We start from the raw sequence: 72089 nt of genomic DNA, 5'->3' as shown, positions 1-72089 counted from the left end.
GAGGAATTACTTCATGTCCTATGGGCCATCCGGACAACTGAAAAAGGGGCAACCGGTGAAACCCCATTTCTCATGGTCTATGGTGCTGAGGCCGTCTTGCCTATTGAGCACTATGAGCCTACTTTCGAGTCATGCTGTATGATGAAGAGGCAAACTGGGAGGCAATGCGCCTAGCATTAGATTCACTCCCAGAGCGTAGGGGCAATGCCGCCTTACGCCATGAGATTTACCGTCTGAGAATGACAAGAGCCTACAACAAAAGAGTACACAGGCGTCCTTTGAAAGTGGACGACCTTGTGTTGCGAAAAATGGAGGCAACCGGTAGGGCCAATGAGCTTGGAAAGCTGACTCCTAATTGGGAAGGCCCCTACCGGATCTATGAAGAAGTAAGAGACGGCACCTACCGCCTGGAAACTCCAGACGGCAGGCGCCTGCCTAGAACTTGGAACGTAGACAATCTCAAAAGATACTACGTCTGAGATTTTGTAATAATTTTTTGTAAGCAAGAAGTGTACTTTAATGAGAAAAGGCTTTTTGTTTTCATTTCTAAGTTTTTATTTCCGTCTGAAACACAGACGGGTTGCATGTTTATTTTTCTAAGTTTGATACTTGGGAATGGAATGTATGCCAGATTGGCAAAGAGGCCAATGGCCAGATAACTAAGCTGAGCACAAAAACGCTCAGTGGCTACACAGCCGGTCTAAACTAAGACAATTGGTCAATGGCCAGACGGCTGATTACCCCATAAAATCGCCTGTCCCTACATGGACTAAGGCGTCCGGCGACACCCCTCCGGGTGCAATCGTCGCAGAGAGAAGCCAACATGCTTACTCTACGTACCAGTGCAGGCGGCCACAATGGGACAGCTGAATCAGCCGTCCATAGCCGTCTGCCCAAGCAACTTAAGGAAATCTTAAGGATGGAGAACCAGATGCCAATTGACATCAGACGGTTTCCTTTATCGACTGCATTCCTTACTTAGCATATTTTCGCATTAAAATTGTACGCAGCCTCATTTGAGGCAAAAGAGTCGTACTAAGTGACCTAGTGAACTTCCCCTAGGCGGTCAAAACCGTCTAGGTAGAAGCGGAAACGCCTGTACATGTACGGCTGTGCACTTGGCTCGAGGGCAATCACTATTGTGACTGAGTGACTTGCAGACGTTTCATGCTCTTTGCAGCATCAGACGTCCCCAGGTCCATCAACCAACCCGGCTTAAAACCAAGCACACAGCCGTCCAGGGGCGAGGACATCCGTATACTTTTGATAAGTTAGGCGAAAAATTAAGAAATTGAAGCCGCATGCTTTTGATAAGTTAGGCAAAAAATAAAAAAAATGAAGTGCAAACACAAGCGCAGAAAATATCAAAACCGACTCAGTCGGTGCATTCATTAATATTCCACCCAGCCAAACGGCTGTAGTGGATCAATTGTTACCCGGACCCCGTCCGGGAAAAAAGAGAAACTGTTTGATAACACGGCTCCTTAGCCGGTAAAGTTACAAATTTACTCGGCACACAGGCCGGAAAAGCAAGTTTTTTGGCATACTGCCGCAGAAGAAAAATAAAAAAAAAGAGAGCAAGACTTGGCTCACAGCCGCTGAATTCATTGCCCCGCAGACGGCCCCTCCTGGTCCTTCCCGCCTCCCTCCAGGATCTCAACCTCTGGAGCATTGGCTTCGGCTTCGTCCCCCGGCTCAGGATGTTCCGTCTCGGCCCAGACCTTGAAGGATTCCGGCTCAGGCAGCCCCTTCTCTCTCAAGTAGATGACTTCGTCAGCATACTTGTGAGCCAGAGCCCAGACGCCATATTCCCTCCCAGGGTAAAGAGCATCCCAGGCGATTCTCATCATAGCATCCTGGTCGTTGGACATTTCAGCGACCAGGCGGTTTTGCTCCGCCTCGAGGGTGGCCTTGAAGTTCTCCTGGGCCTTGGCTGCCGCCTCCTCCAGACGGGCCACCTTACTCTTCAGATCAGCGTTTTCTGAAGAGGCGTTTTGGAGCGCCTGGAGGCTCTCCTGGGCCTTCTGGAGGTCCTCCCTGAGCTTGGGAAGGTATGCCTCCGCCTGCTTCTGAGCCGCCTCTGCAGCCTCAGCCTTCTGATTAGCCGCCTGCAGCTGCGACTCCAGCTCTGAGACCTTGGCCGCCTGCGTCATTTCGGTTGCTTTAGTTTTAAGTTCATTAACTATATATGTGTGTAAAGCAACGTCATTGGCAGTAGTGGCAGACTGATTGGCCCGTCTTACCTCATCCCGCTTGCGGGTGTACGGACGCTTCAGCCCGTCTACCCGCAGCATGGCCTGCAAAAGAAGTCAAGTTCAGGAATGCAGGTGGAAAAAGAGTGTAAAGAACAGATAAAAATAAAAAGAGAAAAATGGCCAAGTTACCTCAGCCAGAAGGGTCAGGATGCGTTCCAGATTGAACGTCTCAATCCCTGGGATAGCATCCTTATCCCGTTTGCCCACAGCCTCCAGCATGGCCCGCGGATGCTGCTGGACGTCTGGCCAGCGAGGCGACCGATCTGTACCATAATCAGCGTCAGATTGAGTAACTAAAGCTGCGCCTATCTAGTTTCGACCGTCTGAGGATGACGTTTGCTGAGAGTGTGATTTCACTCGCAACGGCCATCCCAGCTCAGGCGGGGATTCAAAAGGATTCTTACCTGCAGAGCCAGCGTGGCGAGAGCCACTAGCAGTCGTGGAAATCCCCCCGGTTGCAGGAAGACGTTGAACCATATCCAGGCCAAAGGGGCCTGACACTTGTTCATTCCTCCCCCCAATCCTCATTTGCCTCCCAAACGAGGCAACGGGGGTGGTAACGGAGGAGGCGGCCTTTTTCGAGGACTTTTTGGAGACAGGCGTCTCCTCCCTCGCCCGTTTGAGATTTTTCTCAAACGATTTGTCTATAATGCCCCCCTGAAAAATTACAACATAATGTCAGCAGGCGAAGAAATGAAACATTGAAAGAAAAACGTGTAAAAAGGGGTCAGGCGGTTACCTTGGCCCTGAGGTCCCTCGCCTGAGCCTCCGCCAAGTCCCGGCGGATCTGAGCGGAGGACCGTCTGGTGGTTTTCTCTTCCGGCAACATGTTCAGAGCTTCTTCTGCAAAGATCAGACAGGAAAACAGTTAGAACAATTTCAAGAAATAGACTTCCGATACAAAAGTAATACAGACGGAAGCAAGGCAGGCGCATACGTCTCTCAAACATGTGCCCTAGCCCGCAGGCGGCTAGGAAGCACTCGTCCCTGAACCAGGCGCTCTTGGGGATCCAATTTTTTGGAACCTTTATTTTCTCGCCTGTAGACAGGGTTGCGTCTTTAAGGCCAAAGAGATCAGCCTCGATTATTGCATCGTAATCCTCATCCGGGATACGAGGCAGACAGCATTTTCGCCCCATTAGCTCGGGCTTTTTATTATACCGGCGGAGTTCGGAATTATCCCGCCTGGTAGGAGCCGTACACAGGTAGAACCTGTTCTTCCAGCCGTCGAACTTGGACACTTTTTCCAAGGTCATCATATATTGGGGGAACGTGGTCAGAGTATACCACGCTCTATACCCGCCTGGGTTGCGACTTAGATAATGCATTTTGGCAAATGCCTCCCAGCCGGGGTGAACCCCTTGAAACTCACAGGCGGCAACATACCCCAATATGTTTGCCCAAGAATTGGGGGTAAGTTGCCAGACGCCGATGCCGTAGCCTCTCAAAATTGCCTTCACCGCCTGGTGAAAAGGCAAGCGAAGCCCCGCCTTGAATGCGGCCTCATAACAACCAAAATAGCAGTCTGCGTTGCGCTGATCGTCTTCCCAGGAAATGGTGTCGTCTGGGGGAGGCACCCTGATTTTCCACCCGTCTCCCATGGGGTGAGTTTGCAAAAAATTTTCAAGACCTCTTTGCATGAGGTCAATGTCCTTTGAGGAGACGTGGATCTTAAACGGATCGTCCTTCTCCTTCCACGTCTTCCTCTCTTCTTCTTCACTATCCTCAAAGGGAGGAAGGTCATCTATATCATCTGAAGAAGAGGCGTTGAGACTACTTTCCGCCTCCTCCCCAGACGAGGATGAAGAGATTGAGACAGCCACTGCACCGCCTTGGTTGTGGGTCTCTTCCACACTTATGTCACATTCCTCCAAAAAGGAATCTGGAGGAGTTGGGGGGCCTCGAGGCGGAGATCTCTCATGAGCCGTCTGGTGTCCAGAGCCAAACGACTCCCCATCAGGCGAATGGCCGCCTGAGGCATCACTCCTGTAATCTGGATCTCGTGACGTCTGCATTGTCCGAGCCATTGTGTCCTGCACAGACGCGCAAATGGTCGGAATCCAAGCATAAGGGTGGTCCCAACACCCTGAGACGGCACTACCAGTCCTAGACTCAGCCGTTCCTGGTGAACGGCTGGATTCTACCCTAGGTTGTGCCGTGTGTGTTGGTGATGAATCCATTTATTGCAAGGAATATATACAAACGGAAAAATGAAAAAGAGCTGAAAGAGTCAGAGACGGTACCTTTAGATTTGATATCTGAAGGTAGACGGGTCCGCCTGTGTTGATGCGACTGAGTTTCTTCGGAAAAATGCGCCTGACTCGGACGGATGACTTCTGATCTCTCTTTCAAGAAAATTCTATAAGTTTGTTTTGGAAATTTGTGAAGCGTAAATGAGAATCTGAGGGGTAAAACGCCTATACATGGGGGGTAAAAGAAGGGGTATTCCCGTAATTTACCCAGAATTTGAAAAGTTGAAATAGGCGGTAAAATTACCACCACTCGTAGCGTGACACGTGTCACAGATGCCACGTGGCGTGCCACGTCACATCTGTGAGGGGCAAATGTTTAGGGTAATTTTACCCCTCACACGTGGCCCAATCAAAGGGTGACACGTGTCAGCCTAGGAATGGACCAAAATGGTCCAATCCCTGGGTGACAAGTGTCTTCCCAGATATCAGGGGGAATGTCGGCCTTCAGGCCCAAATCCCGAGAAAGCCGCAAAACGGCGCAGCCCATCTCTGATTAGGGTTCTGTCACCTAATCAGGGGCACAAATCCCAATGACCCTATAAATAGGGAGATTCCCCTCTTTTGGAGGGCAAGTTCCTTCATTTATTACACACAACTGTCCCTTTGATAGAGACAACTGAGCTAGACAACCTAGCAGATCCCCTCCTAAATTTCCGCACCTTTTTCTCCTTCAAGTTACTAACTTGATCGTCGGAGGCGGAACACCACCCAAACGGTGTCTCCGTTGGTTTTGCAGGTACAGAAGCTTCCCGGACCAGTCTTTGAGTTGTAACTCTCCCGAGGGACAAAAACACCCAAAACAATTAGGACTTCAAAAAGGGAAAGTTATATAAAAAAAAAAAAAAAAGGAAAGTGTATATTTAAATCAAATTCCATGATCATATCTTTTCAAAAAGGATAATTAAGATATTTTAGAAACTTATAGAAGATTCTAATCAATCCTAATTAGTTTAGGAATAGGATTAAACCTTTGGACCCTCCTCATGATCATTGGGTCGTAGGTAAAATCCGGTTTGGGCCCAGTTTAGTATTTTGGCCATAACTTCCTCAATATTCATTGTAATTGGGCATATAACATATCGTTGGAAAGATCTCTTCTAGCCCTATCCAAATATACTATTATTGGACCTTAATTATGGATCAAACTAAACTGGATTGGACGTTTTCATAAAATAGATTGGGTTTTCGAAAACAGAAAGAAGGATTTTAATAAAAATTAACCGCAACACTTGACATTTACACACTTTCACCTCATTCGATTATGGTTCGACGCAAAAGGTATTCATCACTGGGTTTGGTTTTGGGGAGACACAAATGGGTGTCTACAGTTAGGTTTTTAGAATTTATTGATTTGGTTAAATTTCAAGGGTGGGAATATTTGTCTTGTATCCTGCTGCAATGACTGAGTTTTGTTCTAAGTTTCAAGTAAGATAAGGAAAAATCACTAGTTTGGTTAACAAAAAGAAAATTGAATTTGATGTGGCAAAATTAGGAAAAATTTTGAAAGTATCAAATGATGGGTACGAAATGTATTTGAAAGGAAAGAAAAAAGTGAAAGTAGGGAATTACTTAAGAGGTGATAATGTTGAAACCCTAGGAGGAAAAAGGGGGAAGAATGTCATGAGCCACAATGATTCGAGTCCCTTGAACCAAGTTGCTTTTCAACTTGGTTCGAAAAACAATTCTGTCAAGGACACAAAAGAAGAGTGAAGCTTGTTTGATGGATATGGCTATTATCTTTTGCCTTTCTCAGAAAATTAAAGTGAACTTTCCATCTCTAATGTATCAACACATAGCACACTGTGTTCCAGGGAAGACCAAAGTGGGCTATGGAGCTGTCTTGTCTACTGTCTTTGAATCACTAGGTGTGAAATTAAAAGGAGTTTATGAGGCTTTGGAAGAGAAACCTGAGAATGTGATAGATGGTGGGACACTGCAGGGCATCATTCTAGAGGTTGTGAATGGAAAAGTTAGAAGAGTTGAAGAGAAAAAGAGTGCAGGAGGAAAAAGAAAAAGGAAAGAAGTTTCAGAGTAGGAGACTATTTACTAGTTCTGCTCCTAAGACAACAATGGAAGAACCTCTGGAACTTGATGTTGAGGAAGACAAGGTTCTAGCTGGGCAAGTTACAGAGCTGGTTAATAGGGTTGAAGTTGTTGAGAAGCAGATCAAAGCTGTAACAGGAAGGGTGCAAAAGTTGGAGCAAACTGTGCATAAACTTGAGAGTAGTCTCAGGTCTTAGAAGCTGGAGTTCTAGATGGCTGTTAAACGTATATAAGACAAACTGGAAGCTTCAGCACAGCAAACCAAGAAAGACAACCGGAGAATCTTAGAGCTCCTTTAGACCTGATTCACCTTCAATCCTAGCCTAGCCTGATTTAGCCTTTTCTTAGCCTTTTCTTATTTAGTCTTTGAACATTTCAATTTCTATTTTGTTTAAGTTTTGTAACAAATTTATTTTGCTTTGTAAAAATTTGTTCAGTAGGATGTTAAATCTTTTGACTTATAATAGAATACTTTTGGAACTGCTTATACATGTGTGTTAGTGTATATTATGAATGCTTATGCAGGAAAGTGGAACTAACTTAAGGGAAGTGAGTAGCGCTGCCTTCAGTTTCCCACACTCGAAGAATTGCTTGTGGGGCTGTGGCTAGATGCTTAATTACTTGAAAAAACAAGACTTTTTGATAATGCCAAAAGGGGGAAAAGAAGAAGTAAACTTGGATGCTGAAGTTGTTTGGTTTCCAGTTGAGAAAGTATCAGAAATTTCTCTGATATGATTCCATAGTAGTTTAGTTTATTTTTGTTTATTTGACTTTGTTTATTTTTGTTTCTTTTAATTCTGTTTTTTATTTCAGTGTGTGTTTACTTTCATTCAATAAACCAAAAAATACAAAAAATACGACTATCTATTTTGTTGAACTTATTTCTAGAGTTTGCTTAACTTTGTCATCATCAAAAAGGGGGAAGTTGTTGAAGCATAAAGGTTTTGATGATGAGGAACTTAAACTAAAGCAAACTCGACTAATAAAGGTTTTCAAGTATATGATTAGTTTAGGTGAAGTTGATCATGGTGATGGAAGAAATAGCTGGAACTAAGAAGACATGAAGAGATCTTTATCAAAGAAGTTAAACAAATTAGAAGATTCTCTAACAAGAACAGAGTTTCCTAACAGGAACTTGAAGACAGCAAGATAAGGTTCAATTCTTTGGTGGAACTTAACAAGTTTGGAGCCCAAGTAATCTACCTGAACAAAAGCGCGGTGCAGCTATTAATTTAGTTAAGGTTTTATCTTTCTAGATTATTTGTTAATATGTTAAGTAGGTTATTGCACGAAATTTATTAGAAGCGTGACAAGTTGGCTTGCTAAATAAAATAATACGGAAAGTAATAAAAGATAGTTTTAGGAAAAGATTTTCTAAAACTTTATTTTCTTTAAATCGGTTTGTTAAATAGATAATTTTTTATAACAAAATATCTTTTTATCTTTATTTTCCGGAAAAGTTTTTATTCATGCGATTTACATAAAATCGTGTTTTAAGGATAAGTTAAGCTAACTTATTTATCTTTTAGAAAACCTACTTTCTATACGAGTGTGACTTGTATAAATAGTAGAGAGCAAAATGGTTTTAGGTTTTTGTGAGTTTATGCGTGAAGAAATCACTGTGCGTAATTGAGTAAGTTTACCGAGCTTCTAGCTTGTCATATTAGTTTCGGATTTCGTGCATTGCTTGCCTGACATACTAGGTGTCGTATATTAGTATTGGGTTGGGTTATTAGGGTGAGTCGATTGTTTATTTCATACACAGTTTTATAAGCTTCTTGGTGAGGCTGAGAGTTTGTACTTTGGCAGTACATGTAGTACTTTGGTAGTACGAGTGAATCTAAGTGTGGTGCTTAGGTTTGGTAGGATAGAGTCCTATCAAGTAGCAATTCCAGTGAGGAACTAGTGAAATTAAAGGTTCGTGTCTAATAGGTTGTAACTTGGTGTTTTCTCTATTATAGTGGAATTTGTGTGTTTGAAATCCCTAAGGCAGGGTCGAGGTTTTTACTTTCAGTTGGGCCCTGGAAGGTTTCCTCGTAAAATTTGTGTGTGCTTGCAAGTTCCTATATGCATTGTTCATTAGCCTGCAAAAGTAGTCATTAGGAACTCAATACAATTCACCCCCCCCCTCTTGTATATATCCTCTCAACTAACAGGGAGTAACATTATGAAACAGAGAGAGTATATAATTGAAGCTATAATTCCATTAAATAGTACGTTTATTGCATGTTTAATAATGTATTTATCTTGTTTAATATATGAGTCAATGATTTAATGTATTTTGCTTTCTATAATGAGTGCTAATAGATCCATGCTTCTACATGTTTCAGTTTTTTTTTTTAAAAAAAATTGTTTTAGCTTTAGGCTTTTGATTTTCGCTGCTTTAAATTACCTAGATTTTATATGGGTAATATCGTTGCTTTTATACTACTAGAATCTTTTTGGTTTGATCTTTAAAGTCTTTTGTAGTGATGGTGTTAATTTTAAAGTCAAGGAGACTGTCAGTTTTAAATTATTGATTAATGAGTGCGCTAAAGAGTGGAAGTTTGTAACTAAAAGGTGTAGAATTTTCAATAATCGATTGGCCAAAGCTAATAGCCGTTGTATGACAAAGTTTATTAGAAGTCCTGGCTCCGCTCATTTTGTAGTAAGTTTTAATAATATTGTCAATAATTTGAGGATGGTTTAGTGACTGTAGTCTTTTGTGAATTGGAAATGAGATTAGTTTGGGAATACATAATCAAATCGGATTGTAACTTGTGGCCATTGTGAGTGATTCAGTCTTAGAATAGTTTGTTGCGGTCTTTTGACTCATATCATAATGAGATTTTATGCTTTGCGATTGTAAATCAGTGACTTTGAGAAGATTTGATTGTTTGGACAAAAATATACAAAGGTTAGCGTTTAGTGTTTATCGTGAGGCTCTCCTATGGTAAGGACTGCAGAGCTGCAAAGTGTAGATTAGAAGTCATTAGATGTCCATTTCACAATTTATCACTAAAGTCTCTTTGAAGAAGAAAGTCAACATACAAGAGCACATTTTAGTTCAATTTAACAATCTAGGGGTTGGTTTAATTTCATAACTATTTAATTGACGGTATAGACTGGGAACTGGAATTACTTCAATTTCGCACCCACACTAGGTGTCAATTAGTGTGATAGTTTAATTCTCTAGAGTTGGGTATAGTTTCATCTCGAAGATAAGCCAATTACGGCGAGGATTTGAAGTTGGAGGACCCAAAACCCAGAAAAATTAGCGAAAGATTATGAGAAACAAAGAGAGCGATGATTTCTATTGATCACTTTTTTATGGATGAAGTATTGAATGTTGCAACCTTCTACAGTTTCCTCTTCTCCAACCAATTCGATACATCCTGGATTCTCCGACACAAATTCGTACTTACTTTCTGACATAGGTCCAATCATCGTTTCATTACAACATTATTCGAATACCTCGCACAAAATTCAAATATCAGACTAAATATGCTCCTCCTCAAGAGATATTACGCAAAATTTTGACTTTTTCTTTGCTGCAATCTCACTGATTTACTCTTGCTGCCGGCGACACCATCCCTTTGAGTAGGATGGGTCGGTATTCTAACCACTCTGTCAGTTTTCTCTCACTCCTCTACTATCAAATTAGTGTAATTTTTGTCACTAATATCTCATTTTTGATTGATTTTCTTGATTGATTATTAATTTGGCTATGTTGATGTATTATTGAATGAGATTGCATCAAATGATTTATTTCAACTTTTTTTTTTTCAATTTTACAAAATAAATGAGTGATTTTCATGCTGTGACTTGTGAAAGGGTATATATCATGATTTAATGTGATCAAGGGGATTAATAGAAACTGTGTTTGTTGCAAATTGATGATTTCAAAAATTTATTGCAAGACATTGTTTTTTTATTATTGTAAAGTTTTATGTTATAATGTAGTGATGGGAGGACATGGGTTCTAAGTCTAACAAAGGAATTTAGGGAGTAGAGGATAGTGATACATAAGCAAAATCGAGTGATATCGGGTCCTAAGATCAATGAAATTCAACTCTTGGAAATTTGCAGTAGAAATTCATAAGCGAAATCGAGATGTATATTTGCGTGAAAACTGTATTGGTGAAATGTACATTGATTATTCTTTCACATGACACAAGTTTCATTTATGCAATCATGTTGATGAATGAGAAGTTTAGGTGTCTATTATGGTATGTTTAAGTGATCATAGCAATTTAGGAGAATGTAGTATCTTATCTGCATATGTAGAGTATGTAGTGAAAGTAAAAATAGTACTCCAATATGGTAGTTTCATGAGATAGTAGTGAAAGTTGAATTACTGTGAGGAATATTATGAGAATAAGGCTGCTGGGGGGAAGAGACATGAGATTTTGTGTAATAACACACAATGAGATTTTTTTCTTAGGTAGGTGAATCAATTATGTAAAAATGAAAAGAAGATTTGCTGTATTTTCAATTTAATTTTTTGGGAAAATGAAATTAATTGAATTTTTTTGTTGATTTTTGTAGGAATGTATCTTATATCAACATATCGCGCCTAATGAGTTTGTGTTACAAAGAGGCAACTGAGGAAGCTAAATATGCTACCTCGAAGAGAAGCCAATTCAAGCGAGGATTCGAATTTGGAGGACCCAAAATCCCAGGAATATATACTGGTATATAATTTTAGAAATTTCAGTCAGAGTAATACCTTTATATTGTATTTACAGTATAAGTGTTTATTGGGCTTTTAGATTTTGTTTTTTGGGTTTGAATTATGTGTTTGGTAGGGGAATAATATAGTGGCAGAACTGCACATATTTAATTAATCATTGTTCATCATTTCAGCTCTATATGAACATTACCCCCTTAGTCTAGCTCTAGCTGGAAAAGTATTATTAATTATCTTAGTTTAATTTGTCCCAATTAAAGTAAGCTTTATTAATTGACATCTTGTTGGGTTTAGTTTAATGGTTAATGGTTGTGTATATATAAGATGTCGGAATCAAGAAGGGGGGTTATGGACAAATTAGTTGATTAGCTGAGTATAAATGCATTAGTATTTGTTCTAGGCATTGGAAAAGGGTCTTGCCTATGGCCAATGAAAAGGGTCTTGCCACACTAATTGACTACTTAATAGGTTTTTTGAAAAAATGGAAATCAGAACATAAAATAGACGGTTCCTATGGTGCTCTTTAATTTCTTCTATGCATATCTAATCCAATTATTAGAGCTAATGTCATAGAAACCTTGACCTGTCCTCTTATTTTTCTTTCTTGGTTTAGCGGATTGTAGGCGTCGCTCGAAGTGCGCCTACGTTAAAGCATGTTGTGAATATGCTTGGCACTCATAGAAAGTGGGAATTGACATATACGATTAGGGACACGATTAGGGACAAGGAAAGTAGGGAGCCGCCAACAAGTTTTTAAGGAACTTGTAAACCGTTCACGGATCATTTAAGGCAACCACGATTAAGGGACAACGAAGGCAACAACGATTGACCCGTGAAGGTTACACCCCATTCATAATCCATGAGATTACTAACTCCATATGGTTCGGAACCACTAAAGGAGGATCGGGGATGATGGTACGAAGTGAGTCATGGAGTCACATTCGCCCGTATTGGCCTCTACTCGATTCTTATATTGAAAAGTATTCCTGTGATCTCAAAGGCATACAAACAAAATATTTAATTTCCCCCAAACTATTATTATGCTAAATTGGTTTAATATTAATGCAACACATAATTCTTATTATTAGTGATCACTTCGATTTAATAATAAGATTAAAAGAAACCTAAACCGGTTGTCCAAATTATCTTATTAGTCGTGATTTTCAAATACATATTCTCTTTAACATGAAATATGGTGATCATAATAATAATAGAACAAACATTAATATTGGAAGCAATCTAACAATAATAGCGTTAATCAAATCCAATAATAATCCTCATCATGATATTAGCAATAAGAAATAATAATAAGAGTAATTAAGTGATTAATTACTCACTTTCCGTGCGTTCCTTTAAGTTGCTACATCATGAATAAATTGTTAGTAACTTTAATAAAAATAAATCAAATTGAAATTAAATTAAATAAAAAGTAGAGTTGATTTGGTCCAAACCCTCAGTTAATTCTACCTTTCACGCCTTGGTTTAAGTATAGAACTTCTGGTACTGTATGGACTCCTTAGAGTGCTTGAGGGATGTAAAATGAGAGAATAGGGTGGCTAGAGTTTAGGCAAGAGAGAGAGAATGATTTTTGGTGTAGGGAGAGGAAGAGAATATTTTGATGATCAAGCTTGTTGATGATTGAAAAAGGGGAGATGACCTCTATTTATAGGGAAAAAAGAGGGGGTCGAATCAAGAAAAGATGAGAATTCGAATCGGATAAACTCTTGCGATAGACAGCAGTTTTCGCGGTTTTTGTTTTTATCATATCTTTTGATCTAGAAATTGGAATACGATGAATAAGATATCGTTGGAAAGCTCTTGAAGTCTACTTTCTAATCCAATTATAATCAGATTAAAATATTTTGTATAATAAAAGATATGGCCGAAATAGTGGAACGGTGTCAGTTTTGGATAGAGTTTCGTATTTCTTTTATATCTTTTTCGTTATTGCTCGGAATTAATATTATAATATATCATTAGAAAGATAATTTCAAGAGCTATACAACCATTTAAGAATCAGATAAAAACTATGAAGCACGAAAATAATATCTGTCAATCTTTGAACGTCTTTCAATTCGAATAGAATTACTAGAGGAGTTTTATTCTATTTCAAACTCTTTAATCTTATCTAGGATAATTAAGATCTTTTAGAAGCTTATAGAAGCTTCCAATTAATCCTAATTGGATTATGAGTGGAATTAAATCATTTGGACCCTCCACATGATCATTGGGTCGTAGATAAGGTGGGCTTAGGTTCGATTTGGACTCAGTTTAGTATTTTGGCCATAACTTATTCGTTATAACTCGGATTTGGGCTTATAATATATCGTTGGAAAGCTCATTTAAAGCCCCATCCAAATATTTAACAATTGGACCCAGATTATGGACCAAAATAAACTGTTCTAAACGTTTTTATAAAAAGGGCACGAAATGAATGATTTTTAATGGATACGAAATGAATTATTATGGGTTTAAAGGCACGAAATGGGGAAAATAAGTAATGATTTGGGAAAATGGGCTATGAATTAAATTTGTTTATGAAATGAATTGAATGGAACATGGATTTAAGCACTCTAAAGATTAAATACTCAACCCGACCAATAATGGCGGTAAAAGGTTGTTCATCATTGGGTTTGGTTTTGGGGAGACATTTTTAGGTGTCTACACGGATCCTTTGGGAGGCTTGTCAAGTTTTGACTTTAATTATATTGATGGTAGCTTCGATGGCATCTTCAGCTCTCAAAATTACATCAGAGGTGAGCCTGTCAGGTTAAATATTTAACTGACAATTTTTTTTTATCATAAATCGATGTTAGTGAAGATCACTTTTTATCGGTACTGATCAGAGAATTGACATAATATAACTCAAATTAGACATGCATAAATATGCATATTGAACCTATACACCATCGACAATGCCTGAGATAGAATCATAGAGTGGAATAGTTAAATTGAATCAATATTGGACCAAAAAAACAATATTAGGGACGCTGAGTAATATACCTTTCTACCAAGCTAATTTATGGAAAAATACCCTTTGATTTTCCTTAGATTTTGTTATTTAGGTGTATCTTCAATGCCTCATTAATTTGATTACCTAATTGCTTGATCTTATCTGATTTGGTTTATTTAAGTTGATTTATTAAGTGAGGTTTGTTTGATGTTTGAGGTACCCATTTGGATTGAATTTTAGATTAAATTTGATCTGATTTTTCTGGGTTTGAGAATTTTGGATCTGATTGTGATGCTTTTTTGATAATTTTTCATACTTTAAAAGGTTTTGGAAGTTTATAAGCTAATTTATTGAATGATTGAGGAGTAAGAGGCTGATTGTGTGTTTTAAGGTCAGCAATTTCTCTACTATGTAGAAAAATAATTTGTTGGTTTGTAATTTGGATTTTAATAGAAAATATATTTAGAACAAAACAATCAACCATAAGGTAGAAGGGGGGGGAGTAGAAGATAAAGAGGAGAGAGAAAGGGGGGAGAGGGAGAGGGTTAGGTGGTAAAAGGGAATAAAGGGCAGGCTAGGAGAGAGGAGGAGGGGCACACCATGAAAACAGAGGGGTCGAGAGAAAGAAAAAGGAGTAGGGAGAGAAATAGAGGGTGAGAAAAAAGGTCAGGAGTGAGGAGCCGACAGAAGAGAGAGAGAGAGATAGCAAGAAAGAGGAGTTAGGAGAAAGAGAGAGTGAAATAAAGAGAGTGAGAAACAAGGCCACGAGAGAGCAATAAGGGTTAAAAGAGATAGAAATAGAACAATAAGGGAAAGTGGGGCTACGAGAGAGAGAGATAGGTTGGGGAAGAAAGAGAGAGAGGGAAGGCGTGGGAGAGAAAGGGATAAAGAAGCAAGAAGCTGAGAAAAAAAAAAGGGGGTTGGGGAGAAAGAGGGGGGAGGGCTTGGGGGAAAAGGGAACAAGTGTAACCTATAATTATCAATGTCTTTAATAGGATAGGGACAAAATGGATTAGAAAGAAAGAAAAAGACTAAGAGAAAGAGTAAGGGGTCATGGGCTTATAAAGGAATTAATGAGTGAAATGGGAACAAGTTTGACCTATAATTTTGAAAGGCATTAGAGAAAAAAAAAAAAAAAAAAAAAAAAAAAAAAAAAAAAAAAAAAAAGTGGGAGAAAAAAAAAAAAAAGTGGGAGAGAGAGATAAAGAGAGAGGTAGAAACAATTTAAGAGACCAAGAGACCATTCTAAGTGTTTAATTGTTGAAGAGACTTAGATGCTATGGAGGAAGGAAAGAGATGGAAAAAATGGTATGTGAAATGAAGAAGATAAAATTGCAATGGGTTTGAAGGAAGGAACATAGATGAAAAAATATTTAGTATAATTTTACTCTAATTAATACACTATTCTTTTACTTGAGCTTTATAACTCTTTGCTACTCAGTACAGTCAATACCATACCGTTAAAATTTGATATAATTATTATCTTAGACAATTTAATTAATTTTTCCTTTTTTAGATTACTTCGACATTGTTGAATGTTTTCCCCCTTTCTTTTGTTGAATCGCTTGTTTATTAATTGTATCACCATTGCATGTTTACACACATAGTGGAGTGATTAGTACGTATGATGGATTTCTGTTGTAAAATCAATTGTGGGTGTTCTATATATCACATGTGCCTTGTAGGATTTGCTTGTAAAGGATATGGTTATATTTTGTGTATCTATTTTTTGTTCTCCTGTTTGAGTTTGGATTGTCTAGGATTTGCGTGTAAGTATTGCATTGAAGTTTTCCTATATTCTGCTTTTCTTATTAACTTGTACATACATGGAAATGAGTTTATTTTCATTGAATTCAAATTTTTCAATATGTTTGGCAGGAAAGTAGTGGTTTTTATTTGCTTATTTTATTTGATGTTGCAGGTTGATAATCATGTTAGTCGAGGATTTGAAGCCAATGAAGGATATCGACCATACGAATGTTGCTTGATCTTAGATGTGAGATCAAAACCAATTAAGCAAGATGAGTTGTGATATGTGTAACAGAGGATAGTGCTTTTTATAATTCAGCAAAGGTAGCTTTTACTTCCACAAAGAATATGTTGTATAAGATGCAGCCTTCAATGATTTATACAATATTTAAAGGGTGAGCAAATTATTTTAGGGAAATGCAATTTGAATATGATGTTTAGGAGTGAGAAAATTCTTTGTGGGTGAACAAATTAATTTAGGGTAATTTGTATATGATTTTTAGATGTAGGCAAACTATTATGACATTTGGAGAGTGAGAAAACTACCTAAAGGTGGCTAATTTTGTATGATTTCTAGGGTTTAATAATTTCTATAGGAGTAATTTTAAAAAAGGTGAGGTACTTTGAAAAATATTAATATACTTATAGACAATATGAATAATATTTTCTATGCTTAATTACAAAATGCTTAATTATTCTTACATTTTGCACAAACATCAAATTATAATTACTTAACAAAACAATAACAATCGTTTCTACTCCTTAACTATAAATACAATAATAAGTATTATTACACATTTACTTACAGTACTATATTACCGATACTTAATATTAGTTTATTGGGCTATCGCGCGCGATGGCACAACTAGTTAAAGTAAAAAAAACAAACAATACATTTTAAATATTAACGATTAAAGATTCAAGGGAATATACAAAATCTTATTGATTTAAGTTGTTATTATTCCTCAATTTTTTGCTCTATTTTTTAGGTTGCATATTCTAATTTATTTTATTATTATTTTTTTTTTTTATTTAAGAACAAAAATGTTAAAAAAAAATAAACAGGTATGGTGGGAAAATTTTTAGCGTGAACGCAACGAGTTATTATTATCTAGTATTGATAACAAAGATAAAAAATATTAAATAATGATCATATGTTATTTTTAGAAGCAGGCACATCATTTAAGGACATTAGATTAGAAAAAATAGGGACATCATTTAGGGAAAAACCCACGGGCCCAAGGACGTACAACTTTTTTATTAGCAAGGTGGCAGCAACACCAAAATCTGTTTAATTTGTGGCTTGAAGAAGCTCATACTTTGAAGTATTAATTAATATTCCAACATTTTAAACATTTTTTCTTTCATTTTAGATTTAGATAAATTGTGGACTTTATGAAAGTAAGCTTGTATAAGCAAACTTTTATGGGCTTACTTTTAACAATCAGCACAGGGCCTTCACATACCTTGAGCAGAGAATCAACTACGTCATTACGTCATTGTACTGTGTTAATTACTCAACCTTAAGTGGGCAGAACAATGAAATGTTCCAAAAATAAAAAATGATCATTTACATTTTCATTATTTTGCTTTAGAATATTTATTTACAACTACAAATTAATTAGATTTATCTACTCTCAATTTGAGTAGATTCAGCCTTGTCGATTTCGCATACTACACCACCATTTAAATTAGTGGCAGCATCATTAGAGACGTCTACTACGAGTTTAGTACATTTTTCATCTTGAATTCTTGTTAAACATTTCAGAACTTCTTCCATAGAAGGCCTTGCTTCACTAGTAACTTGAAGACATTGGAAAATAAGATCAGCCACAGCAATTACTTCCTCGGTCACCTTAGAATTCTTTTTGATCCCGAGCTTAGGATCAACAAATTCGCTCCAAGCACGCTTTAATATCCTGTTGATAGCCAAACTCGACAAATTGATTTCTTGTCGAGTTCTGTTTCTGTCGACTGCAGGCTTTGCTGATATAAGCTCAGCCAAAACAACTCCAAAACTGTAAACATCGCTTTTATTTGTTAACTGGTAACATTGCTGATACTCTGGATCAAGGTAACCTGGGCTTCCTTGTGGCATTGTTGATACATGGGATGCATCCAAAGGAAACAGACGTGACAGGCCAAAATCCGCTACTTTAACAGAATAATCATTGTCAAGCAGGATGTTCTTTGTTTTGACATCACGGTGTATAATATCAGAAGAATGAAGGTAAACCAAAGCACTTGCGGTTTCTATTGCAATTCTTAGCCTAATAGGCCATGGAAGGGATCTCGCTTTTTCTTGCTGCCCGTGCAGATGGTCTGCAACGGTGCCATTTGGGACGTATTCATAAACAAGCATGAGCTCAGGGCTCCTACGAGTGGTACATCCATATAGTTTGACAAGATTTTTGTGATCCAACCGAGTAAGGATCTCAAGCTCGTTCATGAATTGGGCTACATGTTTGTTCTGCTTCTGATAGAACAGTTTAATTGCAACTTCTCGCCCATTTTGCAATACTCCTACACATATACGAAGAATAAACATACATATCAGATCAGCAAGTAATCTACTTCAACATTAAGGTCAAATTTGTGACATGAAATGAAGTTAAGCAATTACACCACCAATGTTATGTAAGAGTATTGCTCCCTTTTGAGAGAAGACTAATCAGTTGTACTTGAGAGAAAATAGTGAAAATGACTAGTGTTATAAAATTCATAGTTCCATACCATGGTATACAGTGCCAAATCCGCCTTTGCCAAGCTCTTTAGAAGGCTCGAAGTTATTTGTGGCTTGAAGAAGCTCGTTATATGTAAACAACTGAGCTCCAAAGTATGAACTTTGTTCTTCATCAGGTGCTATTGATAACTGAGAGGTTTTCCGGGAGGTAAAGAATGACGATGAATGGTAATGTTGTTTACCTCGTACAAACACATATAACGTAATCACAACAAAAAGAAAGCCAGAAGCTACTCCTATTCCTGCATCAAAAACATATGTTTATGGAAATTTGTTATTCGGGTTGAAATAATTACATGTCCTGCATATAATGAAACAAAACCAGAAAATTAACGAAAGAGTTGAAGTCCTTGTATATGAAATTGTTACCTATTCCGACCTTAGCTTCTAGGCTCAATCCTTTACCTGCAGTGTACAAGCATCCCAAGTTCAGAAAACAACAGACAATTTATGCGTTTCTAGTTAACTAGCGCAGCCCAACTAATTGATATGAGAGAATATATGATTCCATGATATAGAAGAGTCTAAATTCTTCTGAAACTAATCCAATTAGTAGTTAGGATAAAAGCAAAGAGGACAGAAATAAGTCATGATTTACTTCTATATGAAGAACGAAATCAACTGAAGTAGTAAGTCCTTCCTTTTAGTACAGGACACCAGCTTTTTCACTTTCAGAATCAAATATGATGATCAAGAACAATGAAAAACAATATTTCTAACAAAGCAATATAGTATGCTTGAAGGGGAGATGTAAAGCATACTTGATGTGTTATCAGTCGATTGAGGGCAGACCGTGGGATGCAATCCACTACTGCAAAAGCAAGTTGACCGACTTATAGTCATGTTGTATACACAAGCTCCACCTGAAAGAGTACAATCCTGGCATTGACCTTGATCAATAACCCATCTGACCTCAAAACCGGTCTTTAAAACATCGCCAACTCCTGATGAATGATGAGAAACCAAATCGTTTAATGCATCTTTATCGGCAGGTACATATAGCTTCACACCACATATTTTTCCTAGCTGATGCTCCCAACTATCCGTGATCACAAAGAAAGAAAGGCGATTTGGGTACCTTTGCTCACAAGAAAAGGTAAAGGGTGCTCCCTCAAGAGGTTTTAACTCTAGACAATCGTAGAACAAAGTAGCATTTCTAACATTGGAAGTGTAGTTGAAAAGGGCCAAATCCAAGGTAGTGTTGTGCAACTCTCCTAATCCAGGGCATTCACTACGCGAAAATTCTTCATGAACTATCCTCAAGGTGCTAGTGTTATAATCGATATCAATTACATTGTACACCCGAGACATGATGTTTATTTTGAAAGTACTACCATCACAAGAAAGGTTGAAATTCGGATGGCCACAATATTCAGGGCGTCCATTTCCCCAAAAGGGGTACGCGATTTTAAGGTGTGATGTTCCACAAGTACTGCTTGACTTAGACATGCACATTTCATATCTCGAGTCATGATAATCTCCTGAGTAGACATTGTTGTACAAGGTTATGAAGATTACGAGGAACAATGATAGAGGAGATCGAAGAAGATTTGGATGCATTGATTTTTATGTGGTAGCTAGTAGCCGGCACGCAAGGTTGTGGTAGGAGAGTAAAAAGTCAAATTATGGTATAAGATAGCTGATGATAATGATGATGAATAGGATATGCTACCTAATCGTTATTCCAAAAAAAAAAAAACCATTGTATAACTTTTCTATTTATAATAAAAATGATAAAATTCATTACAGTAAGCATATTGCAGCCAAGTCTAAAGTGGTTCCAAGTTTAAGAAATAAACAATGGCAGAGATGCAATTTATGTCAATATCAGTAATTGGTCAATGGTCCTCTATTAATATTTTTAAATACAAAGGTTGAGCTAAATTACAGAAACATTGCTTGTATGACCAAAGAACTAAATGTTGAAACTAGCTTGGAATCTTGGATGACAAAGATAACAGTTCAGAAAGAACTATGCAGGATCACATGAACGGGAGATGGATCGTATCCCACTGTTTCGATTGAGAAAAAACAGTGGGATACGATCCAATTTTGCATAAAAGCAAGTTGATTGAATGGAAGTCATATCGTATACACAACATCATACACCAGACATGTAACAAATGACAGATGCGAAAGCTATTCATGCTCCTGTTTAGAGTGAATTAGATGTTTAAACTTCTGATTGACTAAAATTGTTATTATTTTTTTTTTGAAGAAGAAGAGTAAAGTTATTTATAGTCATGTAGTTAAACTTCTGATTGAAACTCATCTTACAACTTTGTAGTCATAATTGTCATAAGCATCAAACAAAATCTAGTTGAAGTTACAATTAGCTAGTATACAGTATGTAATTCTATACAATCATATCTTTTGATTGGTACTTAACACTTTCTTCTTTCTCCTGCTTTGAATAAGTACCATAAATTTATTACTCCAGAGTAAATTTTGTAACAAAGAATTGAAGATCAAACACTAGCATTAACTTTATACCGCGTAACCAAACTATCCTCCCTTGGTGGTGAAATAGGCGACATATCACCCTTCAACATAATGACATCGTCATCAGGAATGTCAACAACTTCCGCCCTATCCAACTCATTATCTTGTTGATTTTGTATTTTCAATAATCTTTTCAGGACTTCATTCATCGAGGGCCTCATTTCTTTCGTACCCTGCAAGCACTGAAATGCCAGTTCAGCTACAGCAGTTATTTCCTTCTTAGCTCGAGTATCAGACTGAAATCCAAGAGAAGGATCAACAAATTCATGCAAGCAATTTTGGATCTTAGCAACTGCCATATTAGACAGGTTAATCTCATTCCTCCTCCTTGTGATGTCGACAGCAGGTAAAGAGGATATAAGCTCAGCTAACATAACCCCGAAACTGTAAACATCACTTTTCTCGGTCAGCTGGTAACACTGATGATATTCAGGGTCTACATAGCCGGGGGTCCCCTGAGGAGCTGTTGATACATGAGTAACATCCAAGGGGAAAAGCCGGGAGAGCCCAAAATCCGCTACCTTGACAGAGAAATTAGCATCAAGAAGGACATTTTGAGTCTTGACATCACGGTGCACAATGTCAGAATCATGCAGATATACCAATGCACTTGCTGTTTCAGTGGCGATGCTTAGCCTTCTTTCCCATGACAGCAACCCCTTTACTCTTTGTTTCCCATGTAGATGATCTGCGACAGTACCATTTGGAACATACTCGTACACAAGAAGAAGTTCCCTACTCTGACGAGAAGTGCAACCAAAGAGATTGACCAGGTTCTTGTGGCGAAGATTTGCAAGAATTTCAACCTCATTTAGGAACTGCTCAGCTCTTTTGCTATTGTTTTCGTACAGGCGTTTGATTGCCACTTCACGCCCATCCCGAAGCTTGCCTACCAGAATAGAAGGAAGTTTGTTAGACACTAAAGCAATGAATTAAGTTCATGACTTCATGTTCTCTTCACCTGATTTTTACCGAACATAAATTTTCTAATAGATCAGAGCAAATCAAAATCAACTAGAAGAAATAAAACAGATTTTTTCTTATTAAAACCAACTTTTTACTGATTAATCTGATAACAAATATCATCATAAACTTAATGTACCATACCATAGTAAACCGTGCCAAATCCGCCCTCTCCAAGCTCCTTTAAGGGATTAAAGTACTCTGTGGCTTCTTCAAGTTCCCTGTAATTGAAAACATGGACTCCGAATACAGTGCTTCCATTTAGTATATGTAAACTTGATGCAGCAGATGAACGACTGTATGACTTATTGAGAGTCAGCAAATTGGCAGAGGAATTCTTCTTCTGATGGCGGCGATATAAAAATAAGCACACAATACTGCTCAGAAGTACAGATCCTAAAATTCCTGCAACTGTGTAAACAATGTTTTCTTTTAATTATTATCCAACAATCTGGAGCTGCAAATCTGAAATTGGTAGGGAATAGGTTACCTAAGCCGATTGTAGACTTGTTAGGCATTTTCGAACTTGACACTTTCGAACTTGACTCTTTTTGACGTGACTCTTGTACACCTGAGTCCAGCGGACCTGCACCTAAGGGCAATGGAAATATAGTAGTGAGTTTATATACGAGGTAAGTTTAATTAATAATGTAATATGGTAATCGCAAACTGAATTTGAAGCCAGTAACTAGGAATGTAGACTATGAATTCCAGAGAGTCTAACAAACATGTACAATATTTGTACCTGCAGAACAGTCAGTTGCATGAATAATTATAGACATTATTAGCACAACAGTCTATTGCTGTGTAAATTTATGCAACATAGGGTAGCAAAAAACATATGCATCTCTACTTGACTACTCCTTGGCTAAACACTGGCATCCGACATACGAAAACACTTCAAGTATTGATATTCAAAGACATCATCATAAGCCGAATTAATGAAATCCACCAGACTACATCTGATCCTTAGCTTCTCTTCACTCTAACACGAAATATATATATAAAAATATAATATATGAAAGAGATACCATCATTGCAGGTTTTGGGATGGGTTTTATCCTTGCAAAAGCACACAGATTTATCATCAACCAAACCACATCGCCCACCACTAGTTTCGCACACACTACAATCATTTAGAGTCCAATTCAATGTAAATCCTTGACTCAAAATTTGCTTGTAGTTCATCTTCCAATAACTACTTGCACCATAACCGTGATTGCCTGAGTCCACATCCATATCTAAATCCACTGGTACTGCAACCATGGACTCACACAATCCTAAGGAATAGTTTTGCTCAACTAAATCCTCGAAATGGAAATCACCAAAAGACTTGTAAGTGGCATTTTTATTGTCTACACCCGATTTACAGCTTATAGGATAGAACACGTAGTATGTTGTAGGAAGATTTGAGCAGTTATAAAACAGGAAAAAATCAGCAGAATTTGTGGTGAAACTAAATGGTGTATGTTCAAGGGTTAAATTATTCGAGGGAGTCGGGCAAGTTACAGAATCATCATAGACAACAGAATTTACCAAATGAAAAGTGTGGTTGAGATAATCAACATGGGTTATAACATAATCATTATCTGAAACTCTAAGGATTGGAGTTGTATTGTTTATGCAGGATATGTTAAAGCTTGGATGGCCACAATATGATGGTTGTTTGGTTGGTGTCCAAAATGGATAACTTATACTCGAAAGATTGCCACAACTTTGAGGGGCACAAAGTGTATAATTTTGATTTAAACTCCGGGTTTTGATGATGAATGAGGCGAAAATGGTGATGAATATGTAGGATGACATTGTGTTTAAGAAGTTTTAGGTTGCATTGGAGTGATAAGAAGAGAAATACAGAGGATTGAATGGAATGAGAGGAATAAACAGGATGACAGAAAGTGTAATTTTAAAAGAAGTGTTAAATTAATAGAATGTGTTGAACTATTGACACTTGACATACAAGAAATATTAGTCCATGGTCTTAACACTCCACTAATCACCAACCCTTAAAAGTGGATGTTGACATACAGGCTGCTGTAAGTTCTCTAAATTACCTTAACTGTTAGGTGCAATATTCTAATTCCACAGTCATGTTACAGAGTTATGGTTAGAGTCCCACGATTGATTTTATATTCTATTTGGTGTTATGTTCTATTTGTTGTAGATTTTAACTTAAAAGTATAGAATTAGGAAATAATAAAGGTGTGTTTCTGAGCGATTTTCATTAAAATGCTAAAACTGAAACTGATTTTTTATATGCATTGGTATAAAAACTAATTTTTCACAATGTATCCCCTTAGGATTGGCTAGAACTGCCATGCACATGAAAATCAAAAGTTAAATAATATACTTGCTCTATTGTTTAATAGATACAATGCTTTGACTTTTCACTTCGACCATTTAAATTTTTTTTGGTGTCTAGAGAGCCACAAGAATAGATGATGAGGATCGACCCCATGATCTTCTGGAATCGGGAGGGATGCTCTAACCACTTGAGCAATTCCTCACTCTCACTTTGACCATTATATTTTTGACTACATATTAGTAAAAATTACTTCGTATATAATTAAGTTTGCTAATTTGATTATATACACTTTGATAAACCCTATAACAAGTAAAACGATGACATTAATATTTGTATAGTAATAAACAAAAGCGGTCAAAGTTAGAATATAAATAGTGTAAAAAGTCAAAGTGATCATCATTAAAAAAACGGAGAAAGTATACAAAAGCAACATCAAAGTGGCCGCCATGTTATTAATATAACTATTAATCATTACTAGCAACAATTAGTCTCCAGAGTCGGTCCATTGCTCCCCTTATAACAAAAGTTAAGTATGGCATTATGTCAAGCATCAACACTAGTCCAAATCTAGTGCAGGATCAAACCAATTGTAATTTAAGCTCAGTGCTTACACCATCATTTAAATTATATTTTTACCCAAATTGTCAAATTATACTTAACCAAATTGTCAAAAATTACACAACCAAATCGTCAAAAACAAGAGAATACTTGAGAATATATCCATGTTTTTCAATTTGGTGAAGTGGTATGCAAGCATGTATAAGTGGTGGGGCAAGTGTTGCATATACAAAGAATGGAGCTGCTCATCTTTTATAATTGTTTTGGATATTCAAAGACTTTCTGTCGTTGAACCGAAAGTGTGAGTGGCCCAACGCTTTACGACTTGGCTGTTCAACATAGAATGTATGGCAAGTAATTTTTCCTAATGGAAGGTTTCTATGGTTGCTAACTTGCTACTAGGTTAGTTAGTAATAAGTTACTTCACGTCTTCACTTATCCGTTATAGCTTGTGAATCGTGCAAAATTTAAACAATGGGTATTTTAGACGTCGAATTTACTAAATATTATACTTGTATTATTCAATGGTATTTTAGTGCGTGATACACAAAACATATTATATAAATTTTAGAAAAAAATTGGTTTAAATAATTCAAAATCACATATTCTTATACTTCGTACTTTGCATGTGGCTAGCCAGCCACTATGGGGCTATTTTGTGAATGTTTTAGGAATTACTCGCTCAATATTACGGAGTCACTCGGTCAGATGGTTAGTGTTTTAGGGGTTACTTAATTAGTATTACAAAGGGTTATTTGGTCAGTATTTTAAGGGCTACTTGGTCAGTATTAAAGGGATAACTTGGTCAGTATTCTAGAGGTTACTTGGTTAATATTATATTCACTCTATTTTTTTATGGGATAGAGATTAGATTTTACGGAGTTTTAGAAGGTTTAAAAATATAAAATGTTAGTGGAATAGATAAGGTTATTATTTTATTGAAAAGTAAAGTGGTGTGAGAGGGAGCTAGTGGGGCCCATAATAAGAGTGAGAAATGATGAAGTAAGAAAGAGTGGGAACATTAATGGATAAAGATATACTTCCTCCGTTTCTATTTAGTTGACGCGTTTAATTTAGGCACACATATTAAGGAGGGGAGTGATAGTGAGAGAGAATAAAAAGGCAAGTGGGGTAGCTTGTAAATGCAAGGTAAAAAAGTTAGCCCAAAAGGAAACATGTCAACTAAAAAAAAACTTTCTAAAAATGAATACGTGTCAACTAAAAAGAAACGGATGTAGTATTGTTTTATTTATTTATTTATTTTTTTTTTTCTTTTAATAGCAATAAAGATATATTATTAAATTGTACAAGATTTTCAAAAATGGAACTATAGCTTAAAAAAACGGACGAATATAGTAACTCTAGCTTATAAAAAAAACGAAAGGAGTAGGAGTAAGGCCCCATTCTCTTCACCTTATTTTTGTTAAAACTGAAATTATTTTTACTGAAACAAAATTATGTTTGCTAAACTTAAATTATTTTTACTGAACTTAAATTATTTTTGCTGAAGTGAAATTATTTTTACTGATTTTCTATTATAATTCTTCTTTAAGAAAACTAAATTTTACTGAACTGAAATTATTTTTACTTAATATTATTTTTTTAAGGTGAAAAGAACAGGGTCTAACTCGATCAATTAGGGGTTACATTAATCTCTAACATGCGGCTACATAGTGTGGCCAACTGCACACAAAAACGCACTGTTATGAAATTCGACCAATTTCCATTGAAATCCATACTTTGGATTAATCTTTAATAATTTCAATTTTAAGAGTATTGACTCTACCAGCCCTATATATCAGGTAACCGAACATGTTACAGTAAGTCACTTGCAACCAACCCTCTTCCAAATCCCATCCCAAAAACAGCCCCAGTCCCTAACCCCACCTTGAAAACCACCATGTCCCTAACCCCTGGCCAAAATTCAATTAAAACTTTTGTAAATGTTTATTCTGCATTCAGAAACAAACTAAAGTTTATACTACATTTAGTGACACTATATCATCATCTATAATTATCAAGGATTTTTTGTAAATAACAACATTATACTTTTTAAATTGTAAAAAACTACCTTATAAAAAAATATGGTAAGAAACTATTTATAAAACACTAAATGTTGTAAGTTGCTACATGTATCGAACTTAATGATAACATGGAAGGGGAATTGAGGGTTATGAGGGGGCTATTGGGGAACTTGGAGGGAAAAGGTGGGAATGAGATAGGTCATTAAACATCTCTTGTTCAATAATGTAAGAACGGACAGGGGGGTAATTTATTAAAACATTTAGTATTAGTAATTAGTTTCTTACAACATTTTTTTAAAACGTAGGTTTAAAAATTCTCAATATATAAAATAGATTTTCAACCTAAACAAAAAATAAAATAAAATAAAATAAAACAATTATCAATCTATATCTTATATTAAAAGCGAATAATTAATGACATACCTTGTGAAAAATTTTCCCGACAAATTCTCTTTTTTTTTCGCAAAATATTCTAGAAAACTATTTCTAGTCTAAGATATATGATTTCCAATTTGACAATCGTATTTATTCCTATATATCTTTCATATATTTTGTATTATTAAAAAATGAATATATATTAAGTAATTATTTAAATTTCTTTAAAAAATAAAGTAATATATAATTTAAATACTATACTAAAGGGAAATCAAAGATGACATGTGTCATCTCTAGGTTAGAAACTTTTTCGCCAAAAGCTTATTTTTTGGTCAAAAATCTTCTTAGAAAATATTTAATACAGAGTATATGTAATATTAAATTTTCCTTCCCATTTGGTCATTTGGTCATTATTCCTTATATATTATACTAAGGGTCTGTTCACATTTACTGAACTGAACTGATTGGAGCTAAACTGAACTGAACTCTGATTGGAGCTGAACTGAACTGAACAGAATAGAGCTGAAATTAATATTTTATGAGAAGGAAATTAGGAGCTAAACTGAACTGAACCGAACTGATTGAAGCTGAACTGAAATTAAGCTGAAATGAACAGGCCCTAAATCAGGAAATATATTTTAGTCAATTTTAATTATTTTTTTATTTATTTTTACAATTTTTAATTTTAAAAATAAATACGGTACTAATTATTGTGTTACACAAATAATAATTTTTGAAATTAACGTGTGTGGCACGCGAACTAACCGAGTTATATTATTATATATAAACTAATAGTAATAACAAAAATAGCACACTTTGTATATAGGATTCGGTTTGTCATATGATTGATATTTTAGGAGATTTGTTCCTGCAAAATTCATGTGGAAACTTCCATATTACGTCTTGAATCATGCTTGAGCAAATTAATCATGTTGTAATCATGGTCAGAAAGATGATGATGCATTCATTAGCTAACATAATTAGAGTGGTCAACGACGACAACAACAACAAAGGCAATTTGAAGGTGTTTAAAGTACTCCGTAATATACTTATCTTTTGTTAACATTGGATTAATATCATAAGAGTGAAATGTACGTCGGTGCACTACTCCTGATGAATTTACCATTCCATTATCATTCTTGCTGAACAATCAATATCATATCAAATACTCCATCTAATTTGTCCAAAATTATATTGAATTATACAAAGCATAATTTATTAGAAGAAACAAAAATTCGTATCTCTTGTCATGTGGTCGATCACCAACTTCCATGAATTGACTAGTATAATGGTAGGTGTATGAAAACTATTAACTACTGAACTAATACATACATATAATAATGAGAACTACTTCGTATTAATTTTTTAATATAAAATAATAACAAGCATTATTAATTTATAAATACAGAGTAGTTCATCATCAAAAAAACTAAATATAAATTTGAAGTAGTTCGTATTATATTAATGAAAATCTAGCCCCCACCAAAAATTTGGAAGAAAAATGTAAATTTAATGAAAATTTATAAGAAAGGTGCTTTTAAGTGCGTGGTTCATTTTGTTAAATTATAAAGGACTTATTACAAATTTTAATTTGAATGTGATACAATAGTATTATGTTGATTACAAACTTTGCTTGAATGTAGTGGGATCCTCTTTTAGCTAAGATTAATTGGTGATTAGTGATATTGACTTTGTGAGTTTTATAGTATGTATAATATTATTGGTTAAGCTACTGTAGTAATGTATAAAGGTATAACGAGTTCATATATACTAACGAGTTGTGCCCAGTTAATTCCCCAGATAAACTAAACAAAATTTGTTTATCTAGGGGTATAATCGTCTTTTCAAATACCAGTGAAGGGATACATGCGTCTTTTCACGTACTAGTTCAGAGTTACATGTGTAATTTCCTCACCAAACAGTAAATGCAAGTTGCAAACAGTAATTGAAAAGCTCACGAAAAGTACTGAATAAATTACCACGCTTTTTCAATATATTTACATAAATTCCACCAAATTAACAAAAATTCGTTTATATGACCGATAAACTTTTATCGTATGCGTGAACACAAACAACCATGATGATTTTTTAAGATAAATATCAAATCTCGTGGCTACAACATATTGTTGGATCTACTTTCTTAAAAAGAAAAATGTACTTCTTATAATTTAGTGATATGTGCGGGTGACGTGTCATATTGCAAGATTTTCTGTAGGATCACAGTTTTGATAACTGATGAATATATTTGATTCAATTTGGTATATATTATGTGTTCCACAAATATATTCCACCAATTTACATGATCTTTTTCAACCACTATTGTGATTTTATACAATTAAGATAAATACAGTTATGTGAGATCTTGTTAGATTTCGTCTTGTAATATACTATCATAATATACTATTAGTCATACACACATTTTCAATTGTTATTTACACATACCTTCTAAGGCCCTAATAACAAAGGTAATGTTTGGAATATATGCAAAGTCCTCACTAATGAAGATGGCTATCTCAACTCTTGTTTAATATGGTCATTATGTAGTTTAAGCAATTAATTTCTAAAAAATTTCCCCAATGGTACTTATTATTAATTTCTAAAATTTTGTATGATCAAATTAGTTATGTTGTCAACTAATTATAGCTCTTAACAATAATCTAGAACATAAGAACAATGAATAAATAAATTACTTGGCATATAACAAAAGCAATAATATGGATGCTTACCCGTTGGAGCATATGCAGCATTTTGATGATGTCTATTGCAACTTGGACTACTGGCACCTTCCTTGCAGAAACAAACAGTCTGATTAACTGTTTGATTGTATCCACATCTTCCCTTGTCCTTCGTGCATTCGTTACATGGTTTATCATCGATCAGCCATTTTACCTCGAATCCTTTGTTCAAAACCTGTTCAATGTTTGATGCCCCATTCGCAATCTTTACTGCTTCAGACTTCAGAACAGGAATACTTATCTCAAAACTACAGTTTTTACTCAGCTCTGTTGACTCCTTGATCGCAAGATAGCCAATGTCGCTGTTCAATGGTGAGGGATTCGAATCATACGGATTTTTTATTGAACAACGAAAGCCATAGGGCGGATCTGGTTCTGACTTAGGAGGCAGGCAATCGTAGAAGAGGGTAGCATTCTGAGAATTCGCGGTGAGGCTGAAGAGTTTCTTGTTTAAGGTAGTGTTGGTCAACAGGCTTTTGTCGTCAGGACAGGGGCCTGTTAACAACGGTGGTTTTGCAAGGGTGAACACTTTATCAACATAATTGATGTCGAGGATTTCGTAAGTTTGATCATCGATATTGATAGTTAATGTCTTGTTGTAACAGTCCAGCTTGAAGGTCGGATGACCGCAGTAATCTGGCAGATTTCCATCCCAGAAAGGATATTTCAGCTGGAACCCACATGATGAATTGCTAGGAGGGCAACTGTCGTATCGTTCATCGGCTGATGCCGATGATATCAGGAAGATGGCGACGAAGAAGAAGATGACAGAAAGTACAAAGTTGTTCTGATACATTTAACAATAATTCTGCAGGACTGCAGAGGAGAAGTTTTGTGGTTTAGCTAATGAAGTTGAAGGGGAAAAGTTGTTTAGTTCAAAAGATATGACTAATTCTAGTACTTAATAATGGTAGTCATGATGTTATGATGATTATTGTATGGTTTTTTATTTTCCTACTAGTACTGCCTGCATTATATTAAACAATAATCTAGTCGTGTAGCAGTAATATAAAATTACACTGCTAACTTAGCTTGATATGATATTTGGAATAATAGTCAATAAGTCTATGTATGATAAAATTAATAATTGTTCAATACATTAAATTAAATATGAAGAAAATAACAAATTGAAGGAAAATAAATAATGTTCAAGGAGTAGACTTTGGTGATATCACAATCAGGATGAATGCTATGCATGTACTCTAGCTGTATGAAATCAGATTCCTATGAATATGACAGCAATTATGTCTCTTATTTAAGAATTGTACAACCTTTTGTTTTCATGAAAAAAAAAAACATAAAATTCGTCGGGGAGCATTCGAACAAGTCGGCCTTGTTATAACTTGTTATGGACTTATGTTTTAAAATTATAGTCTAGTTCAATTCAATTTAGTTAAGCTCCATTTCATAATATTTCCTCCGTGTTTTTTTAAGTGTTACACTTTTCATTTCCGGCGGTGTTTTTTTAAGTGTTACACTTCTTTTTTTGGCAAAAAGATACATTAAAATATTATATCTTTCCCTCTCATGGTCCCCACCTAAACCCACTACTACTTTTTTATTACTACCTCCGTTTCGTATTAGTTGCAACTTTGGAATATTTTATATCTTACAAATAATACCCTAAAGTTGCAACTAATAAGAAACGGAGGTAGTATATTTTTCCTTTCATATTTATTACTTTTCAATAAACTATTAACCCCACTATCTTTCTTTTACAATTATTTAATACTCCAACTACCCCACTTACCTTTTATTTTATTTAAAGCCCTATTTGGTAGTAAGCTTATTGGGGGTATATTAGCTTATATGACTAACTTTAGCTGATTGATTAGTCAAACAAGCTAATACAAGTGTTTGGTGGTAAGCTTATTGAAAGAGCTTATTCCAATAAATAAGCTCTTTTTGAAAAAGCTCATTTTAGGAGCTTTTTCAATTAGCTTATTCATTAATTATTGTGAAATGACACTTATAACCTCATTTACTTTAAAATCCTATCTAAACTACTTACCCCACAATTAGCTTATTGGTCATTTCACATACTCAATCACTTTTAAGCTATCAGCTATTTACCAAACACTTTTATAAAATCAGTAAATACAATAAGTTAGTCAAATCAATTAATAAAATCAGCTAGTCAAAATCAGCTAACTCAATCAGTTTCAGCTTTTAGCTTTCAGCTTTCTCCCAAACAGGGCCTAAATTAATTAAATTGCCTAAAACTATATGCCGGTCAAACTGTAACAGTTAAAAAAACACGGAGGGAGTATTAAATTCTGCTTTATTAAGTTCATTTCATTTTACCTTCATAGTTCTATTACATTATGTTCAGTTCATTGCTGAATTAGAATGTGAAATATCAAATTACACCTTTCTTACAAGCTAGGAAAACAAAATTGGTGGATTTAAAATAAGGATCTTTCTAACGAACGCCCCCGAGATGTTAGATCAAATCACTCTTTAAGTATTTCTTAATGTAATATAAATTTGGAAATGCATATCAAAATTAAATCACGCATCGATTAGTGTAGTTAATCTTTATTTCAAGTCAATATACCTACGTTAAATTATCTTATTCAACACCCCAGAGATGTTCATTAGCTTTTACCAGGTCATAAAATAAAAAGGATAAATTTCACTCATTTATCCATATATTAGGATTTTTGAGAAATATTTATTTATTAGTAATGGGGAAGTTACCAAAGGAGTGTTATTAAAGTAATAAACTAGTTTTTGGCCCGGGCTATGCCCCGGGTCATAGTTTGTATATTAAAAATTTTAATAAAATTAAGTGAAATATATTGGTGGTTTTATAACAATAATATCATTTGTTAAGTTTGTAAATATTACGTATAATTGAACATCAAAATTCATTATTTAATATGTAGTAGTCTAAATGTTATATTGTATCAGTTTGTTTTAATTGTTAAAGGGATTATTTTTTTTTATTAATCAGCAGTCATAATAAATTAAAGGGATTTTTTTTTTATTAATCAGCTGTCATAATAAATTTTTTTGAGTAAATAAATTTTGTGGTAAAAAGAAAAAACATGTAAAATTATTTTGCATTTTTGGGTCACATATTTTAATTAACGCATATATGAATTATGGTTGAGTAACTGAAGAAACGAAAATAAATTTGTAATCATATTATTGATAAAATATCCACATATAAGTTTACAATTATAATTCTAAAATTTATGAACATAAATAACTCTTTTTAATACAACTTTATTACTTCATTGGAGTGATGATCAAAGTTCAATTTTAATGAATATAAATATTATGGCTTATGGGTTCAAATATTAATGCTAACAAATAATAAATTTTTGTGAGAAAATATTAGTAATTAATATAGGTGACATGGCGACATGTGGCAAGATTGACAACACGTGGCAAGATTACAATCCTTGCCATGAATTTTAATAGATATATTGATTGATTGGTTCATGTTTTTTCCAAGTTAGTTCCAGCCTTAGAGTCCGGGTACTTGGGACCAAGGGGGCAAGTGTAACACCGGAATCCTCAAGCTCCTAATTAGAGCGCACCTAATTCTTATTATAATATGTGCATCTATCTATGCTTAAAAATTGTTCTTATAGATTCACACACATTGTTTTGGTGCAATAATATTTTGTCCTCATTGTTGCACATCACCATGACTTAGGTGTGATCATCTATCCTAAAAGTAATTCCAGCCAATTACGTATAACTATGATGTTGTGTATAGGTTATAATTTGTTTAATTTATGTTGTAGATTGTAGGGGAGCCATGATTTTGAAAACGATGTGTTAGACATTATATTCATAGATAGGGAGTAAGGGAATATAATAACTTTATACGTACGAATTATTCATATAATTATTTTTTTTTTTTTTTTGACAGAAAGGAAAACTATTATCATTTTCAACGCAATTTTCGTGTGTAGTCAGTCACATAATATGACCATTCATTTAACCAATTATGTTAATAAGGGCAACCCTTATTAATCAAATTAGTAACTTTATCTATTCACTAGGGTGATAACTTGGCCTGTTTTTTTTCATAAGAATAACATCGACCAATTTCGTCCTCATATGAATTACAAAAAGATAATAATAATAATAATAAATTTTTTTTTTTAAAAAAAAAAAAGTTAGTTTATATATATGTTCTTTCAAGTAATCTCGTTCTTTTGTTTTGATTATTAAAAGAAACACTACACTTATTCATAAAAGAATGTAATTTAAGCCCATTTTTTCATTGGAATAACCCTTCATTCATTATAGTATAGTATCTCCTATTTTATAATCGAAACCTCCATTACTCAATTAATTATCTTATATATATTATGTGAAATGGGTACACCAACAATTGGTGTTGTGGCTAGCTATATACGAAGTATAAGAATTTGTGTATGTCTTATTTTATTACGGAGTCAATCTACACCCCACGTACCTAAATGGCTTCCCGGTTTGTAATTTTGGGTGTCAATCAATGAATTTACTTTAGTTAAAATAAATAAAGTAAATAAAAGTTCATCTTTTTGATAAATAAATTTCATTTATCAGAGGGCAAAGTTGAGATAAAAGTTGATATAACCAATAACAAATAAGATAATTTGAGGCTCCCTCAAGTTTTATTAATCACTAGAAAAAAAAAAACTATTCGAGTTATAAAAAAAACTATTCGAGTTATTTAATTTAAGATATGTTGTCTTAATTGAAAAGATAAAAGCTAATGTTGTTCAAAAATGGACGAGGTAGTATTCTAATATCCACATGCATATTTTCACTCACTCTTTCTTATTTGATTCACGTTATTATTTTCCTTACACCTATCTATCTTTTTTTCCTCTCTGGATCGTCCTTAATACATAATTACAAACTTTTAAAAAAATCGGGTGTACAATAATTATTGTACATCCATTATAAAGATAGGCTAAAGTGATCAAAAGTTACCCCAATATATATAAAAGTAACCCAATACAAATAAAAATTATCAACGGTTTATTAGTAAAGAATCACATTTTAAATGACTAAAAATCAATTATTAGTGATTGAATGTAATTAAATTACCATTATAAAACTTTTCTTGTTGTCTATTTATATAAAAATTGTATTATGTTTAAAGTTACCCAAAAAAAGGCAAAAAGTTACCCTAAAATTAGCTAAAAGTTACCCTTATACTGCTCGATGTACACTAATATTAGTGTAAAGCGGGTGTATACAAAAGTTTTACATACATAATTGTATTAAGATTATTAAGAAGCAAAGTTACCACATATATTGATGCAAGCAATAGACCCAAGGATAGGGATTTAATTATATATATGTGTAACGCAATCAGAAGAAAATTAGTAGGGCAACATTCAATTTAGACACACACGTGCAATAGATCGAAAGCCATTAGATGAGATTTTTTTAATTAATTATCTAATGCAATGATCGAAATAAGCAAAGAACTAATGTTGGATAAGGAACAATTAAGAATTTGGAGATCGAATTTGAAAAGCAAAACAGTAAACATGCCTTCTATATCATTCTTCAAGGCATACCTTTCTTCTTTAATTACTAAACTTAGCTATATTTCTTTCTTGAATACAAAGTATAGAACCTCAACGTACATTCTTATATATAGTATATATTAGTAGCTCCGTTATTGTAAGAATCTCAAGCCAAGGTATTTCAAAATGACGTCCGTTCAAGAGAGCAGTACCTACAACAACAAAGAAGTCGCTCCGACGAGGCCGTTCGGTCGACGAAGGTCCATTCATGAAACTCTTGGTGGTGGAGAAGGTTTGTCACAACGTAAACCTTTATTTTTTGTAACTATTATAACTCATAAATTATTAGTAGTTTTAGTACTAATAAACACACATGAATTAACTACTAATTAGGTTTATTAAAATTTGTTAATCACATGTCATTTTTGTAAATAAATCAATAACTTTTTCAATAAAAGCGGGTCCTACAGTGATAATGAATGAATAAAGTTGTTAATTCATTTACCAAAATATTATGTAATAAACACAGAGATTAACTGGGGCTTCCTTTTTTTTATTAATAAGGGGATCGTAAAATAACTTTTCGTTGATTAAAGGATGAATAAAGTATCTTGAGCTTTAATAAAAACAAAACCCAATTCCTCCCTAAACAATATGTTTTATTGCATAAAATAGGTTTTCACCTTGAGAGAAGGTATACCCTGCTTTTCTTCATACTATTGTGACTATGGCAATAGAACATGATAAAGTTGTTTATTACCGCCGTTTATTTTAAATAATGGTCCATATATAATGCCAACTCTAATGCACAATATAATGCAAATACTACATCCATTTCATATTATTTGCAACGATTATATATTTTCCTTTAATTTATGTAAAATTATTGTAAATAATAGGTAACGGATGTCGTACTTACTTCCTAATAATAGTGTACAGACTAGAGTTTTAGGTGATAAGTGGTAGCTTGATTATTTATTACTTCCTCCGTTTTATTATTAGAGTCTCATTTCTAATATTTATTACTCACATAATAAAGAGAAATGAAATTCTAATAAAAAGACGGAGGGAGTATTATTTTTAATAGTGAAGTAAATGTGATGGGAGTTTGTGTGCTTATCTATTTGTACTGTTATATTGATGAAAAAATAGGTATGTAAAGAAAAAGTGAATCCACGATAATTTTGGAAAACTTTTTATTTTATGTTTCTACTAGTTGACGCATATTCTTTGTGAAAAGCTTCTTTTTATTTGATACATTTCTTTTTTATGGTAAACATTTATATACAATTCCTAGTTTCCTACTTTTCCCTTGTTATCCTTCATTATTCTATCAACCATGCCAATTTTGAGCAAGCGAGAGGAATGTTATTGTCTTTTTGCTTTTATAACACATCATTATATATGCGTACTGTGCTAAAATCAAGTGTCCTCTCAACTAATGAAATCAAAAGAAAGGTATTCAATTATTTTGAGACGATTGAGGTATGAAACGTAGGAATTAAAAAAAAAAAAAAAAAAAAAATATGGTTTAGTTTAACAAGTTGATGGTTTAAATTCAAGATTGATTTACATAATCTATCACATCCCCTCATGAGACTCCTTTAGGCTTGAAAGATGGATGCGACATGAGCTCCCTCATACCCAATACGAAATATTCTAAGATGGAATTATTTGAACCCGTGACCTTTATATCACGCTGGCTCTTGATATTATATTAAAGCAACATCTCAACCAAAATCTTAAACTTATGCTAAAACCCTAAGATCGGTTTATATACTCTATCAATTAGGTACAATCCTCTCCTATTTCTTGTTCTATACCAGTTACACTGTCCACAATATCAGGTATCTCTTTGGTGGAAACATATAATTACAAAAGCTAGTCAAAATGATGTTGAATTATGTCAAAAGTATTTTACAAGTACATTGAGACGCGTTTTTTTTTTTTTTTTTTTTTTTTTTTTTTTGTTGAAGACACATTGAGACGATTTAAACAAGATTTTATATTACTATGTTTTATTATAAGTATAAATTATAAAAGATAGTCAAAATGATGTTGAATTGTGTCAAAAGTTAATACTCGTACATCATATATCATTAATTATATTGCAATATATTTGATCTAAACATAAGCATAATAAGATAAATTATGAATTAATTTCCTGGTTTATAATAGTATATTATATGATACTCAAGTTTCTATATTATATTTGCAGTGGCAGATATTTTGTTATGGAGGAAGCCAAAAGTGTCGGCAATTCTTCTACTTGGCATTACTATCATTTGGCTTTTATTTGCGGTTATTGAATACAGCTTTGTAAGCCTTGTTTGTCACATATCCATTACTACACTTCTTGTGTTCTTCATTTGGTGCACTCTAGCAGAACTATTTAACTGGTAAATAATTCCTCCTATTTTTGTTAAGTTTATACTCATTGTACCCATAAACTACCAACTTTATATCTTGCTAACAAAACTAAAATAAACTACTGATTGTGTTTTTTTTTTTTTTTAATGCATTACTTGAATTTTCATTTGCTTAATTTTCAAAATTATGTAAAAAGCTGATGTTTTAAAACAAAACAGATGAATCTAATTATACATCACATGATCATATTTTGATTTAAACCATTGAATGATGTTTTTTGATGTTATTTTTAAAAACTTGACCATAAAAATTAAAACAGACATTATATTATAGAGATAGAGGGAGTACTTGACATGTCAGACGACGGTTGTTTGTTGTCCTTAAGTGACTACTAATATATTATTATCATATACTCGGTATGATGTAGGAAAACTCCTGAGATTCCAGAAATCATGATACAGGATTCAACATTCAAAAATGTAGCCACTATGATTCATGCCAGAATAAACCAATGTTTGTCTATGTTACTAGACATTGCATGTCGGGAGAATATTATGTATTTCTTTATGGTAAGGAAACTTCATTATTTCATTTTTTAATTTAAAAATCCACATTATTTTTCTAGTTTATATAGTGTGACATAATTTGGGTTTATTATTTTAATAAACAGACAATTGGATGTTTGATGATGCTATCGATACTTGGCAACTACATTTCCTCCATAAATCTTTTGTTCACAAGTAAGATTAACATCTACTATTTTTTATTCATATATATTATAATATACGTGAGGTTACTTGTAGTTAAATTAATTTTGAAATTATTGCAGGCTATATTTTTATGCAAATATTGCCATTTCTATATGAGAGATTTGAAGATGAAGTAGACTATATGATTGGAGAAATATATGGAGAGATGATGAAATGGTACAAGATGTTTGATGAAAGCATCCTTGGAAAAATTCCAAGAGGACCAAACTATAATCGGAAAACAAGATGAAAAGAATGATAATTCGTTCATTGTTACCAAACATATCCAGATGCAATAAGAGAAAAGTACATCATTGTATATAACTAGCTTAGATCCTATACATGTACGGATAGTACTAAGTGGTTTTTTTTTCCTATCTCAAAGACTATTAAAATTGAACTATAATGAAATTAATTGACACATAAATATGTCTCACTTTAAAAATTAATAATCAAAATTTGAGATTACTTTTAGTTTTCACTGCGCTTCAAGTTGTATTATACTTGGGTGATTGATGTACTTGGTATTTGGCTATAGCCTAATAATATGTTTCTTTATGTTGTGTTCAAAAAATAAAGGAAAAATAAGATTAATTTTCAATGCACTATTTTATAGGAAAAATTGTCAAAAATATTTACATTTATTATTAATTTATTTTTCAAATGATATTAGTTTATATATACATTTTCTTTTTTGTGGATCAAAAGCTTTTATATCAAACTTATACTAACCATGACCTATCATACATACTATATTCAAAAGTTACTGCCAAGCCCAAGGGTATCATAACAAAGCTAAGACATGAAGAAGGATTAAAACAACATTGTAAGGATAAGTGTTAAACATAGCCATTCGACTGAAAAGCTTAAAAAGGGAGATGATTTAAAAACCAAGAGGCCTTTTCACTTCCAACAACTAAGTGTAGAGAGCAGCATTTCTTACAAATCTACAACTTTTAGAACCAAGTCCACAAATAGCACAGATCTGCCACCAGTGGATCAGAATATCAGATTCTTCTGAACTATATAAATAATTAATGTTGTGATCTCTAACCAGAAGCTACAGAAAATGCTGCTAGGAACCGTGCACTGACTGAAGTTCCTATAGCTGATGAAGCTGAAAAGTATACATGAGTCCCAAAAATAACACCAATTCAAAAAAATTTAGCTTCTAACATATGAAGTTCTAAGGAAAATCTCAAAGCTTACCGTAAATAAAATCCGACTCCAAAGGTTCAGGCCACATATTGATGTAGCACCTGAAAAAGGCAGCATGTTAGGTAGCAACGGTATGAGAAATTAACAGAATTTATTCACAGCGACATTGATCACAAAGAAAGCAAAGTACATCATTAATTAGAATATTACTTCTTCCATTCACCTCAGACTAGTACACCTCTGAAATGAAGCAGCAAGAGAACAAAATACAACAGCATATTCAGGAATCATTCTCCGACAAAAAGTACACTATTGAACTCGTAGATATAGAAGGCATGATCCACCCGCGAATTAAAGAATTAAGGAACTATTCTTCAGAAAGAGGAGTGTGAGTACCTCTTCCAGATTGACCCATTCCCATACTTTGTTAGGCGTTCATATCATAAACTAAACCATGCCAACCCTGTAAAAACATGTTAGGATGTGAATTTTCAAGATTCATTATATGCAAAATGCTAAAAATACTTGGGACTAATAATGATTTTTTCCCATTAACAAATTTGAAGACATTTTCCTTTATCACAGCACTAAATAAATTGACTTTCTCAATTTATTGCAGTGCTGATAAGCTCTGTTTTGATTGCTTTCCTTTTTCTCCATACTTGTATAGGGGGGGTGTCACAATAAGAAAACCGTACCTGTTTGAAGTCTGTTATAACTGCCTCATAGAAATTGTTGTCTTCCGGCCATCTTGACCTCTTTTCCCAATATTCCCATAATTATCATTTTCAGAAGAGTCATTAGCAGCAAAAGTGCCTGATGTACTACGATTGGCGACCTGAGGTCTTCCTAGAGGAGCAGGAGAAGGGTATGGAAAAGTCTGTAGAACAGCAAGCTTCCATGAGTGTGGAAATTAAAACCATAAAACAACAGTAATTAGTCAAACAAGCAACTAATTTGTTGTACATGGGAAAATTACAGAGTGTCACTGTGTAGAACTACTTGAAGTAAAATAGAATAAAATACAGTAAAAAAAGGTGTTAATTTGTGAACACACATTTTGTAAGCCTAGTAATATATAGCAAACCAATTTAATAACAAATAAATGATATGTTACTCTGTTATAAGTTTTATAAGCCACCTCTATATTTCAACCTGTCAGCATTTAGCAACAACGGAACACTACATTACAGACCAAGCAGAATAGCAGATATAGTAGCACATGATAAATTTCTCTAGTTATCAAAATCTTTGAATCCAAAAACTTACTGGTTTTGTCTTTTTGGGTCGTGATCCTAGTTGGCCTCTTTTTGATGAAGATGGTTCCATAATAGGATGCAAGGTTGGAGATGGTGCATCAACAGATAATTCAACACTGACTGTTCTGTTATCAGTTTCTTACGCGATGCTGAAACAGTTGGGCTAGGTACAGATTCATGAATAGGCTGTGAAGAGCTAAGCATGCCTGGTTGCCCCATTTGTTGTCCTCCACTCCCTGCCAAAGTAAATATAAATGGTTCTCGTCAACAAACAGCATCAAATCATCAACTATACCTTATACATTGAAAACATGTTTTACAATGATGATAAAAAAAATATATCAAACCTTATTCTACAAATCATATCATCACTGTTCACCCTTGATAGAAGCTCCCTATATTCCTCGTCTGACACCCTCAGCTCTTTCCCTAGTTCCGTTTCACACTTTCCTTCTCCTACTTAATAGCAAAATGAATGAATATAATGATTCTAAACATAATTATAAATCAGGAACAGCTAAGTACCTAAGAAATGGCAAAGGAATGAGCTTTGAAGGTCCTCAAAACTGAGCAGTAAATAATATGGATTTGTGTTTCCATGTCATTATTTGACATCCTTGGACACGGAGCAGGGGCAGCAACTGCAGATCTCTTATTCCCAACTACACGTGCACTTCTTGCAAATCTATTTTGATGAGGTGGTGGAAGATCATCATCCATCCCTACAAAAATTCCAAATAAAATCAATATTTGAATCGACCTTATAAACAAACCACAACAGAAAAAAAGACAACAAAACAATAGAAAACATCCTTCAAATGGAATATTGAATGAAGAAAATGTTGAAATTAGTGGGTACGAAGATGCAAATTAATTTTATACAAGATAGATTTCAACAGCAACGACATAAAAGAAGTTATAATATTGATGCAGCGGTATACAGAATACGAATGGATCCCTCTCAGTGATTACGCTGATGATAAGAACCATGACAATGTAGACAAATAATGCAGCAGATATGATAAATCATCTAAATTAGAATGTTATCTTTACATATCTTCTAGTAACAGATTTATAGTTCCAAAATTATAATCTTTATGTACCAACAAACATAAAGAAACTAAGCGGACAGACCCTAAAACCACTGCAGATTTAATTTAGCAGCCATATTAGCCAAAAATAATCCTTTTTTTATTGCATTTCAATAGCCTAGACTTATATTTCCACAATTATAATATATGACCAAAAAAATAAAATAGATGAGATTTTTTGGCTCTGTAATTATGCATAGTTAAAGCAACTCAAATAGTCAAATAAACCAACGAAGAGACCAAAATTGACTATACATTTATATCAAAGACAAGCAAAACAAAACCTCACCACCAAAGCACCAAATTCAAAGCGGCAAGCGAAATTTTAGCCACCATAGAAGCAACAGCAACCTTTTTCTGCAACACAACCCTTTTTAGTCTGAGCAGAAAACAACTGCTCAGCATCATCCCCATCAACAACAACGGAAACATGCGGCAGAGGTGACTCAATTAAATTCACAACAAATCCTAGATTGCGAAATTGATATTCAATGATAATAGAAAAAATCTTACCTCTGAAGTTGCTTCCATGGAGGAGAAAGTTTAGAACCCACTTCAATGGAGAATTCAGAGTTTCGTGTGTGTGAGAGAGGAGAGAGAAGAAGTGACTTGAGCAAAATGAGTGGAAGAGAAGGAAAACCGGAAAAGACGAATAACTAAATTGCTGGCTCCCTTAAATGGCTGACTCAATAGATGAAATTGAAATGAATTAATGTGTGTCTTATGAATAGTATATTTCATTGACTCTACACCCAAGCCACTATTTATCAAAAAGTTTGTCTTATTCCCATTGTTTATAATGGTAGAGAGTCTAGAGACTGCACATCATGAATAAAAAATAAAAAAAATTAAAAAAAAAAAAGAAAGATATCACCATCCAAACCAATGTGCTAAAGAAAAAAAGAGATGAGTATACTAAGGATAGATCTTTCTATAACCCGTACTCCTACAAAGTGACTTTACAGGTCTTAAAGAAGCTCCTAACTATTCATCCGTACACTGGCGAGAAGTATACATTTATTCTCTTATTCCCCTTTGAAAGCAATATGTCTCAGACATCCAACCTCAGAATCAAGCTTGCTTGGTGGAGGTGGTGGGGAACTCACCTTGTGAATTTAAATCAAGAATGCTTGGTGGAGGTGGTGGGGAACTCACCTTGTGACTTTGAACCAAGCATGCTTGGTGGAGGTGGTGGGGAACTCACCTTGTGACTTTGAAGACACAAGTTCGAGCCCCATCACCTACATTTGCTAGAGAATAGGTAATTTTCTTACCTTCTCCCTCTACAATACTCTTGCTTAGCTGGCTACTGACCCTTCTCCTCACCAAAAATTAAAAAATAAAAAAATAAAAAAAAGCAATAAAAAGCTGCCTGCCTCAGAAATAACTCACTTATTCACATAAAAAGATGTCCTAGCGAGACATTGAACTAATGATGAGGGAAAACTTTATGCATAAAGTCATAAACTATGAAATGTAGGTTATGGCCAAACTTGATGATGTCATTCCTCTGTGAATTGCCTTTAGCAATGTGACAAACTTGCATAAACTTTCTGCAGAAAACCACTTCAACTTCCATGTCTTGGCTCCTGGAATTGTACTTCCATTCTTAAATCCAACTCTCGGTTTCATCATGTCAAGTATAGGTGAAAGACAGGATATTGGGGAGTTTTCTCTAAGAGTCAACATCACACTCATGTTCTCTTTGGCATCAATGACCTGAAAACATCAGGATGTTTATAAGCAAGATCACCTTGAACCTAACATAATAGTAAGGTAATCGTGCCACAGAAGAAACCACACATCCCTAACCCGTTACTATATCAAACACCAGTATTCTTATCTGGCAAGAGATTGAGAAAGGTGTAAGACAAAGCATTTGCACTACGTAAAAAAAGATACAAAGGCTCCATCTTAAGGATCCAAATCAAACTAATACACATGTAGTAAATTGGGATTCCAACCATCAGAATCAAATTAGTCAAAACAATTTCAACACAAATTGTTTTCACATCCAGAAACGAAATTCATATAATTTGATAATCACGTATAAATTACCATCTCAGAGACATTAGCAATGGAACAGCAACTATCAAGCGAGAAATAAGAGGTGGCATCTGCATGTGCTGAAAGTGAGCTGAAGTGCAGGATATCCTCAATGCATACAACTAGATGTCCCCCACTCACAAAAAGTGATCTGGATACCCACTCTGCTTCTGTAAACAACAAAAGAAACAGGACTTCAAAGAGAGCAATAGATTTAAAGAAAATGGAAAATAAATGGCTTTTGAATGGCCACAATAAAATTGTGGCCATTGTATTAGATTAAATCACAGGCGTCTATTTATTTTGACTAATATCAACCGTCGATAAAGTTGACTATGTCTTTTTCTTAGAAAACGTTGACAAAAAAAAAAAAAAAAAAAAAAAAAAAAAAAAAAACAAACTTTAAAATCAATCACGTTCAAATTCAGTTTTCAATAAAAAAAATTTCCCCTTTCCCTGCTGTCAATTCATTCTTCAATTCTTAATTGTGTCATTGTGTGTGTTGCTTCAATTTAATTATCATCCTATTAGTAATGTGAGAGAAGGGTAGAGAACAATTATAATGTATATATTAGCAAACCCATGATCATTCTATCGAAACTATCAGTTTCTCCATCATCTCCATTACATGCTTCACCATTAAAGTTTAATATCCCATTGCCTCCGTGCAGTGTTTGGAGGTCCATTAGACAATCTTAAATAATACTTTTTTTTTTACTAACACTGATAATTGCTAATTTGCACAAATCACAAGAAAATCATGGCAGGTCCATTAGAATTAGATTGAAGCAACACCTACGATTAAGAATTGAGAATAAAATGATAGCAAATCAATAGCAAGGGAAGGAAAAAAAAAACTACTTTGTAAATTATTCAAAACTGAATTGGTAGTGGGTTAGAATTTTAGAACGTGATTGATTATTAAGGTCAGGCTTTTTTTTTCAACGTTTTCTAAAATAAAAATCCAATGTTACCTTTATCAACGGTTCATATTAGTTAAAATAAATAGACGGTTATGATTCAATCTAATACAATGACCACAATTTTATTGTGGCCATTTGAAAACTGTCCTGAAATAAGCCTCGGAGTAATTTGAGCAATCTAGACAAAATATGATAAACCCTTTGGAAATTAAAGAAACAGGAAAAACAGGTAGCTCGTCAAATTTACAGGTTTAAACCATAAATTAATAGTTCATAACCTGTAACTGCAAACACATGCCAAGAATATAATATGTCCTTAACCATCTTCTTGGCAGAGGCAGTCTTTTTAATACTTGCAAAGAAGTTGAACCTCATTGGAATAATAGTTGTAATCTCTCATTGTCCAGACTGTCCTATCCTACTCAACCCCAAGGACATTGAGGCAAGAATATGATTATTAAAGAAAAAGAAAAAAGAAAAGAAATGTAAAACGAAAGAATAACATAATCACATGGTAGATCAATAAGAATATTTAAGCAGTTCTGCACAATAGCCTACTTACTCTCAGCTAGAAGACAGGTTTGGAGAACTTTAAAATTACAGACAATGAATTTGCATACACCGTTAATAACAAAAGAACTCGAAACTACTCCCTCCTTCACATGAAATTATTAACTTTCGTATTAAGGTTGCCTTGTAATAAAAAAAATTAAAAAATAGTTAAGTATTTCTATTTAGAATTAAAACAACTCTTTTCATTCCATCAAATCAAATCCTTTTGGATGTTTTGTGAGAAACTACCTAACAAAACCCAGATTTTGGGGAGAAACTACCAAATAAAAAAAAATGTTGTAAGATACTACCTAATAAAAAATAAAATGTTGTAAAATACAACCCGCTTGAAACAGCCTCCACCAAGCCCAAACCACCTTCCAACTCCAAAACCACTACCTCTTACCCCAAAAATTACCATATTGTAGCCTGAAACTACCCCCACCAACCCAGAATATCCCCGCAACCACCTCGAAAATAGCCTTTCCACCTTGAAAACAAACCCTCACGGTGGTTTCGGGGATTTTTAGGTGAGTCAAAGTCGGAAAATTAGGTCATTGGTGGAAATCCAATTAGTGGTATTATTTACAACATTTAAGGTAGTTTCTCACAAAATCTGGGTTTTATTAGGTAGTTTCTCACAAAAAATCCAATCATTTTCTCTCTTCATCTATTTTCCCATTCCATCCACTTATGTTTATTACAATATATATAAGTATTCTAGCAACTAATTCATAACCTTTGCATCCAAACCAAATGTGTAAAATATTAAGAGACAAAGAGACAATTTTTTGGAGCATCCATATAATTCTTATGGTCCACTTACCAGCCAGTAATAATTGATGATTTTGAGAATATATTTGAGTGTAATTTAGCAAAAAAAAAAGTGATATTATAATGTCCATAGTAATATCAGGTAATCTCTAAACACAAGTTTTCCATTGTATGTTTCCAATTCACCGAATGCCACTCTCCCCAGACTATAATGAACAATAAAAATGATTTAGGAAAATGATATACTTGAGGTGAATTAGCATGATATTGAGCCTTGATACATAACATTCTCTTATACAACACAAATTCAATTCCCATTATTTTTTATACATTAATGACAACCAAATGTGTAGCTAGAAGTTGTAATAGTTTACTTTATCACTTATACGTGCGTTTAATGAGACAAACAATTAGTGATCAAAGATCAAAATTTAACTTATAAGGGCGAAAGTTCCCCATAAGGAACAACTTTGCAAGTGAAGCAAGCAACTTCTAATCCTAATGTCTAGTTTGATAGTTTCTTTTTCGGAGATAGGTTATACAGTCATACTATCAAGTATCAACCTAAGGACCTTGTATTGTCACCTATATACAATTTTGTCTTCTTGGATGCAGGTCCAAGAAAATCCCCTAAGAAGTTAGAATCATTAACACCTTTCAGTATTTTCACAATGAAAAAAAAAAAGTAATACCTTTCAGTGTTTTCAGACTTTTCACAATGAAAAAAATAAGTAATACCTTTTAGTGTTTTCTCAATGAAAAAAATAAAATAAAAAAGTAATAGAACCTTTCATTCTACAGATAGATGTTGGGGCACATGCCCAGGCCATGCACCTTTTGGTGTGAAGGCACAGTGAGCCACACAACTTCTTTTTTCCCAGAATTATTCTCTCTTTTATTGAGTGTGCCTTGCTTCAATTAGGCAAACAAAAGCGCAGGGAATTCCTATCACTTTTTAGGGCCTTGAAGCCTGTTTATGCATTGGCACCTTTCAAAAAGACAATCTGTGGGCAGCAACTTTATCCTATGGGGAGCTGTTTTTATGACATGCTGGGATCCAGTGCGACAAAGTCAGTTTTTAAGGAAGTAGGTCCTTCATTTTTTTTCTTGTTTAATCATCACTCCCCACCCTCCTTCCCCTGTTTTATGTCCACTCTTCTACCTTCTCTAACCCTCTTTTTGCTCAATATGTGAAGAAAGGGGGGCTCCATCAACCAAGGCACAGGTTCTTGATTAAGAAAACAGCTCCGATTATTATTAGCATCCTCAAAAGTTAATTTTGGTTTTAGTTAAAAGTAGGACTATAAGTGATAGCATAATCCTAGAAAACCAAAAAGTATTAGATTTTTAAATAAGCAACGCTTAAATAAATGGCAATGTATGTGGCTTCTGGTTAATTAGAGAGGGAAATCAGGGCAAAATAAAATAAAAAACTGAGAAAATACTAGCTAACTTTTTTTATTTGTTAAGGTAATTGGAGTAAGGAATAATATGAACTACTGGGACTTATTATCGAATGAAATTGTAGAATACTTTCCCCTTTTTTTACACAGTTTGACATTCACAATTGCATACGCACAATTTTTTAATAATGACATGTAAAATTTATAAAATCTGATATCTTATAAGGTAAGGAGAATTGCCCTACCAAGCAGGCAACCTGCATGGTACAACTCAGCTCGGGTTAGTGGGCTACACTAAGAGTGAGGGGGGAAGGGTAAGCATCTAAGGGACGCCCACCCTCAAAGTGTCTCAAGAGGGGATTGAGCCCCAACCTCAAGGTTGGAAAGTGCAATCTTTACCACTACGCAAAACTTAGCTTGGTAATATCTTGAAAGTATATAGTAAGATGAATACAACATGAGCTGACTTGACTATGTGTTTCCTTACATATAAATACCATCATTGGTCATAGAGGAAAATGTTAGTAGTGAAACTAGGGCAAAGTGTGTAGATTGAAAAAAAAAAAAAAAATACCCCTAATTTTTGTAAGGTCTACTATTGGAACATCGTCCACTAAGCATATAATGTATAGATGTGCTTCAGCCCCCCAAAAAAAACAACTTAATAGCTACTATAAAATGAGAATCAATGTAAACAAAAGATATGCCTGTTACCTTTGTGCCAAAAAAGCACCATACAATATTGATAAATGCTGCTTCCCAAGTTTCCACATATTTGCCTATCAAACAAGTTCAGCTGAACTTGATCCAAACTGCCAATGAAGTTTTCAATAGTGATAAGCATTCCTCCTTAAGATCTCTCCAAATACTGATCCTTATAGATAAATAGCAAGGACTAGAACTTTAACCTCCTAACAGAACATCTATTTATTTCTCCTGGCGCAATAAATCCTATCATGCAAAGTAAATGCCTAGTTTTTTCCTTGCATCTTGTAATCAACAAATACGCAGTATCCTCATCAATAAAAACCCTGCAAAAGTCAAGAACAATGGCTCTATTTATGAGAAAGAAACACTACGGAGCATAAAGAAACAGCTAAGAGGACACTAACCAGATAGCCAGAAGACCCAACCCAACCAAAACCTCTCTCACGTCTTCAACCTTGTGTGAAGTCAATAGACTCAAGTTATTACCTAAACGAACCCATGTGCGGAACAAAAAAACAGCACATAAGAGATGAGAAAACCATTGAAAAAGAGATCATACCACAGCAAGTCTCACCTGACCCATCATGCATGCCATCAAGAAGAATCACATACAACTTCCATTCACTGCTTAGGACAACAACTACCTGTCTGCAGTTGTCAAAATAAATTGAAATTGAGAGGTTTAAAATTTTCCAGAATGTCTGAACCTAGGTTGCACTGATACGGATACGGGGACAAAAACGGATACGGATACGGGAACGGGATACGGCAAAATCAAAATTTCAAAAAACGGGTACGGCTCGGATACGGCAAAAAAATATATATATAATCCATAAAAAAGTTTTGTTTTAAAAAAAAATTAATCCATACAGCACAACTTTAAAATTAGATTTTTCTTTTTTAGTAAACTTTTAAAATTATTAGACTTTAATTGAAAAGTACTCCATAATAAGCTATCTAACCAAAAAATAAATAAAATGCTATACTGTACACTACCCTCAGCACATAACTAAAAACTAGGCACTAAATATAAAATAAAAATAAAAAGAAAAGATAAACAATTGTACACAGTCAACAATCTCAACATAGAGTAAAACTAGGAGTACTAATAAAAGGAAAGATAAAAAGGGCGGGGTCCACCACTCAACCATTATGTTTTACTGTAAAAATCGAGTTAGCCGTCAATGACCTTCCTTCTACTCACTTCTTTCTTCATTTTCCTCCATTAATGGACTTTGAAGCTTTAATTAAATCTAAAAAACTTTAGAAAATAGAAAATTATTTCGCCTATAAAAACACGAACTAGATCGCGAACCACCACAAACAAAACGCGCCGTCGTTCCGCGTTCTGTGTATCAATGCTCTGGTCGCCGCCTTGAATCAGATCCAACCGTTGGAGGAACAAAATCAGAGTTTGAAAGTTTTAGGGCTTTTAAGAATTGGGGAAAATCGACAATCAGGTAGGTATTATACTGATTTGGGGTTTTTTTTAAAAAAAAAATATGGGTGGGTTTCATAGGAAACGTCAGAATTTGGGTTTTTTCGTACCCGATACGTTTCCGATCAAGATGCTAAACGTCCCCAAATTGCCTTGGCGTACCACTTTTGAAGGGGACGGTTTGGGGACGTATCCTAGGCGTACCCGTACTGTACCCGTCCCCGATACGTTTCGGGTACGGGAAACGGCACTCCATTGGCGTACCCGTGCATCACTGGTCTGAACACTTTGTAGTAAGGGACAAATCTGTCAACAGAAGACAAAAATATATGACCAAGAAACGAAGAAATTCATGGATTACAATATATAACACCAGGGAAAGGAAGAACATAAGCAATGAGACCAAAAAAATTGATGATACAATGCAAAGGCAAATCCTAGAAGAAGAAATAATTGTTAGGTCGAAGGCCCAAATTGCTAATATATTTTGAAGATATCACAAATCACCTCCAAACACATTATGCAGTAACTTTTTATGGAATCTCGTCACAGTTTAGGATCTAGTAAATCCATAAGATTATGGCTTACTGCCATATGTATAGAAATTCAGACCTAGCCTAGTGTTGTAACTCATTACTTGATGTAAAAATATTTCCTAGTGGCAATCACTCAAGTAAAACATAGAACTAAAGGTGAGTGGTCATGTGGGAAAGCTTCCACGCCACCAATTCATGAGTAAAAGGGCCCACTATCCATGTATGCCACATGTCAAATGGTAGTTGTATGGTTGGCCCTTAGGGCTAGGGCCCTTCTTCCATCATATCTTACCACAACAAAATAGGGTAAAGAAAGAGGTTGTAGCTAATACTTAGTCCTTCAATGAGATTAGAACAAATAATGGAAAACAAGTATTGAGGCTTGAGTTGTTGAATCTTATATATGGCTATAAATATGGATATTACCTTTCGTTCCACATGGGCTTCCTCCCAACTACGCCATTGCAGACAATGTACTGCTTGCAAGTCTCGTGAATGGCAGTATCTGCAACAAGTGAATTGAAGTAATTTTCAATATGGTCACCAGTTTTCGAAACTCCATGCTTTGAGTAAGCTGGGACTCCACCAGCTTCATCATGTGCAGGTGCTGAGTTCACCTTTCCATCAGCTCTTCCAATGCAATATATATCATTCATAGTTTGATTCTGTCGCCCATCTTTAACATCAGCTTTGCAGGAACTTATGCTATCCGACAGTGAAACAACTCTTTTTTTTGGTTTCCTTTTAGAGATTTTCTTTTCATAACAATCATTAACTTCCTTATTGGAAGTGATAGCATCTTCATCATTGTTTCCAAGAAGAGGTTCATCACCACAGAACAATTCTATAGAACTATCAAGTACGCCAAGTTTACTCATGGATTGCTGCGTATGAAGATCAAGTGAGCCCCTTCCTGTTCCTACCTCAGGAGCAAACTTCCGATCAATATCTCGACTCAAACCCTCTTCGCCAGTATATTGGTCACTTTCAGGGTATGGTGGCCCACTTTCAAGTCCGTCCTCGTCATCACAGCTAGTATTACTGTCAGAAGAAGCAGCAGATAAGGACTCAGCAGACGCCTGTAAAAACTCTTCCTCCAAGTACTGACGGCGATAAAGAATATCCTCCTCATAGTGTGGAGGCGATACTGGGGTTCCAGAGAATGACGTTAACTCCGTAATACTTTTGATGGCAGTCAACGGTGTACCATTAATACTAGCATTTAACTCATCGCCATGTACACTGATAGCAGGTGTGACAGAGTTGACATCTGCTATTTGTAGATAATTTTTTCCCTTGGGCAAATAGAACTTCAGAAGATCTTCATCTAAATCCCCTGAAATTGCTCGAGGCTTTGAGTCCACATATTCAGCCGCAGAATGAAGCCATTGATAGCCATGATTGCCAGCAGAAGAACTAGCAAAGGAGCTATTAGTTTTCTCAGCATTTGTACTCCTATCATCTTCTGAATTTATGATCGTGTCTGATACATATTCCATGTACCTTGAACTTTCTCCAATGTGCCTCCAGCTAGATGTCTCTCTTGAATTGCTGTTACCAAAAGCCAGTGTGGCCTGGCTACTCTTTATTTCATCAACCCAATTCTCAGATCCCTGATCCATCCAATCCTTGAATTCCTCCAACCATAACCTAGAACGTTCTTTTTTCATAAACTCAATTCTGTTAATCAAACTACTTAGTTCACCCTCTTTATCCGAAACATCCTCCTCTCCACCGTGCATATCATTATCACAGGACACTGAATCTTGCTCAGAGAGCATGTTCATCCCAAGCTCTTCATTTTCTATGCATGCAAGGCGAGAGAGCTTCTTCTGCAAACAGAAGCACAACAGTTACCACAGAATATTGATCAACAAATATAGTAGACATGTATGGTATTATCCAGAAACAAACACTACAAGTCTACAAGAAATACAGTAATAAACTATATTCACAATTCCAAGAAGTGTTCAATAGCTTACCCTTTTTCCATCTATAAACCTTTCCACTTCATTGTCTTCCCTTGCAGGAAAGTAAAATCCATAACTTGCAGGCCTTCTGTGCCTCCTTGCAATTATCACATGCCTCTTCAAAAACTCTCTTGTGCTCATTTCTTTGTCGTCTAATTTCACCTGAAAGAATATGATTCATGAAAATTTTAGGAAGCACTACATCATGCTTGGATTTTGAATTGCATAGTCAATTTCTTTCGCTCTGCCAAACCAATTAAAAAAGAAAAATACGGCTGTAAAAAACGCCTGAAAGATGCTCTAACACCCCGAGGAAACAGAAAGCAGAACCCACTTGTTCAGGATGAAGAAAATGGCTGAAAACTTGTGGCCGATACCATCGAGCACAACAGAGAGGATTCCCTTCAAGCCAAATATTTTTTAAAGAGGGAAGGCCTGAAAGGACCTCTAGCTCCACATAGTTAGAGATGATGTTGTACGAGACATCAAGTCCTTCTAAAGATTTCAAATTCTCGATCCCTCGCAAAGTAGTCAATGCGTTGCTCCTTAAAACAAGTTTTAATATAAGGCATGTAACCTGCATAATACAATTGTAAAAAAAAATCAGAAGTCAGTTCCTCATGGATTTAAAATTGCTTTGCTTGCAATTGCAACACAAGATGTTCACCGAAAATCTTATAGCTAGTTATTGTCCAGCCAGATCAGGGTCATTAACAATCCATGTGAAAATTGCAAGAAAACATGCAGTCATGCACTTTCAGAATCACAACCAAGCAAACCAAATTTAAAGACATCACGCAAAAGATGCAAAAAGATTCTCAATTTCAAAAGCAGCATCAAAGCTGAATGCAAATTAAAAAGAAATGCTTTGTCATTGGCCTATTGTCAACCAGACCAGATTGAGTGCCATATATAATGCCATGGGCTGGCAGCTCATGGGTTGGAAAGCAAGTTGTCACCCCATACTCAATTCACTTGACCTGATTGATCCGGGTTGAACCTTGGCCATCTAGATAATATATAAGAAATTCCATTTTGGGCCGTCCTTTTAAGATTATCCCATTTCTTTATATAATAACATGTCTCCACCATTTACCCCACTTGCATACACTCATAAATATAAAATAAATAAACAAATAAAACAAAGATACCCCCATCTAGTCATCCACTTGCTAAATTTTGGAATCAGCCTTAAACAGCACATTTAGCCTTGGCACAAATAAATAGGGGCAGAGGGGGTAACATCAATTGCATGAAAACAATTGGACCACAAATCCAACTGAAAAAAGGATTACTAGTTAAATATCAAAATGTAACCTCAAGTCCGACACAACTCAATCTAAGTGGGTAAGCTAAGTTGAGACAAATTCTAGAAATTATTGCCATCAATTGTTAGTTAGGAAACTAAGTTATTGCCAAATTATCATCTTCTCCTCATACTCACCAAAAACAACAAACTTCTGCATTAGGTGATCCTTTCATCCTAGACTTAGATTGAACAAAATAAACAATAATACAATGTGAAGATGAAGTTTGATTGACTATTTACTAGAAAATGGCAATGATGAAGGATAGTCAAGCTTTAAAGTGAGCATTCAAGATTCTTTGATTCTATTCCAACTAACAATCTAAAAGCTAGCAGCAATAGTATATTAACATATATTCTAATACCAATATTACCTAGATTACTGCTGCAAAATACTAATATATTAATTTTAACACAGAGAAAGTAGTAATAAGACAACAGAAGCAATGATTAGGTTACAGTTAAAAATCAGTGAAAGCATAATGAGCTATAAGGAGCTGCAAAGGCTCATTCCTTAGAATCAAACCACACATGCAAACACATTCCTTAGAAACTTAGGGTCAACCCAATACGCACAGAAATACAGACAGTTGCCAATTCTATTGGGATGCTTCTTTTAACTCAGATATTCTACGAGCAATTCTCTTGTGATATATTAATATATAATCATGAAAAGTGGATGAGAATCTCACTTTTCTAATTTGATTTAGCTTATACTATACATAGATTATATAGATGAAGGAAGAAACTCAAAATTCAGTCTCACCACATATATATAGCAAAAAGTGGTTAAGTATCTTCAAGGTGAAGGAAATGATATGGACAGTTTAGAAATTGGGAAAAGAAAACTATCTGGAGTTTCACTGATATTCAAGCCATTCTACCAACTAGATTTACCTCACTAAAAGATGCAACTGATCGAAGTTGATTAAATCCCAGATCCAGGTGCGTTAATCTTGTGCACTTCCGTAGATTATCAACTTTTGCAAACTTGTTTCGGCTAAGATCAAGAGTTTCAACAGCTGGAAGAAGTTGCAATGATTCATCCATAAGAATCAAACCATTACATGCACAAGATACAAAAGACAGCCGGATCCATTGGGGTGATTCTTTTATGTCAGCAATTCTACTTGCAAATACATGACGTAATGCATCCTGAAATTTAAAAGGGAAGAAATTGTCAGAGCACCAGCAAATCTTGCAGATAAAAAATGGACATGGAGGAGAGGCAAAATCAGATAAAATCCAAAGAAAAAATTATTAACTTAGTAAAGACAACTTAGAGAAGAAAAATAAGGATACTTGGTTAGGTTAATCATAGGAGGGTATCATGATACATGTTGTCATAATGAATATTGAGCATACATATCAGTATGAAATTTTATACATGAGTATCCAAGGTAATGCATTTTATTAACAAACGTGTACTTTTCTTCAATGATTATCAAACTCACACAAAGGCAAGTTTCTAGCAGGTGATGGTGACCAATAATCAAGAAAAATTAAAAATAAAAAACATCTAACGGTAAAATGCATGGAAACAAAACTCGGCCATCCCGTTATGGAACAGGAGTTTTGCAATGGGTTTAGAAGAGACCGAACAGAAAATCCCCCATTTTATAACAGCAAGTCAGAAATCGCACCCAACGCAGTGCATTTCCCATTCCATAACTTTGGGATTTTTTTCCCTCATATAGTGTATTTAAAATAGTTTTGGCTACAATATGGTATAAATACAAAGAAACGAGTCTACAAGCTAAACATTTTACTTATGTAATATTTTTTTTAAAAAAAATACATGTCCCGAAATCCGTGATCCATCTAACCATTAACAGCCGGTCCCACGACAACGCGACCGTTTCCGCGACTATGTTATTTTCTCACATATATAGATGCATTAGCCTGTAACATTACTTACCAAGCAAATTTATTGGAAAACCCTAAATTTATAACCTTATACTCCCCCCCCCCCTCTCTCTCTCTCTCTCTCTCTCTCTCTCTCTCTCTCTCTCCCTCCCTCCCTCCCTCCCTCCCTCTCTCTCTCTCTCTCAATCTTTTCCAATTTTTATAAACAAAAAAACAAAAAAAAGAGATTCTCTCTCTCAATCTTTTCCAATTTTTATAAACAAAAACACAAAAAAAAGAGATTAAAGCTACAATAATGCATGAGGCTGCAAGGCTTACCTATTTTATATACAAACAAAGAAAGTCATGTGGGATCTCGCTAGATTTTTCTTGGTGTATATTTCCAATATATTACCTTTTTATTAATAATCAAATATACTAATGTTTGAAGCCATGCATTGGCAAACATGAAAAGAAAAGTGTTTCATCAAAAACTAAAGATGAAGTATCAAACAAGACATTTTAGAGAAAAGGTAAGAGATTAGTGAGTTGTGTTGAGGAAAAATAATATCAGAGGACAACAATAATAATAATAATAATATCCATGATATATAGTGAAGACTGAAGAGGATATAAAGGAAAATTCTTATAAGAGCCAATTACATTGTTATTGGATCCTATGGGTCACAACTAGGGGTGGTTATTGGGAGGGTCGGTGCAGGCCATTAGCGGGGCGGGTCAGTTGCGGGTCAATAGAAATAGTTAGTGGGATAGGGTCAATGCAGTCCGGTTGGTGTAAAATGAAGCGGGTCATTAATGGGCCTTTACCCACTTAATTTACATACATCCATGCTGCTCATGTAAACAATGAAACAAAAATAGCAATGTAATTTTTTTTTTTTCATGAGTTCTTGGAAATTATTGAAGAAATGCATTTACCATAAATATGCATCATATTATAGCTTGCTTTCAATTAATCTATTGTCAAATTAGTTGAGTGGTAATCACCAAGTCAAATGTGGCATATTATTGTCTTTGCATCTGCTGATGAAATAGTGTCTCAAATTCTCTCAATAAGCTGATGTAATAATCAATGAATCATAAAATTGTGAAAATTCATCGATATCTTGGAATGATGATGCATTATCAAACTGGGCTCTTGCCTTTTCTTTTGGTCACGATAAAAATCATCAATTCCAACAAAATACAACAATGTGATTTCTAAATCAAAATAAAATGCAAACATAACACTAGAATTACGCAAACATACGAAGTAATATTGATGTTCGAAAAACTACATCCAGCCTTCAATGGAGGAGAGAGAGTAAGCGTTTCTATTGAAACTGATTATTATTGTCATTGTTCTTATTGGGCTACCTATTAGATATTCTTTTAATTAATGGGCTTTAATTGAAGACCCTATAAAAGCTCTATATGACATGACCCTTTAAAAGCCTTGTTCATTAAAATTAAAGGGGTCAAAACCCTTTGATTATAAGCCCGACCCTTTTGCCATTGGGTATCCCTGTTTAATAACCAGGGCTAATGAAAAACAAACTTAAGTCACTTACATGTTTGGATGTAGTGTGCTTGCTCCCACTCACACGCCGGTATAAAGGATATGTGTCACCCTCAAGGCCACCTCATGAGGAGGATGTCACTTATTGGGTTCGATCATTGCTTCATCATTTTACCATGTTTTCTTTTCTAAGTATTGTTCTAAAGTTTGGCATAAAAATTTTACATTTTACTAGATAGTTTTTTCTTAAAACACCTAGGAGGCTAGGATTTGTTTATTTTTGGTGTTTTAGACATGCGTTAAGAGTCCTTAGTTAGGTGTGTTGGTTCTAAACCTAAATTTGGTTTAGTTAATCCTAAACTAAATAGGTTACCTACAAGACAAAGTCAATTAGGCAGGTTGGGTTAGGAGCTTGTCCTAAACTTACTAGGAGTCTTAATAAGGATGGCTAAGACCTCTACATAAAAAGGATTAAGTGGGTGTTTGGTATAAACACCATAAATGAAACGAAAAGGATTCAAATAAGTAGGGGAAAGGGTAATGATAAACGTTACATTTACTATATGTTTGGTATCCTAGAAACAATTTGAGTAAATTGTGATTGAGAAAGGAAACGTATTTTGTTTCCACTAGTTTGTCAAGGGTAACAAATTAGGGAATTATGTTACCATCCGAAAATGGTATTTGTTACTTTTAACCCATACCAAACAACTATAAATGGAAACACTTAATTGAATCCGTTTCTTACATCTAAAATTTCCCTACCAAACACCCCCTAAGTGTGTAACTTTGACACACAATTCAGAATTAAGCTCATTAAGGTGTTTCACTATCATATACTTGTGAATCAAACTATAAAGGGAATTTCCTAACTAAGAAAGTTCCAACAAATTTCAAATTGAACAGCAAATAAGCTGCAGTTTGAAATAAGGTGTTAAAATGCATCGATTTAGTCTTTAGCACCTCTGGGGGCTCTGGCCACATGTTTCAATCCTGCTATCAATTTCAAGATTGGTGGCATTGGGGTCCTAGCAATCATTTTCATTTATATCTGACCCAATCGAGCTCGCCCCTTTAACAGCATTCCACACATAAACATTTAACCGAAGTAAATCATTTCAAAGCCATTGAAACCCAACACTCATGATCACTTAACCTCCATTAACACACCTATAAAAGCATTCTAAATTGAAGCTCAATAAAATGCCACTAGCAAGAATTGAAACAACTAGTGTAAATTGAAATTGAGGTGAGAGTGAGACAGACTTACAGTAGAATTATGACAAATAAGTTTCTCCAAAGTATGTCTCAACTCAAGCAACCCTTTAGCAGCAGAAGTAGAAAGATCACAACCACGGAGCTCCAAAACCTTCAATCTTCCAAATGCAAGCAGCGACAACGGTGTCGGATCCCTGGAAGGAGGAGGCAATACGGAAACAATCTTCAACGACGAAAGACGACACAGAATCTTACGGAGCTGCTCTAGAGCCCGGTGATCACCGAGATCGGATACGTAAGCGCGAAGATAATCAACCGGAGCTCCAGCAATCAATCCCTCAAGTTCGCTAAGTGCTTCCAATCTGGATTGAACATAGTGAAGACCTACTGGATTCAGCTTCAAAATTAGGGTTCCATCGATTAATCCGCCTGCATTTTTTCCTACGAATTTGACTAGGGATTCAAGGTAACGATCACCAGTCACAATCTCCATTGATTCAAGAACAATTTATAGGATTTCAAGGTTTTTTTTTAGGATTGATGCATGATTAGAAGCAAGAATTTGGAATTCCGAGAGAAGTAGGTATGAATTTCAGAGTGAGAATTCAGAAGAATATAGGAAGAGGAGAAAACGATACTAATTTTTAAACTCAGGATTTCAAGGAATTAAATAAAAGTCGCAGAACTCCGAGGGCGGCAAATCGTACACGAGTTTGTTGCCGGTGGTAGGACCCCTATTCCGACGACCCTGAATTGTTTGTATCTCCGTCGTACTGTGTTAATCGTGATGGGGGAGGGAAAAATACGACTTTATCATCATAAAACCATTTTCAAGAGTGATACGAGTACTCAACTTTCCCACCTCACGCCCTTCCCTACTAATCTTCAAAGCATACGCAATAATTTGTAATTGTTGATAGTTCGACTCGAGCTGTAATACCTGTATTTTTAAATCCGTTTACTAATTATTAATTATAAATTTTTCTGAAATATTTCAAATGTTATGTTATAAAAAATCATCTATTTAAGTCATTATATACCATAGATAATGTTATAATTACGCTTTATAATGAGTTTGATTATAGTAGTCAAGTCAAAGTTGTCGTACCCAAAAATCGGATTTTTAACCTTAAGCTCTTTGTTCTCAAGTCAAATATTTTGTTCCCAACTCATACTACAAAGTGCCAAAAACATTTAATATCCTCTTTGCTAAAGTCAACTCTAAACTTCCACAATAATGCTACACATAGCTCCACAATAATGCTCCACTTGTACACCATTCATCTCTAAAAACGTCCCAAAGTTGAGCGGTCTCGAAAATCACTTCCGATCAAGGTCTATTCGTGGTCCGATTTGGCTGAAATTTTGACAGCTTGCTCGAGACATCTAGAACTTCAATTTTAAGGTGTGTTTGTCGTTTTATGTTTTAGATTAAAAGTTATGGTTGCTGAACATAAGCGCATTTTTTTTTGCACATTGAACTTCTTCAAGTCGGCAAAAATGGAACCTAGACCCCCACTTGCTCTTGCATTAATTGAGCCAGCTAAAATAATACCAAATTGAGGCTATAAATAGCCATTAAAATCAGTCACATTGCTAAAAATTCATTCTCCCCAAGCTACTTTCTTCATCTTCCTTCCTCCATCTCCTCATTTCCCCTTTCTTTCGATTCAAGATTCTTGGGTTTTAAAAATTTCACTTTAGTGAAAATTTAAGTTTAGCGGGTTTACATATAATACTCCGTGTTTTGATTCATATTTTCTAATTAATAAATTAATTAATTAATATTTTCTAAAAAAAGGTATTTTAATAATTTATTTACTATTTGATTTTTGGAGCCAAAATGATATTTGAATTTTTCACCAGAAGTATTTTGAAACCTAATTATTTTTTTTAGATTTTAGATAAGATTTATTATCCATTTATTTTATTTTAAAAGCGGATTATTTATGTATATTTAGGATATTTTAATTAAACAAAATTATATTTTATTATTTATTTAAAAGGGCCAAAAATTCCTAAATTGATTGGATTGAATGAGCATGTTTTACATAATATTTATGTTAATTGAATTAAATTGAATTGATTTATGGTTTATGAAATATGTAGCAAAGAAATAATTGGAGTTGATAAAGGAATATGGATAAGGCATTCAATATCATTGAAAGGAAAGGTAGCGTGGTGGATTGATACAAAGTATATAGGAAAGAAGGAAATTAATCCCCTCAAAAGTGCTGGAAAAGAAAAGTAAAGAAAATGTTGAGATAACTAGAGTTTGAGACCAACAATATTCGAGGAAATGAAGGAAAATCAAGAAGAGAATGTGAAGTTGGGTCAAATTCATAAGAGAATGTGTTATTTTTATTGGTCATGGAGATAAAAGCTTGAATATACATTTAAGAGTAAGAAGTTAAAGTCAAATATAATGGAAGAAAAGTGAAATACACCCAGGAAAGGACAAGCTGTAAATGAATACGATAAAGGTGTATTGATGGTTTACAGTGATTGATTCATTTGAATTGTGGTGGATAGATTGTCTACACTAGTAGAAAAATTGAAAAATGCACCGCTAATTGGCCACCGGTTTTTGAAAACCGGTGGCTTAATTAATGGGCGGGATGAGCCAAACCGGTTTTGCCACCGGTTCAAACCAAACCCGTGGCAATAATTATAAGGCCACCGGTTTTGAACCGGTGGCAATATCCAATTAAATTAAAAAAAAAGCGCCCCATATAAAAACCCAAACCCTACTCCCAAATCACTCATCAGCCTCCCTCATTCTCTCTCCTCTTCTCTCTCCTCTCCTCTCCTCTCCTCTCCTCTTCTTCTCTTTCATGTTCTCTCGTCTCAACCACCACCAAAGTCGACCCTCTTCTTCTCTTTCCTACTCTCTCCCTCATTCGACCTCCTTCTCTTTCTTTCATTTCGATCTTCGATCTCCTTCTCGATCTCCTTCGATCTCCTTCTCATCTCCTTCTCCTTATCTTCGATCTCCTTCTGGTCTCCTTCTCGGTTATTTCAACCACCACCGCAACAACAACAACGAAGACATGCACGAGGTTAGGTTTAATTTTGTGTTTAATTAATCGATTTTAATCGATTTTTGGATTTTGTTGGGTTTAATTAATTGTTAATTAGTCGATTTTGGATTTTTTGAGTGTTTTCATCGATTTTAATTGATTTTAATCGATTCTAAGTCGATCTCCTTCTAGGTTCTATTCGATTTTATTCTGGTTTTTTTTTTTGAGTCCGTGAAAATCAATTCGATTTAATGCTCGGGTTTTTACTAATTTCTGGGAATTTTGTTTATTTTTTTTCTGGGTTTGTTTGTTTTTTTTTTTCTGGGTTATTTTTTCTGAGTTTTTGTTTATTACACGTGGGTTCGGTGTAGGTGGGTTAAGTTGGTGGGTGGGTCTAGTGGGTGAAGGTGGGTGTTCGGGTGAAGGTTAAGGTGGTGCGGATGGTGGGTTAAGGTAGTGTTGTTGGTGGGTTAAGGTGGTGGGGTGGTGACTGGTGTGAGATAGTACTTAAAAAAAAAAATTGTGACATTTAGTTTAAAATGAAATTTGACAGAAAATTCGATTTTAATTCCATCTTCTTCTGGGTTTAATTCGATTTAATTCTGGTTTTTTTTTTCTCTTTTCTGAGTTTGCGAAAATCAATTTCAGGGATTTAATTTTATTTTTGTTTAATTTTTTTTCCTGGGTTTTTGTTTAATTTCTGGGTTTTTGTTTTTGTTTATGTGGGTTTTAAACTGATTTTAATCAATTAATGGTTACATGCAGTGTTTTGGTTATTATTTTTTTTTCACAGCTTATTTTAATCGATTTATTTTTTTGTTTTAATTGATGCAGGTATATTGATCAAGATCTTAAATCGAAGAACCAAGATGCAAGAATAGTGAATTAGATGTTGTATGGGGTTTTTTAGATTTTAATGTTGTAATTATATTTTAATTTAATATTGGAATTTTAGTTTGTAAATCTGATTATCTTAGTTATTTGGAACTGTTTTATGAGAAATTTATTTGTAGTTATTATTTACTGGTTATTGATGAATATATGTGTGTTTCATGTATATTATGCATATATATATATATATATATATATATATGTTTCTGCAACATTTTAAGTGAAAAAAATGCAAAAATTTTTTTTTTTGTTTTTTTAGGGTATTATTGCCACCGGTTTTGAACCGGTGGTTTTGCTTCAGTTTATTGCCACCCCCCAAATGACCATCGGTTCAAAACCGGTGGCATAGGGGGGTTTTGAACCGGTGGCCAATTGATATTTTCGCCTAGTGCTAAGTCCACGATGTTTAAAAACCGATGAAGGAAACTTGGAGGATGGAGTAACTTGCGACGGCTTACATCAATTTGCTGTGAGTCTACATGGAGTCTCTAAGAATATCATGTTAGATAGAGATTCCTAGTTCCTTTCAAGATCCTAGAAGGTATAGAGGAGAACTTTGGTAATAAATTAAGGACAATTACAACATCCACCAATTGATAAATGGACAAACACAAGGAATATTTGACTTTGGAGGTCATGCAGAAAGCATGTGTATGGATGTAAACATAACAAAGGAGTGAAAACAAACACAAAAACACCATACAAGCCGGCATTGGCATGGCAACAGTTTGAGGTTGGTATAGAAAAAAACAAATTGTTCACTATGTCGTGGAACATTAGTGAGAAGATCGTTTTAGGACTCCAAACGAGTAAAGTTATAGACAAGCAAGAAAAGTATCCATGAATGGATATAAGCGGTGCAAGTTAAACAAAGGACAAGTGTTATTTAAAGTGTAACCCATAAAACAAAGGATGAATTTTGGTAAGAAAATAAAGATCCTTAACCTTTATAAAAATGTAAACTTGATACTGTAGCTTATGAATAGTAATATGTGGTGCTATTACAGCCGTGCCCCCAACATTAATGAATTGCCAATTTTGACCCTATTCCTAATTGGTTGATGACTGTTGCTCTTCCACAGTCCCACCGACTTCCTTTGTTGTCTTCCTCATATCATCTCCTCAGGGAAAAAAAGGTGAGGTGCTTTTTAGGGGAAACAAGGAGAGAGAAACCTAGAGAGAGAAAAGTTCAACATCTTCAGAGACGATGGTGGTGAGCTCAAAACCACCAATCATCCCTTTGACCATGGTTATGGGCTTCGATTCTTCTCAACGTTTTCGGTTTTGGCGATGCGGTTACTAAGGTTGCGATTGTGGAAGATGATCTAAGGTTACATTTCCTCCATTAAAGCAGCTTCTTTGAGGTAAGATCTTTATCCTTTTTATAAGCATCTAATATCAATTTGACAATCTGGGGTATAGCCTTAATTATAATAGAAGCCCACTAATCCTTTTTTGTGCTAGCTTTTTTGGTAAAGCTTCTTAATTAATTTTTTGAATTTCGATTGAAAAATCAAACTATTTTTTGATGAAGGACTGGTGATGAAACTATTAAGAGGAGAGAAAATGCGATAAACGGTGGCGGAGGTTATGGTGATGGCCAAGTTTTTGGCATCAATTTAATGAAGCTCATAAACTTGTAAAATATCTTCTTTCCTTCTATTTGATGTGGTTGAAAGAAAGATGTAAAAATTGCTCATTTCTGGGAAATTAGTCTTCAAAATTTTTTTCCTGGGTTTTTGCTCAAACTCTTTAATTTAGATGTTTGTTCATAATCATCGAAAATCATTTCTCCGTCTAGCATTTCATCGTTAATCTAATTAGGCTCTTATTCTACTTGGATTTGTAATTAATCATCAGGCTTGTTTGGAATTTGAACAAATTAGGGTGTATTCTTATTTCCTCTTTCATCAATGTTCAATTTCCAGGTTTCAATTCAATTTTACAAAGTTAATTATTCGGGATTTTCTTTGTTTGATTTATTGATGATGACGGCACCTCCGCCTCCTATTATTGCTCATCTTCCTCTTCCAATTTTTCCCTTTTGAGATCTTTAAGGTATACATATATTTCTCATTTCCTAGATTTTGGATTGTTCATTTCCAATTCTTGTTGCTACTTTCACCTTTAATCGTTCAATGTGAACCCTTTATTGATTATATCATTGCCACTTTATTAGATTTTTTGCGTGCATTTCTGGATCGCACACCACTCATTACTGGGTTTTTATTTGTGTTTGTTGAATAAAGCTACTGGTGATTTTATCTTAAAATAATATGTTGTATGCTGGAATGTGAGGTTTAAACTGATTAATATTACAACATTGCACGTTTATTGGAATATTAGGACTGTTGGCTTAGAATATATAGGACGTTGATCATTTACAGAAGAAGCTGACTAATAATATCAAAGAGAATTCAAATATCTAAGGAGGAGCTTTCTGAGGCTCAGAGATTAATAGTAAGTTTTACTATGAAATGTTGCGAAAAAAGGCAAATAATGGCTAGGTTTATTAACAATCAGGCTTGGGCAAATTAAGTAACAGGATGCCTGATCACAGATATTTGTCCAATTTCATATTGCTCTCATCAAGCTGATCAGGTTTGTTTTCCATATTGGTTTTCTTGCAGTGCGTTAATCATGTGTGCAAATGTTAATTAGCCTGTTAAGAGTTTAATGGAGCTACAATTTAGGTACTTAGTCTTCTGCTTCGTATACAATTCGCCTGTTCCTTCTCATGGCTATATGATAGCTTGAAGACTTGACAGATATCTTCTGTTAGATGCCATTCTTCCAATATGCTCGACTCTGGCTCTTGGCCTCTTGCATGCATGTGGGATCTGAAACAGGTTTTCTTTTTAAAATAGTTTTTCTATCTACAAGTTTATAATTGATGCAGTATGCATTCCCTTTGGAGCTTCTTTATTTCATAGGTTTTTAAGTGAGGTTGCTTTTGGATTTGTGATGACAGGCTTTGTGCTGAGCGAAATAAGTGTACTTACATGTAAACAACCGTCTACATTTAGATAGAACAACTTGCTTGGCTACTCGGAATAAGTGAGTGTATGTTCTTGAAAATTCATACAATCAGCTGCAAATGAGGTCAAATCAGGATCTGAAGGGGAAATGGAATGTGCAGTTTCAAGGTGAAGAGGGAATTGGTGCCGGTGCTCTCACAAGAGAGTGGTACCAGTCGTCATTTTTTCAAGGGCTATCTTTGATAACGGAGCGCTACTCTTTACCACAGTTGGCAATAATATAACCTTCCAGCCAAATCCTAATTCTGTCTCCCAGACTGAAAATCTATCTTATATCAACTTTTTTGGTAGCGTGGTAATTTTTCATGAACACCCAGTAGGCCAGTACTTTATTTGATTCTTGAATTTTTCATTGTCCATTTTTCAGGCAACAAATGGGAGGAACTGCTATGAATTATTGCATGTCTGATATTGGTTTATAACTTTTTAATATCTCTTGAGGATGTGGTCAATGTACAGGTTGCCAAGGCTTATTCGATGGGCAACTTTTGGATGTGTACTTCACACTTTCCTTCTACACAGCATATTTGGGCGTGAAGGTGACCTATCATGATATTGAGGCTGTTGATTCCAGATTGCAATAAAAATTTGAAGTGGTTGCTGGAGTTCAGTATTTTAACTATTTTTTACTATTTTATAATATGTTCTGCTTTGCTTTTACGCAGACATGATCATTTTGGTCATTTTGTATGATTGGGATGTGTTTCTCACGTCGTCTCTGATTGCTTTGCAGAATGATGTTAATGATTTTTCTAGACCTTACTTTTAGCATGGACGCAGATGGAGAGAAACTTATTCTGTATGTGAAAACACAGGTACAGACTTGAGCTCTCTATTATGCTCCCAGTAGAATTTCCTCTTTTGCTGTAAGTATAAACCTATAACCTATAATTTGTTTGTAAAAATAACTCGATAACCCAAAAGTGATGCAATGAACGACTGATGTAAGGGGGGAAGGGCATTTTAGACAGTTTACTTATAAGTCAGTAAAGAAATGCTACAAATAAGAGAAGCTTAGGAAGAGATCATTATGCTGAATATTGATGGAGAATTTTTACTCATAATTTTCTTTTGCGGGAGAGCCTTTACCTCTCGAAAGTAAGGAGTAGTAGTTTTGATTGCTTACTCATTAATCGAATACTCTATCCTGATTCCTGGCCCTTTTTTCTTCTAGATTTTCTGCTGTGATCTTCTAACAATCTCATCTGATTCCTAGCAAATATTTTCTAATAGTGTTGCTTACTGTTTGTTGACAATTGAGCTTTTTTGTTGCAATGCAGCCCAGCATCATTGGTTTGGTATTCACTTAATTAGGAATTCGCCTTTGCTACATGCCTGCATTTCAGTCTCAATTCCAGCTGAGAAAGGATAGGGTGTATAATCAGATCAGCATCAACAAGCCAAGTAATTACCAAGCAAGGATCTGTGCTATCTTGAGTGTTTCAGCCGCTCAGTGAGAAGCTTTAGCTGTCCTTAACTTCAAAAACCTTGTTGAAAGCGGCTTGACACAGGAAGCAAGATCCTACACAACCATGCGGAAATAGACTGAATGATTAAAACAAAGCTGATTCTTAATAAAATATTGGCGCGATCATTAAGCTAATCCTTAAGTTTAGTGATGAATTCATTTCATAATGTTGTTAAAGTTCCTAGGACCGTATTATATGGTAGATTTCATCATCTGTCAACTACAGAGTACTTCCTTGTATTATATAACCAAAAATTGACTCCATTATAAAATTATTTGTTGGAGGAAACTTCGAGGTTGACTTTTCTTTGTTATATTATTTGATTGGTCTCAAATAACTTAAATCCATATATTAATCATATACAAGTATAATGCATTAGCCTACAATTTTATATGCATCATAAAGTTTCACAGTATAGAATATAACGGGTGTATTGTATAAGACATGCAGTAGCCAATGATCTATATCATTATCAATATTACTACATAAAAGACGAATATTTATTAGGCTTACTATGCTAGGTGGACTGTGAACATAAACACTTACAAAATTACCTGCATACTTTTGCTTATGTTAGAGACTTATGTTCTTTGTTCTTCCCTTGATTCATTTGTTAAAAGATTGTGATGCATCTTATATTCTGTTGCAGCAGCTATGTATTTCTTGTTGTGGCAACTTGATAATAAAGCTGACTTATTTTACTAAACAAAGGAGCAAAGAGTAGGAGTGTTATTTTGTTAATTAGAGTTAGATTCATTGTTTTGTACTTAATTACCAAATTGGCTACCGCTAGATAATGCATAGACCATGCAAGTTGTTTTGAAGGCAAAACAAATAAAGTAATACTTAGTACAAGAAATTTTAAACAAGATATATATACATATATATACATATACGACAAATTCATATATATATAAATATATGTTTATATATATATACATATATAAATATATGTTTACATATATATACATATATATATACATATACGACAAATTCATATATATATAAATATATGTTTATATATCTTGTTTTAAATTGCTTAAGTATTACTTCATTTGTTTATTTGATGCTTGAGTCTGAATGAAGAAGGGAATGTGTATTTATATTCTATTGTGGAATTTGACATTAGTTGCAACATTAAATTCCTTTTATCTGCTTTCACCATTATGCAGAACTCAGAACTAGCTAAGCAGTTTGAATACATGCGTGGATTGAGGTGAAGAAACTCGGGTATTATTGGATGTTCGATCTTTTTTTTTTAAAAAAAAATAATTAATTTCTAGAAAATTTTTCTGTTAATGTTTGTTTGTGTTTTGTGGAATTGATGAAAGTTTACTTTGATTGATTGAGAAACAAGATCAGTTGAAGTTAGGCGATTTTTTGTGAAATTTGAACTATTTTTATTTGGTAAGTGAATTGGTGAGAGTTTTGAGTGGTTATATTACACATTGATGAAGTATTTTGTTTTTCAAGAATTTTGGGTGATGCTTAAATTAGGTTTAATTGCACCTTTATTGTTGAATTCGGTTTGGAATTTTGTTTGTTTGTGTTCTTTTGTTGAATCTACTTGTAAAAATATGCAGGGAAGTTGATTTGTTTTGCGCTTTTCTATTCCGAGCTTTCTCCAACCCTCCACTGAAGCAACTCCTGGACTAACCTCTCCATTGAAGAAGCTTGATATGTAATTTGATGATTCTCCGAAATCTAGGTTTAATTCTCTCTTTTTCACTCTCGTGTTCTAATTGTTTCAATATTCAGCTCTTTGATTAGATTTTTCCTTTTATTTGACTGTTTAGTGATTAAATTTTTGTTTATTTCTGTTTCTTTCACAACTGTATTTTCTAGGTCTTTTTCTAAAAAAAAAACACAAAAAAAGAAAAATTGCATCTAAGTTTAATTTAGTTTTACTGTTTTTTTTTTTTTTTTTTTTTTTTTTGCTAAAAACTAAGTTAGGATACAACTCTCTTATCTTCATTTCATTATTCACCACCCAAACAGAGCTCTTAATTTCAAGAATTGGTGAGCCCTTATCTTTACTGTCATCAACCCTTCTCTTGTTCTTATCACTAGCGACCTCCCAGGTTTTTTTTGCCATCTTTTTTTCTCCATTTTTGGTAACCTTTAATGTTATTGAGCTTTGTTTTGATGCAGTTTGGTGAGTTTTACAACTGTAGACACCCATTTGTGTCTCCCCAAAACCAAACCCAGTGATGAATGCCTTGCGCGTTGTGTTATTATCGAATTAGGTGCAAGTGGTTCGAAAGTCGAGTGTTGCGGTTTAGTTTTAATTAAATTCTTTTCTCTCTATTTTTGAAAATGACCTTATTTATTTGAAAACGTCCATTTCAGTTTATTTTGGTCCATGATAAGGGTCCAATAATGGTGTAGATGGATGGGGCTCGAAAAGACCTTTCCAACGATATATTATAAGCCCAATTCCGATGAATATTGAGGAAGTTATGGCCAAAATACTAAACTGGGCCCAATATTAATTGTTATTCCTAAAATTGTTAGGATTAATTATAGTTTTCTAGAAGTTTCTAGAAAGTTCCTTTTAATTCTAATATTGTTAGATTTAATAATTAATTATTTTTAAAAGATTTTTATTTGGAATAAAATATGGTTTTATTATCTTAAAAATATATTTTATCTTCTGTACGGATTCCGTAGATCAAGTTGATTAAAGATCGGATTCCGCGTGAAGAAAAACGCGCTAATACAGGCTGTCGCCAAACGACAAGTCTGTCGCCGCGCGACAGACCCTGTCGCCGCGCGACAGAGTCAATTCCTGGCGACAGCGTGGAGTTTTATTCCTTATCAAATTCTATGTTTTTCCGGATTATTTTCATTATAAATAGCGTCCGAATCCCTGTTTTAAAAATCATCTACCAACATCATTCATCCACTTTTCATTCACAATCATCAACTCTTTCTTAATTCTCTATTCCCTCTCAAGAATTACTTAATTCTTTTCTCTTCCTCTCTCTTTCTAAACAACCTTTTTTCAAATACAATATTCCGCATTCACAAGATCTTGAATCTCTTAGCCAAGTTCGAAGTTGCCTTCGCCCTAGACGTGCAAGGTTTGATAATTTCTGAGGGTTTGGTCCAAAACTAGTCAAAACTTGATTTCAATTTAATTCTTTAATTCTTTAATTATTATTCTTTATTATTTTCATTGAAATTTACTAACTTGTGTATTTTGTTATTAGAAAGAGGTACGAGGCTTCAAAGTATGTAATCTTATTACTCTCTTTCAATGTAGAAAGCATGTTTATTATTGATTAATTCCTAGTATCATGTTAGGATGTTTTTAATGCTTTCTAATATCATGTTTAGGGTGCCTTTGTCCTTTCTAATATCATGTTAGTACCATGTTAGGTTTAAAGCTTTGATCTTTATTGTTTAGTGACATGCTAGGATTGGTTATTAATTTTGTTAGTATCATGCCTAGGATCTTGCTATTATTATTGAGCTTTATTATGCCTTATCATGCTATTATTGTTATCATGTTTATTGTTTATTATTATGTTGCTTGATTATATTTTGTTATTGCTTGATCACACCTTTTATGATTGTTAAAGGGAATTTGTACTTGAAATCACGCTTAATAAGATAATTAATAATTTGGTTTAGGCTAAAGTGATTTTAATTCAAGTGATCGCCAATAATAGTTAATTTGTGCATTAATATTCAACCAACATAGATTAAACAGGGTAGGATCAATATAATGTTTGTATGTTATTCGAAAAGCGCACATGAATACGAGCAGAACAAAGTAGAGGCCTATTTTATAGGGCGGGTCCTTTCTTTTGTAGATTGGATTCGTACCCTCATCCCCGAACCCTGTTTGGTTCAAGACCTTATGGAGTAGTTGACGGTCCTTTGGATTGTCTTTTGGGTTTACAAGTTCCTAAAACTTGTTGGCGACTCTTTTTGCTCTTTGTCTTTCCCTTTGGAACGCCACCGTACTTTAGTGTATGATCACAGTGGGGTTCAAGTTTGGGGTTATCGTAATGCTTGAAATATTCCCTACAGTTTTTGGCGACTCCACTGGGGAGGATTTCTATTTATATTCCTGAAATTTATTAAATTTTGGCAATTATTTAGAATGAGCGGATGAGACTTGAAAAATTCTAAGTATTTCATGTGCGTAATTTGATTAACATTATTGTCATATGCATTAAAAGGTCCTCATGGGAGTACCCCATGAGTCAATCCATAGGAATTTTACATGTAGGAAATTTGGGAAATATCTTTCATGACTAGAATCGAAAAGATGATGCGAAATCTGGAAAATTCGAAGGACACAGAAACTTGCCAAGGCATGTAGGAACTAGCGTCTAGAAAACAGGGCTTGTCGCCCGTAAAAAGTTTCTGTCGCCTGGCGACAGTTCTGTCGCTTGGCGACAGAAGCTTTTTTGCGGCGACAGTCCCTGTAGTCTGGCGCCAAGTTCTTCCAATACCGAGCCAGGGGTCTGTCTTCTTGCTTTGACCTTTTCTAGTGTTGTTGGCTCGATTTTGCTTATTGATTGAGTCATTTTCTCACTTTTCTGAACCCATATGTGTTCTACATATGGAAATAACCCTCTGGGGGTTCCTGCTTCACCTGCCCAATGGAATATCCCACGATCATGTGCAAAGTTCAGATTTGGGTACGTGTAATGTTTGTGAATCCACCAAACCATGGAGTCGAGTCCGAGTTCATCTCGCACTCGCGGAATCCTGTCCATTCGCTCCAACCCTCCCGGTAGGCTTGTGTGCAATGCATATGGATTCTTAACCATGGACCTTTTTGACTTAACCCATATCCTCGAACTTTAGAGAACTAGAGCCATGGTTAGGTTGCAAACTCATCTTGTGACTATGTGAACTACTTGTGCACCCTTGCTTGTATTTATTATATGTGCTAACCGTTTGTTTGACTTGTGTTAAAGACTAAATAAATTGACTAATGACTAAAAGGACTTTGTCTAATTAATTAATTAATTTTGAATTAATAAAAGGCTAATAATTTAATCGATTCGACCTAGTACGACTTTAGGCATGTCCATTTAGAGTAAAATTACTGGAGACTGTCCAGATTAATGTTCCAGCAATGGCGCAGGAATTTGGACTGTGGCGCTGCAGTTTAGCGTCTGTCGCCTGGCGACAGTTTTGTCGTCTGGCGACAGGCTCTAAACCGTAGCGACAG

General features: G+C 34.7%; 4 protein-coding genes and 1 long non-coding RNA gene across 19 annotated transcripts; 2 read left to right on the top strand and 3 right to left on the bottom strand.

The window, feature by feature from the left end:
* Nucleotides 1–17548: 17548 nt before the first annotated feature.
* Nucleotides 17549–20436, bottom strand: LOC145596926 (LEAF RUST 10 DISEASE-RESISTANCE LOCUS RECEPTOR-LIKE PROTEIN KINASE-like 1.2). Its single transcript, XM_081653119.1, has 4 exons — nucleotides 19426–20436; nucleotides 19034–19069; nucleotides 18655–18906; nucleotides 17549–18444 (listed from the first exon to the last, which is right to left on the bottom strand). Exons 1-4 carry the CDS (start codon nucleotides 20222–20224, stop codon nucleotides 17549–17551), a joined length of 1983 nt encoding a protein of 660 aa, XP_081509245.1. The 5' UTR covers nucleotides 20225–20436.
* A 494-nt stretch (nucleotides 20437–20930) lies between these two features.
* On the bottom strand, nucleotides 20931–31162 carry LOC145596925 (LEAF RUST 10 DISEASE-RESISTANCE LOCUS RECEPTOR-LIKE PROTEIN KINASE-like 1.2). Its single transcript, XM_081653118.1, has 7 exons — nucleotides 30118–31162; nucleotides 26812–26905; nucleotides 23161–23726; nucleotides 22858–22874; nucleotides 22620–22752; nucleotides 22274–22540; nucleotides 20931–22055 (listed from the first exon to the last, which is right to left on the bottom strand). The coding sequence occupies exons 1-7, from the start codon at nucleotides 30920–30922 to the stop codon at nucleotides 21133–21135; spliced, it is 2805 nt and encodes a 934-aa protein (XP_081509244.1). The 5' UTR covers nucleotides 30923–31162; the 3' UTR covers nucleotides 20931–21132.
* Nucleotides 31163–35773: 4611 nt separating this feature from the next.
* Nucleotides 35774–39241, top strand: LOC145599477 (reticulon-like protein B9). Its single transcript, XM_081655850.1, has 5 exons — nucleotides 35774–35904; nucleotides 37831–38011; nucleotides 38410–38551; nucleotides 38653–38722; nucleotides 38812–39241. Exons 1-5 carry the CDS (start codon nucleotides 35799–35801, stop codon nucleotides 38979–38981), a joined length of 669 nt encoding a protein of 222 aa, XP_081511976.1. The 5' UTR covers nucleotides 35774–35798; the 3' UTR covers nucleotides 38982–39241.
* A 262-nt stretch (nucleotides 39242–39503) lies between these two features.
* Nucleotides 39504–59368, bottom strand: LOC145596496 (uncharacterized). Of its 4 annotated transcripts, none has more exons than XM_081652669.1 (20): nucleotides 58530–59368; nucleotides 54793–55050; nucleotides 52924–53166; nucleotides 52602–52751; nucleotides 51046–52451; nucleotides 49220–49293; nucleotides 49050–49131; nucleotides 48846–48968; nucleotides 48652–48749; nucleotides 44298–44455; nucleotides 42753–43958; nucleotides 42529–42596; nucleotides 41674–41870; nucleotides 41496–41604; nucleotides 41159–41384; nucleotides 40588–40769; nucleotides 40286–40352; nucleotides 40100–40129; nucleotides 39941–39990; nucleotides 39504–39848 (listed from the first exon to the last, which is right to left on the bottom strand). In XM_081652669.1, exons 1-11 carry the CDS (start codon nucleotides 58968–58970, stop codon nucleotides 43707–43709), a joined length of 3285 nt encoding a protein of 1094 aa, XP_081508795.1. In that variant the 5' UTR covers nucleotides 58971–59368; the 3' UTR covers nucleotides 39504–39848; nucleotides 39941–39990; nucleotides 40100–40129; nucleotides 40286–40352; nucleotides 40588–40769; nucleotides 41159–41384; nucleotides 41496–41604; nucleotides 41674–41870; nucleotides 42529–42596; nucleotides 42753–43706. The 4 variants fall into 4 exon arrangements, with proteins under 4 accessions (XP_081508795.1, XP_081508797.1, XP_081508794.1 ...); XM_081652671.1 differs by having other exon boundaries at nucleotides 39504–39839; XM_081652668.1 differs by lacking the exon at nucleotides 40100–40129.
* Nucleotides 59369–63434: 4066 nt separating this feature from the next.
* On the top strand, nucleotides 63435–67213 carry LOC145597797 (uncharacterized). 12 transcript variants are annotated; one of them, XR_014103416.1, is made up of 6 exons: nucleotides 63440–63752; nucleotides 63923–64027; nucleotides 64317–65237; nucleotides 65360–65721; nucleotides 65886–66241; nucleotides 66707–67213. It is a non-coding gene; the product is annotated as an uncharacterized LOC145597797 (long non-coding RNA). The 12 variants fall into 12 exon arrangements; XR_014103422.1 differs by having other exon boundaries at nucleotides 63443–63752; nucleotides 64776–65237; XR_014103423.1 differs by having other exon boundaries at nucleotides 63435–65237; nucleotides 65360–65445; nucleotides 65528–65721.
* Nucleotides 67214–72089: the final 4876 nt, after the last annotated feature.

Source organism: Chenopodium album, chromosome 20 (assembly GCF_948465745.1).
Source record: "Chenopodium album chromosome 20, dcCheAlbu1.1, whole genome shotgun sequence".
Lineage (NCBI taxonomy): Eukaryota > Viridiplantae > Streptophyta > Magnoliopsida > Caryophyllales > Amaranthaceae > Chenopodium > Chenopodium album.
Note: the sequence above shows the minus strand (reverse complement) of the source record. Positions and strands in the feature narration are given on the sequence as shown.

Bases quoted from the DNA above. Each gene is read 5' to 3' on its own strand.
- LOC145596926 (XM_081653119.1), bottom strand. From the start codon at position 20,224: ATGCATCCAAATCTTCTTCGATCTCCTCTATCATTGTTCCTCGTAATC. The intron at 19,070-19,425 runs GTATGCTTTACA...TGTACACTGCAG, and splicing joins ATCGACTGATAACACATCAA to GTAAAGGATTGAGCCTAGAA. The intron at 18,445-18,654 runs GTATGGAACTAT...GTATATGTGTAG, and splicing joins ATTTGGCACTGTATACCATG to GAGTATTGCAAAATGGGCGA.
- LOC145599477 (XM_081655850.1), top strand. From the start codon at position 35,799: ATGACGTCCGTTCAAGAGAGCAGTACCTACAACAACAAAGAAGTCGCT. The intron at 38,552-38,652 runs GTAAGGAAACTT...TTTAATAAACAG, and splicing joins ATATTATGTATTTCTTTATG to ACAATTGGATGTTTGATGAT. The intron at 38,723-38,811 runs GTAAGATTAACA...AAATTATTGCAG, and splicing joins CATAAATCTTTTGTTCACAA to GCTATATTTTTATGCAAATA.
- LOC145596496 (XM_081652669.1), bottom strand. From the start codon at position 58,970: ATGGAGATTGTGACTGGTGATCGTTACCTTGAATCCCTAGTCAAATTC. The intron at 48,969-49,049 runs GTTAGTGTCCTC...TGACTTTTGCAG, and splicing joins TTGGGTCTTCTGGCTATCTG to GGTTTTTATTGATGAGGATA. The intron at 48,750-48,845 runs GTTAAAGTTCTA...CTTCATTGGCAG, and splicing joins AATAGATGTTCTGTTAGGAG to TTTGGATCAAGTTCAGCTGA.
- LOC145596925 (XM_081653118.1), bottom strand. From the start codon at position 30,922: ATGTATCAGAACAACTTTGTACTTTCTGTCATCTTCTTCTTCGTCGCC. The intron at 26,906-30,117 runs GTAAGCATCCAT...AATTTTGGCCAG, and splicing joins TGCTGCATATGCTCCAACGG to GGGTTAGGGACATGGTGGTT. The intron at 22,056-22,273 runs GTATGGTACATT...CTATTCTGGTAG, and splicing joins ATTTGGCACGGTTTACTATG to GCAAGCTTCGGGATGGGCGT.